General features: G+C 45.8%; 3 protein-coding genes across 3 annotated transcripts; all 3 read right to left on the reverse strand.

Moving 5' to 3' along the window:
- Positions 1-7225: 7225 nt before the first annotated feature.
- LOC116887361 (sodium-dependent glucose transporter 1C-like) lies at positions 7226-15212 on the reverse strand. The gene is made up of 5 exons (XM_032888954.1): positions 14883-15212; positions 10506-10674; positions 9764-9880; positions 7453-8691; positions 7226-7405 (listed from the first exon to the last, which is right to left on the reverse strand). Exons 1-4 carry the CDS (start codon positions 15087-15089, stop codon positions 7478-7480), a joined length of 1707 nt encoding a protein of 568 aa, XP_032744845.1. The 5' UTR covers positions 15090-15212; the 3' UTR covers positions 7226-7405; positions 7453-7477.
- Positions 15213-26030: 10818 nt separating this feature from the next.
- On the reverse strand, positions 26031-33940 carry LOC116887527 (sodium-dependent glucose transporter 1B). The gene is made up of 4 exons (XM_032889157.1): positions 33731-33940; positions 31639-31807; positions 30023-30139; positions 26031-27591 (listed from the first exon to the last, which is right to left on the reverse strand). Exons 1-4 carry the CDS (start codon positions 33878-33880, stop codon positions 26564-26566), a joined length of 1464 nt encoding a protein of 487 aa, XP_032745048.1. The 5' UTR covers positions 33881-33940; the 3' UTR covers positions 26031-26563.
- Positions 33941-49404: 15464 nt separating this feature from the next.
- Positions 49405-54146, reverse strand: LOC116887139 (sodium-dependent glucose transporter 1C-like). The gene is given in 6 exon segments (XM_032888688.1): positions 49405-49895; positions 49898-49939; positions 49942-50007; positions 50010-50378; positions 51581-51697; positions 53985-54146. Coding segments are annotated over 6 exon segments (1194 nt in total). The 5' UTR covers positions 54139-54146; the 3' UTR covers positions 49405-49449.
- Between the last annotated feature and the right edge of the window lie 16981 nt (positions 54147-71127).

A 71127-nucleotide genomic window follows, 5' to 3' on the forward strand; every position in this document is an offset into this window, starting at 1 on the left:
GAGGTCTTAGCTAATTAACATAACTTAGAAGCTTTTAAAAATAATTTAAAATAAACTATCTAGAATTTCTGTGCTAAAGTTTGTTTAGGACATAACCGATGTCTCAAATATTGAGAAGGAATATCGAATCTTTTCTGGAGCAGCAGCTACTCCCCAAAATTTAAAGCACATGTAAGAGTAAAGGCTTGTAGTAAAATTAAAATGTCTACATAGTGAATAATATACAATGAAAGATTCAAATTCTTAACTTCTTGTATTGAAACAGTGACAAAAATTTTTTACATAATGTAGGGCCATAAATGATTTCTTGAGGCGAAACTTTCCAATGGTTATCACTTCATGGTCTCTCCAAAATTATAAGCAAACTCACTAAATGAAAATCTTTCACAATCACCAGGATGCAAAGAAACAGCATAAAAACAATCTTTTAAATCTATAAATGTATGCTACATGTATTTCTTGAAATAGCAGTTTGAGTGAGCAAACAGGCTGTAATGCTCTTATAAGTTCCATAGCCTCATCAACCCTTTGTAAATCCTGTAACAACCTCCATCTGTTTGACTTTTTCTTAATTACGAATATGTGTGAGTTAGAATCTTGACCGAACTGTAAACTGTAGCCAATGTAACACTGGCAATCATTAACCACAATCTTCAAGTTTCCCTCGTAACACCAGAGCACAACCATAACTTTGGAAAGCAAAACTCAACCTCCAGCAAACCATCTATTCTCCAAATTTCAGCCTCTCCAAAACACCAAGTCCATTCCTCATGCTTTAAAGTTTGACTGCCAATTCTTGCATAAGAACCAACGATGGTGCAGGCTCTAATACTTCAACAAAGAGACATTGCCCTAAATTCTTTTATAAGTCTGGTTTCTATGATATGAATTATATTAAAATGTCCCAATTTAGACCTGTTTCCCTGGGTTGGCTCATGCCACATGTTGTCTAGACTGACTCCAGCTTTATGCCAACTTTCTATTACCAATGTTACAAATTTTTAACCATACTCAATAACTTAAAAGCCAGTAACCTATAACCAAGACATGTAGAGCATATTATACATTTAAAACCAATCAAACAGGGGTTGGGGATTTAGCTCAGTGGTAGAGCGCTTGCCTAGGAAGCACAAGGCCCTGGGTTCGGTCCCCAGCTCCAAAAAAAAAAAAAAAAAAAAAAAAAAAAAAAACCAAAAACAAACAAACAAACAAACAAAAACAACAAAAAAACCCCAAATCAAACCAAAAAATGAAGTGGCTACACATATCTTTAATATTTAGATCAACACCTAGTCCCCAGTTGAATCCAATAATCACAGTCAAAGATTTCTCTAAGAGAAACAGCCATCAGCTCCATTACCATAGAAGCTGTGAAGCTCCTGGTGCCTTTAGGATCTGCTAGTGTAAACATTTAGCCAGGCCCCTGCAGAGCTTCCCCGGAGGACCTGGGCTCCCAGCTACAGATGCAGGGCACCAAAAGCCAATTGAAACTGCTTTTTATTTATTTGTTCCTTTCCTTTAAGGAGGTAAAACTAAATCAAGGGGTGAATCAACGAGCATTTAAAGTTTTAACCATTTTTTCTTTTAAACATGAAACACAAAACATTCAAGCAACGAGAAGCAAAACCCAGAAATAAAACGACATACATGGACAGCTTGGTGCACCAAGGACAGACAGTAGACATAGAGGGAAAGAACTAGATGGCATCCCACCAAAGGGACCCATATATCCTAACTAAAGGACCCAGCACCAGAAATAAGCACTTCTCCAATACCAGCAAGGAGGTAGGACGTCTCCTGACCTCCTCCTGTCCCTAGGAAAGCTCTTAAAAAGCTTAAGCTCATTTTCCTTCTTTCGCCAAAGCATCTGTGGAGAGTCCGGGAGGACTGTTTTTCTCAAACCCATTCTCTCTCTTGTCTAGGTTGTAAACTGCCTCTAGTCAGGGTCCAGAGACTAAAAGCATCTATGAGAATTGATTTCGCGTCTCTAAATTTTAGCATAACTCTAAAAGAACACATACATAAAAAACATTTTATCATTATTACTTTGTTCCTTTTTACAAGGTTTACTCACCACTAGCCCAAATCTTTATTTTTCTTTGCACGTGCTTTCAATTCCTGCAGTCCTTCTGTATCCTGCTTTCTGGGGCCTTTCCTGGCCCATTTTTCCCAATGCGTCCCTCTGGGACGATCTTGTCAGGTTGTCCTCTCTTTCCCAGTCTCAGTGAGACCTCCATTTGATGACGCCTGCGTCGTCAGGACACTGAGAACTGGGCGTAAGCCTGCGAGATTTAAGAAAAAACTCATACTCAGGACATCTGTGTTAAGAGAATGCCGTCTGGGCTTTACTGAGATCTCCTTACATACAAGAGGCAAAAGCAGTGGAAAAGTACTAGAGCAGGTGGAAAATCCCCAACCAGGAAAACAGGAAAAATCTGTGTCATGGAAAGTCCCGGCCCCAAAACAGGGGCTGAGAGCAGCTACTAAACTACTTCTTGCCATAGAGGGCTGAAAGGCTCAGCAAGGGGGAAGGGAAACACCCAAGGTAGGGCCCAACAGACGGGAGGGGAGTGGAGGGGAGGAGAGGAGAAACATCCGGGTTATAAGGAGATTGTGAAGGGGGGGTGGGGATGACCATGCACTGGAGAAGTTTAGGGGAAGGATGTGTGGGAAGAACTGAGGATGGACTGAAATGTCAAACAGGCATTTATGAATCTGAGGGATCCTGGAGCCCGGCACGTGCTTTGATATGCTAATGGGCACCACAGATAGCTATTTGTTTCTTCTACCTGTGATAAGGGTAATGGTTCCTTTTGCTAGTAGGGAACCAGCATCACCAGGTCCTGATGAACGCTAGCTTTGGTCCAGCCACCAGAATTTGGAGAAAAGGAGTTTCCTTTGGACCTGACACCTACCACCAGGTCCTGTGATTAAAGTCAGTGGGAAACAACAACCCAATCCAGGCCAGATGACAAAAGGCACAGGAAAAGAGCTAAGACTTCTGAGATGATTGCCAACGGTGGAAGAAAACACAGAAGAGGAAGTGGAGGAAATTAGTTATAATGACAGTTAAGGCCACTGATCAGTTGCAGAAATAACGATTATAATTGACCTGAGAGTTTCTGACATATTTTGTTAACAATGCATTTGTATAGATACTTGTGTTTCCTTTTCTTGATTTATCATATAGCATCAATTAAAAGGATATCAGTGGGGCTGGAGAGATGGCTCAGTAGTTAAGAGCACAGACTGTTCTTCCAGAGGTCCTGAGTTCAAATCCCAGTAACCACATGGTGGCTCACAACCACCTGTAATGAAATCTGATGCCCTCTTCTGGTGTGTCTGAAGGCAGCTACATTCCAAAGATGACCTACTGTGTACTCATACACATAATTTTTTTTTTAAAAAAGGATATCAACCATTAGTGTATTTGAGATACTAAAAGAATGTCTCTCATAGGACACTGCCACCTATTCTAAATCCATAATATGTTTACAGTTGTATGAGGGATAGTTATGTCATGCTACTCATAATTATGACCTGACTAAATATTTCTGTTTGCAATTATACACAGGGTAGTTCTGTCACGTTAGGTGTAATTATGCCCAGTTATTGTTTTCACTTGACATACAGAGATACGATTGTGTCAAGTTGACAAGGTTTGGGCTTGGGGTGGCTATTCTTTGTTATCAGCTAGACCACAGCTGTAATTAAAACACAAAATGACCAGGCACATTTGTGCGGGTTATTTTTCTTAATCAAAAAACAAAACAAAACAAAACAAAAAACAAAAACAAAAACAAAACACCTGCCATTGGAGGAGTTAGAGGAAGGACTGAAGGAGTTGAAGGGACTTGCAACCCCTTAAGAACAACAATGCCAACCAACCAGAGCTCCCAGGGACTAAACCACTACCCAAAGACTATACATGGACAGACCCATGGCTCCAGCTGCATATGTAGCAGAGGATGGCCTTACTGGGCACCAATGGTAGGAGAAGCCCTTGTTCCTGCCAAGGTTGGACTCCCAGTGTAAGGGAATGTTGTGGGGGCTGGGAAGGGGGCGTTGGATGGAGAGCAGAACACCTTTATAGAAGAAGCGGGGAGGGGATAGGGGAAACTGGGGAAAGGGAATAACATTTGAAATGTAAATAAAGAAATATCCAAGTAAAAAAATGAAGTGTGAAGACTCACTTTTAATATAAATCTTTGAGGTAGGAAGATAACATCTTTAATCCAGACCTTTGGAGGTGGGAAGATCCACCTTTACTCTGGACCACACCTTCTGCTGGTGTCCAATGTAAAGGACATGGAAGACGGGAACTTGCTTTCTTTGCCTGCTTCTTCCTTCTCTCGATAGCAAGTTCTTTCCTCAAGTCCACTCCCCCATATTCATTCATTCATTCATTCATTCATTCATTCATACAAGTTCTGTCCCTCTAGAGAACCTCTAATACAAGGCTACACCTCAGATCATTAAGACTTTTTACCTCAGCTATAGTTTGAATCCTTTGAGAAACTTGACTTGCAGGAGACACTCCCTACAGTGAATTCCAGGTTCACAAGCCTGGATTTGAGCAGAACCTGTGATTTACTTCATGCCAAAGTAAATGCATCAGGAAGCCGCTCCTGTAAGCACATCACATGCCACACAGCTCCAGGTTGGAGGAATTTGCTAAGGAAGGGGATTCTCCCGATATTTTTGAACAGGCCGCCTGTTGTAAGGGGAGCTGAGACTTGGATCTGGAAAAATGTCAACAAACAACACAGAACTGACTGGGGGATAGCCGGCAGGAAACAAGAGGTTCCATCAGCCATTCCATTGCCAGCAAGCAGTCATCCCTGGAAGATACATCCAAGCCCCAGCAAAGAGCACAGTCCTCCCTGCCAGTGACCCTCAGCAGGCAGAGTCAAGTCATGCTGAGCTGTGGTAAATAGATCTTGATTTATCTGCAATAGAGTCGGCCACTGGTTAACTGGGTACGAATGCTTTCCGAAGAACAGCGTTTCTAATTGAGCTCAACTGTTTCCTTCCAGTACAGACCTTCATCCCGCACTGCGACAACAGCAACATTGTCATTTGGCCATTTACATTTTGGTTTGGGGAATTTCTCATGTGGATTCTCGAGTTGTATGTCGAGCTCTGCTTTTGTTGTTTTGGCTGGATGGTTTTATAACAGATAGGGTTTCTCCGTGGAACAGACCTGGCTATCCTGGAACTGGATTTGTAGACCAGGCTGGCCTCGAACTCAAGAGTTCTGCCTCTGCCTCCTGAATGCTGGGATAAAAGGGGAATGCCGCCACCACCCAGCTCAATGCCAAGTTCACATTACCATGCCTCTCTTCCGGATGCCACCTTCTGCCCTGTGAAGTAGAAGCCAAAGGTAGAACGTGTATTTAGCAAAATAACCACTGCTTGCCTAATGCTCTAAGCAGGGCAAAGCTCGTTTCCGATCGCTGGTGAGCAACACGGTAGTGGAGTCACAATCTCCACAGCTAGCTCATTCATCCAGCCCTCCAGTCGCCTGAACCAGGTTGGCTATGGGCATACGGGAAACCAATGGGCAGTACTCAAGAAACATGTCATGTGCTTGGCTCAGCAGTGAAGAACACTGGCTGCTCTTCCAGAAGACCTGGGTTCAATTCCCACCAAGTACGCGGGAGCTGACGACATCTGTAACTCCAGTTCCAGGGGAGCTGACCCCTTTCCTGACCTCTCTGGGAACCAGGCAGCCACGTGCTATACTTACTCAGATGCTACAAAACAGTCAACAGTCACACACAGAAAAAAGTTTTTAATAATTTTTATTTTTATTTTTTTTTTTTACAAAAAAAGAACAACAAATCCTTAAAACTTGGTGAGGGATTTCAAACATATTGCAGTCAGGTAGCAATTCACTGTCACTCAGCATAAAACTTGGGAAAAGGTACAAGTCATTACCCAAGGCTGGCCCAGCCTAGCTCTGTCACGCTTGTGAAGCTGCACTCCTCGGCCAGCCCATGGTCTTTCCATCTTAATTTGGTTTCCAGGTACTTCAAACTCATGGAGTGGTCCTGGACAGGACATGGGTTCTCCGATCACCACAGAGGAGGCTCATCTGTAAACTAAACTTTTAGCCTGGCTTACAGACTATATGTGATTAATACCACAACCCAATGAGGGTTAAATCTTACAACGGCAAGGCCCAGCCCCAGCCTCTGTTAATGAGGCAGGCTGTGGGCACCAGAGAACCCGTCCAAAGGGCTACGGCTTACACGGTCACGGTAAAACAGCTTCTATAATTAGAACATCAGGCCTGGGAACTCGGCTCCGAGGTAGAGCACTTAACTAGCAGGCGCAAGGCCCTGTGTTAAGTCAACAGCACTAGACAAAAGTAAAAGATAAGAAAATAATATAAAATCAACGTGTCCCCGGATGCTCTCTGAACAACGCACGTAACGGCATATAAAAATAACCTCTTTTTAAAGAGTCAGCAAAAGTACTATAATCTCTGAACACGAGTGTGACTGGGAAGATGTTTTTGTTTTCTCATGTGTGGGAAACAAGAATAAAATTTGCTAGAATGCTAAATGACGATCCTTGAGTGTAAGGGAAAAGGCGTGTTGTAGATCGATGAACGCAGTAGGGCCACTAATACCACGCCTGCCAGCTTCCGGCATGTTCGCGGCGCTACCTGTCATTTTTGGTTTACACATTTGAAATGAATGGGCTATTTTAGCAAAAAATATTTTACAGCGTTAACTTACGCGTTTTCACCATGCATGGTGGCACATGCCTCGACTATAAAACTCAGGAGGCAGAAGCAGAACGGTGAGGCAGTGGCCAACCTGGTCTACTTAGTAAATTCCAGGCCAGCCTGGACTGTAAAGTAAGACTCAAGAAACAAAACAAACACAAACACTGAAAGCTAAAAGTTATCTCATTTGCATTTCTAGAATCGCAGGAGATAAAAATAAACCCGGTTTGTGCCGGAGCTGAGCATGAAGTCAGGGAGGAAGCTAGACCCCCCAGACAGCATAGCCTGTGTGAGCTCTCGAGGGAAAACATAGTCAGCAGCAGTTTCCAGCTCAACCCTACACAGAAGGTAAAAGAAAGAAAACCATCTTCCCACCTCCAAAGACGCCCTTTGACACGACGACTCGCCCCGGCAGGGTATGGACGCGAGATCATCACTCAGCAAGTCACCTTGTTTTCAGCAGTGTGACATTACCCAGCTCTCCACACATAAACGCCTTCTGTAAGCTGGAGACCACAAGGCAGTCTCCTCACGAGAGTCCTAGTGCGCAAGAACGAACGGTAGTTTACACAAGACTGAGAATTCCGAACTCTCCAAACAATTTCAACGCTCCCTGTAAACAGACACAAATTTCAAGTGCCAAAGCACACCCTGAGAGTCTGCCAGAGCTCCGCTCTGAACGGTGCCCTCAGGAGTGGCAGTCACGCAGTCGCCGCCGCCGGAGGGTTATTCCCTTTTGTCCTAATGATTCGCAAGAGAATTGCTGCTGCTGGCTGAAAGGGGCTCAAAACTCAGTGCATCTGGAAGGAACTGATCGGAGTCCTCAGCTGTGGGCCCCATCACATCCCCAGACGTCCCCCTTACGGGCCCCTGTACCGGATCATTCATCTCAACCACTTCAAAATCCATTTCGTTCCACTTTTCTGCATCCTCCTCCTCCTCGATTTCTTCCTCACAGTCATGTAGCTCGGAGCTGGAGAGCAAAGCCTTCTGGTCCTCGCTCTTCCTTCTTCCTTTGCGCTGGCGTTCCAGGGGTACGGTGGCCAATTTATACATCACAGGAAATAAAACAGCCGTGAATAGGGCCGAGCCCAGACCCGTGTACAGAACTACTGGCAGGTCTGGGTAGTGTCCCTGAAGAATTCCGATCACTGCAGGAACCGCCATTTCTCCCAGGGCAGCACCAATGACAAAGAAGGATGCGGATTTCCCAGTTAAGGTGGTGTACTGCTCAATCCAGGAGATGCCGCTGGGGAACGTGGCTGCCATCGAGGCTCCATACACAGAAGTCGCGATCCAGAGGCAAAGAGGGCTCTTGTCAAAAAGCACCAGAAAGAAAGATGAGGCCAGGCTGCCGATGTTGCTCACCACAATCATGGTCCCAGGCTGTAAGCATGTCGCAAAGAAGATGGCCAGGCCCCTGCAGGCTGCGAAGGTCCCCCAGAAGATGGAGTTCAAGCCAGCTGCCTTGCTCTCTTCCATGCCAACATGGGTGGTGGCGAAGGAGAATACGTAAGAGCCATAGGTCACCTCAGCTCCCACGTAGAAGAAGAAGAAGAGAAAGAGGAGGCATAGCAGGGCCCTGTGGTATTTAGCTCTTCGAGTTCCCTGGGCAGACACTGTGGATTTTTTCTGCTTTGAGTGTTTCTTACAAAACAGACCGAACAGGAAGACAGAAACTACTAGAACATAGGTTCCGATGGAAGCGTATGCCCACAGCAGATTCATGTCATCAGGTACCGCGAACACAGAGTCTGTGGAGCCTTCGGAGGATCGGTTCAGCATTAGAGGGTCAAAGTCAGACTCGGTGTGGTTCTGAGCAGATGCTGTGCTACCCCAGGCCAATTTAGCCAGCAGGGGAGCCAGAAAGGCACCCAAGGCAAAACTGAAGTGCAAGGCCTGCATATGTGGGGCTCCTTTGTCCCCCCAAAGGTCCAAGATGAGGACGTTCCCACCTACCAACAAAGGAAATGACTTGAGTTAACGATCATGTCATAAGAACGAGACGTTGCTGTCAAGAACATGACCTTGCTACCAAGAACAAAAGGGAAGCTGACTCGACAGAGAACCAAGGTAGAATAGTTAGGCTGCGTGGAAGGAGTCCAACCCCCCCCCCCCATCGCAGCATCTCTTCCTAGCATACAGATCTATAAGCTGGTTAACCACCGGAGCCAGGCACGTTAGCCAAGGCTTTTCATAAAATGCTCCAACTCCACACTGACGGAACACACCTATCTACTTACGAGGGAAAGAGAGAGAGAGATGGATTACAGCATCAGATACAGCATGGATACAGCATCAGTCGTCAAAGCTTTGTAATTTTGCACTGAGTAGTGACTGTCACGGAAGTCAACCCCCAAGGTCCTGATGCACACTGCGGCGCCGAGCGCGGCTATCAGACTCTGCACTGTCCTGATGAAGACCCCATGAAGGGACGGCCAGAAGCCTCCGTTCTTTGGCTCTCTCAGCTTGCAGATAAGCACACGCTTCCACTCCGTGCCTTCACAACCAAACAAAGCCTGGTGTGTCAGATATTTCCACACTCCACCCAAAAGCATGGGAGGAAGAAGGAAAGGAATGGGGCGCTGCCGTTGAACAAAGGCCGCCTTACTCATGAAGAGGCTTTGCTGGTGGCAAACAGAGACTTTCCAGGAAAGGCTTCACTGAGCTCAGAACTCAGCACGAAGCAGCTATGTCTGTTCCTCTGCAGCCCACAGCGGCTCTGTACTTGTTTTCTCCTCCCCATCACTACGGCTTCTTACAGTACAATGGCCAGATCCTATCCTGGAAGCAAAGCCTGCTGGCTGTCCTTCGTGTTCAGGTATTCTAAATCACCCCTTGCTCGTGGAGAAACATGCTTTCTGTTTCCTTCACGGGCAAATGTTGGGAAATGGATGATGGCTAGGAGGGTGGCCCTGAATAGATGTCCCCAGTCTGACGTTCCTGGGATAGCGTGATTTCGTCAGCTGTCCTTCTCCTAGCAGTAGCATCCCCAATGGCACAGGTGACAGTAAACGATTCACTAACCTGTATCCAGAATGCCCATTGAGACCCCGAAGACAGACATCATGACGATCAGTAAGGCCGCTGTCTTGCAGAATGGCATGAGATAAAGACCAACTGTGGTAGCAGAAAGGGACATTCCTGAGAAGAAACGGCAAGAACTTGGCTAAAATACAGCTCTGCTTTGGTAAAACGCTATTTACTTAATTATCGGTAACAAAGTATCCGTGCTCCCATGGGAGTTTTAATGCATCAATTAAATCTTTAACCTTGCCAATCCATTGAAAACCGCATGCTAACAGTTCTGTCCTCTTTTCCGGGGTCAGGATCTAAGGGGATCAGTCTGTGCTCAGCTCTGACACGGGCCGCAGGACAGAAGTGCACCCTATATCACTTCCCTCCCACCTCCGTCCCTTCATCTCCAAGCCCAAGTCCACAGAGCCTGGCCAGCTTCCCGGAATTTATTCCGATCCCCGTGGCCCCAGAAGCCTCGCCCCACCCCAGATAAGCAGAGCTTCGTGGTCAGCCAGTGCACGTGTCTGGAGTGGAGCCTAAATCACAGTACAGGTCAGCATTGTACAGGGTTGCCGACACTCACACCCAGGGGCCCGTCGAGTTCCCAGGGGGCTCAGTACAGACCGGTTCCAACTCCCAGGGTGGATGCCAGTATACTCCCCGTCTCAGGTTATCAACAGACTTCTATATTTAGAGCTGAGTCATAAAATGGTTGACAGAAACAAATTGGTAAAGAGCAGTGTTTACTCACCCAAAAGTAAAAAATGGTTTATACAGCCAAAAAGGACTCCTCCAATCATAGAGCCACATAAATAACCCGAGGCCCGGCCCACAAAGATCAGAGACAGGCTGCTGATGTTTCTGTTCACGTTCCTTGCCAAGTCTGGAAAGGTGGGTCCCAGGATAGCAACACTCAATCCCTACAGTTAGAAACAAGAGAACTTTTTACCTGAACGCTGACCAAGAAGTAGCTTTTCCATGACCACAAACCACAGGTGGGAGACGGCAGTCTACCATAAGGGACCTTGGCTACATTGTGTCAAAACTAAGAAAGCATGGATACTATCAGCAGCAAAGCCGCAGGCTCCCGGGTGGCCTTTCAGTCACAACCTTGGATACTTTTTTAAAAGTTCTTGTTTTGTTTGGAGACTCAAACTTGCTCTGTGGGTCACAACAGCTTCTAACTGCCTGGGTCAGCCTCCAAAATGTTGGTACCACCAGTCTATTCCAGCACACACAACTATTTAAATTTTTTAACTGTTTAGTATTAAACAATACCCTAAAAGACCATCCCCTATTAATAATTAATATGTAACAAACTAGGGGCTAGGGAGATGGCTTAGTCAGTGAAGTGCTTACAGCATGAACATGAGGACCTGAGTCCGGATCCCCACCATTCACATAAAAAGGACAGTATCATAGTTAGGGTTTGTAGTGCTACAGTCAAACACCAGGAATAACAGACAGTTAGGGAGGAAAAGGTTTACCTGACTTACACCTCCACACTAGTCCGTCTTTGAAGGAAGTCAGGACAGGACAGGAGGCAGGAGCTGTGCAGGGACCATGGGAGGATGCCACTTACTGGCTTGCTCCTCACAGCTTGCTTAGCCTGCTTTCTTATAGAACCCAGGACCACCAGCCCAGGGATGGTGCCACTCACAATGGGCGGGGCGCTCCCCCACCAATCACTAATTAAGAAAATGCCTTCCAGCCAGATTTTGCTGAGGGATTTTCTCAACTGAGGTTCACTCCTCTCAGATGACTTTAGCATCTCTCGAGCTGACATAAAACTAGCAGAGCCACTGACCCCTGTCAACTGATACACAAATATAATCACTGCTACGCCACAACCTTTCCTGTCTTGTTCATCCCCAGGATCCCACATTAACATCAACAAACAACATTTTACAAACTTTAAAGGCTCCAATCTTTACAAATTCAAACACTTTAAGATCCAGTGTCTCAACTGTGGGCTCCTGTGAAATAAAAACTAGATGCTTATTTACTTCAAGAGGGAAAACCCAGGGCATAGTTACAGTCCTTGAAAAAAGCAAAACCAAACTCTAAAAGCATCAATAATTCAATGTCCAACTGTCTGGGTTTCACTCACGATCTTCTGGGCTCCTCAAAAGGCCACCTTTCCAACACTGCCCTCTGCAGTACACAGGCTGTCTTTTAGGCTGTGACAGCTTCCACTTACACCTGCTGATCCTGGTGGCCATCCCAAGGTACTGGCCTCTCCAAAATGCCGGGGTCCTCTGCTGCAACTGGGCTACACTTTCACTAATAGCTTCTCCTGGGCTCTTCATGGACTTCGGCCTACCACACAGTGCCGGGCCTCGGCTGCTCTCCACGACTCCTTCATGCCTCCGAATACAGCACCACCTGGTGACTTATACTACGGTTGGCTGCAATAGGAGGTACAACCTTGACTAATTCTGGGACACAGCTTCTGTGTGCTGACTCTGGGGAAACAGTTCCCAAAAGATTTCACCTCAGTGATGCTGGTCTCTTAATCAGAGCTGATTCTTCAGGCCCTGTTGACCAGCATCTATTACCCCAGCAAAGTAAAGGTTTCTCTTTAGTGGTTCTGGTGTCCTTCTCATCACAGCCAATCCTTCAGCTCCAGCAAACCAAAGCTACAGATTCTTAACCCAAATGGCCTGGTAGTGTTTGCTTTCCTCCAAAACTTCACAAGCCAGGCTTCCATCGACTGCACTCCTCTCAACATTTTTTTCTTTTTAGGTGTATTTATGCATATGGGTATTTTGTCTGCATGCACACCTGTCCACCACAAGAGGGCATCAAATCCCATTATAGACAGTTGTGAGCTGTGGGTGCTGAACTCAGGACCTCTGGAAAAAACAACCAGGGCTCTAACCCCCTGAGTCCTGTCTCCAGCCCCAGCTCTCAACATTCCCACAAGAACAGCATGGTAAGCTCTCAATACTCAACGACCTTTCTAACCCAAAGTCCCAAAGTCCTTCCACAATCCTCACAAACAACACGCTCAGGCCTGTCACAGCGATACCCCACGATCTTGTCACCCTGTCACAGCAGACCCCACGATCCTGTCACAGCGATACCCCACAATCCTGGTACCAACTTGTCTCGGTTTGAGCTTCAATTGCTACAGTGAAACACCCTGACCAAAAGGCAAGTTGAAGAGGAAAGGGATTATTTGGCTTACACCTCCACACTACCGTAGTCCATCAGTGAAGGAAGTCAGGGCAGGAACTCAAACAAGACAGGAACCTGCGGGCAGGAGCTGATGCAGAGGCCATGGAGGGATGCTGCTTACTGGCTTGCTCAACCTGCTTCCTCATAGAACCCAGGACTACCAGCCCGGGGATAGCACCACCCACCATGGGCTGGGCCCTCCCTCATCAATCACTAATTGAGAAAATGCCCTATAGCTGGATCTGTGGAGGCATTTTCTCAGTTAAGGTTCTCTTTTCAGATGACTCTAGCTTACGCTGACTTGACATAAAACTAGCCAGGGCACACAGGACAGCAGCATACCTAGAGCCCCAGCACTGAAGAACAAGGAAAGAGATCCCTGTGGCTCTAATCTGACTGAATTGGTGAGCTCCAAGTTCATTGAGAGGCCCTGTCAAAGAGTAAGGTCTCCACTGAGCAAGACAGCTCTGGCCTCCGCACACAGCACAAAAGTTAAGTGCACACAAACCATTCTCAAACTGTTCTCAAACTGTATACCTACATTTTCAAATATGCTATATGCGTTAAATAATATAGAAATTTAACTGCTAAAACTTAAATTGCCAGGCACCCAATTATGATTTTTTTTTACATTAAATGCCAATATTTCTGGCACACATGGAGTTGTACCTTTGACCTGTATATCTAATGCTGACCATGAGTAATCTGAAGGTTCCCACATCTACAGCTTTCCTCACATTCCAAAGCTATCAGGAAACGTGAGGGCTGTAAGGCTCTCTTAGCAGAGCAAATATAACGCAGACAGGATGGTTTTAACAATAAGATGTTACACAACGTACTCCCAAGAACTAAGGACCTCCGTTTTAGATGAAATTACTAAAAAAAAAAACCTTTGAGGAAATGTTTCTAAGTCGTTTGAATTTTGAGAACCATTGACTGTGGGCTGAGGATACTGTTCATTGAAAGCCTAGCATGAAGTCCCTGGGTCAATCCCCCATGTGTAATAAAACAAACAAACAAAAGAAAAACAGAACCAGACTGTGCTGCATGATTCTAACCAAGAGTGTTATTTCCTGCCCAAGCACCAACAAGGTCGGAGACCACGTGCACACTGGGCCACGGCATGTACACCATTCCCTTCAAAGCACTTGTAAGACCTGAGCACACAGTGAGTGTCTCCATCACCTTCTCTACTTTCCCATCAAAATAGTTTTTCTTAAAACTGAGGCTCCAATTCTGAGGGTCCAGGAGGGACTCTCGTCAAAGGTTTAGCCCTCATAACACTCGAGTTAAAAATGATCGTTTTAGGCCAGTGGTTCACCGCTTTAATCCCAGCACTCAGGAGGCAGAGGCAGGTGGGTCTCTGTGAAATCTGAGGCCATCCTCAGATGTACACAGTGAGTGCAAGCCATCTGGTCTACAACAGGAAGTTCCGGGCCAGCAGTTGGTGCTGCACAGGGAAACACCGTCTTTAAGGCGTTTTAGTTCTTGCACTTGAGTGAAGAAAATCTAAAGCCTTGATTTAAACAGGATTGTGAACAGGCTAAGAAGCAACATGTCCTTGATGCTATCATTTAACCAGAAAAGCCACTTTCTTTTCCGGGCCTATTTTCCCATCTGTGAAATAAAGCAGTTGGTCGGATTTGGTCAGGCCCCCAGAAAGAGGCAATCTCCCAAAGCAGCTTTTCTGTGATCAATTTGGAGCTTCAGTGGCTTGGGAAGGGGGGCAGGCTCCCCATCCTGTATCCCTCCCTTCTCCCCGAGGAAACTTTGCTCGTGTTGGAAACGTATTAATTGTGTCCATTTTTCTAGATGGCAAAACTGAGACCCAGGAGGATTAACCAATATACACCAAGGGCCATGCACAGCGCAGGGCACTAAGGAGACCACGTTCCCTGCAAGACGCCTGCTCCAGCCTTGGCCTGGAGGGGTTTAGCCCAGCTCTCACCAGCCCCAGGAAGGCGGCACACAGCACCACGGTGGTGAACCAGCGCAGCACGCTCTGGGCACGGCTACTCCGCACAGAGGCCACAGCTTCCGACTCATTCTCTGCGCCCGGGCCGGCTTGGAGGAGCCGCTGCCCTCCGGCCCCACCGAACTCCAGCTCCAACTCCAGCGTGGCGGCTCCACCAGCCGAGCTCCGTGCACCGGGCATCGGGTGTGCAGGGAGGTGTCCCGCCCCGCCCTGGAGCCCCAGAATCTCCCCGGGGGCGAACTCCGCCGGGCCCAGCCCGCGCGAGCAGAACCCGGGAAGGAAGCCTTCCCACCGCGCAGGCGCGGGGCCCGGCCCCGGCCCCGGCCTCCAAGTTGCCGAGCGCCTGCACAGGTCACGTTCCGGAAATAAGGCCGCTCGCCAACCAGAGGCTTCTTCAAACCGGAAGTTGATATGGTTGCCTTGGGTATTGGACTGCACGGCCCAGGTAAGAAGTCTCAATTAAGTGAGCTGCGGAGTTTCGCGGCCCGGGGATGATAGGCCAAAGAAAGAGGAGCTGCAACCCTCGCACAAGACGACCCAAAGGGTAAAAGGAACGTTGGAAGAAAACCGGCCTGGAACTGCAAGATGGCAACTTCCTCAGGCTCCTGGGTCACCTATCTATAAATAAGAATATTTATAAGGTTAGAGTAACAACTTCCCAAAGGCCAGACAAGAAACCGCTGGCCTTTCCCCGAATAGTGAAACAGTAGCAAAAGAAAAAAATCTGGATCAAAACAAGTTGCAAGCACTCTTGTTTTAACGTGCAATTCCATTGTTGAGTGTACCTGGACATCAGTTTGTGTGTCCTTATGTGGCTACAGACTTGACCACAGGGCCATAGCCTCAAACGTTACCGAATTCTATTCTTTATCTGAAGTTCTCGTCCACTTACACTTCTGTCTCTGATACCCGCTCCTACTTAGACTCCCAGGCTACTACAAAGCTTGGTCTTGTTACCTATAAACCAACTTTCTACCTTCATATGATCGTTAACTTCTTCCCTGTTTGCCTCAGAAATGTTTCTTAAATTGGCTTCCAGCTCCTCCATCCCCACTATACTTGTCTTCATTTCTTTTTTTTTGTTTTGTTTTGTTTTGTTTTTTATTGGATTTTTTAAATTTACATTTCAAGTATTTGTCTTCATTTCTTGCTTATTTCAGGTTTTCTGATTGGTCGCAAAGTGTATGTCTTGAGATTTTCATGGGACCTGTAGAACACAAAAAAATGTGAGGGCATTTTAAAGTGAGAATCGCCCTGCTTGCTACAATACCAACCTACTAGGCAAGATATCCCCTGGGGTGTAAGGGTGGCATAAGTGTCGTGGAGGTAACTAACCACTTTCTGCTTGGTTTTGAGACCTAATCCACGGGAGGGAGGGCAGTCTAGCCTGGTACTATAAGTCTGTTCAAAGCCCATGGGGAGATCATAGGACGCAGGAAGGAGCAGACTTGTGGTCGGCCGAATGCATGTGTTTTCAAACTGCATATTTATATCCCTACATAAGTGTTACCGTTGGCCTTTTGCTTTTGCAGTGGGTAGAAGTCAGTGCACAAACCTCATAGCTGGTCGAAGTGCTGTTAATCAGACTGTTGAGTACTCAGTCCTAAACGGGACACAGCAATGCCTCCCAGGCCAAGGCTGAGGGAACATCGAGGAAGCGAGGTTTCAAATGGCAGATTCAGTAAAAGGGTTAACGCCTCTGTGTTCCGTGAAGTTGTATTTGCGTATGGGGTAGACGGGACATCCTTAGTATATCCTGTAAGCTGTTGTTGGGGAGGGCTTCCAAAACTATAGTTCACCCTAGGAGATCATTTTTTCTGATGCCCAGTGTGTCTGTACAAGTTCCAGAAGAGGCGATTAGGCACGGAGGGGTGTTATAGGCTTCCTGTTTGGACCCACCCAAAGATTACAGTGGGGATTGAGATTCCAGTCCTTGGGCTGCTGGTTGTCCTTTCCGTTGTGGCACTTCTATTAGCCTAGGAAAGGAGGCTAGAGACACAAGAGGCTTCACGAACAGGAGTCCGTCAGCACTCGCAGTTCCACCAGTTATTTTTGTTGCCACTTCGTAACTTTTGCTTTGTAAGTTTGTTACTGTCGTGTGTAAATATCTAACAGTGAGGAAGGATGATATGTGACCTAAGGGGTTGTGACCCACAGGTTGAAAGCCACTGCTTTAGAGTGTCTCGGGATCTGTTGTTGTTGTTGTTGTTGTTGTTGTTGTTGTTGTTGTTGTTTTGAGCAGGGTTTCTCTGTGTAGCCCTGGCTGTCCTGGAACTCACTCTGTAATCCAGCCTGACCTCAAACTCAGATTCGCTTGTCTCCGCCTCCTAAATGCTGGGATTAAAGGTGCACCACCACCTCCTCCTCCTCCTCCTCCTCCTCCTCCTCCTCCTCCTCCTCCTCCTCCTCCTCCTCCTCCCTCCCCTCCTCCTCCTCCTCCTCCTCCTCCTCCTCCACCTCCTCCTCCACCTCCACCTCCTCCTCCATCTCCATCTCCTCCTCCTCCTCCTCCTCCCTCCCTCCTCCTCCACCTCCTCCTCCTCCACCTCCTCCTCCTCCTCCTCCTCCTCCTCCTCCTCCTCCTCCTCCTCCTCCTCCTCCTCCTCCTCCTCCTCCTCCTCCTCCTCCACCTCCTCCTCCTCCTCCTCCTCCACCTCCTCCTCCACCTCCTCCACCTCCTCCTCCTCCTCCTCCTCCACCTCCTCCCCCCTCCACCACCTCCTCCTCCACCTCCACCTCCTCCTCCTCCACCTCCACCACCTCCACCACCTCCACCTCCTCCTCCACCACCTCCACCTCCTCCCTCCCCTCCTCCTCCACCTCCTCCTCCACCTCCACCTCCTCCTCCTCCTCCCCTTCCTCCTCCTCCCCCTCCACCTCCTCCACCTCCACCTCCACCACCTCCACCTCCTCCTCCACCTCCTCCACCACCTCCACCTCCTCCACCATTGCCAGTTGAGTGTCTTGAGATTTTAATGGTGGCTAATTGTTTGGGCAAATAGATAACATCTAGTAATTCTGTGGTTTGTTAACTATTCCAAATGGGTTGGCCAGAGGAAGTCATAAATCCTTTTTGTCTCCACAGCATGCCACCATGGGGCACCACTCCAAATGTATACCAGCTGTGTGTGAATGGTAGCTGTTCTGTCTTCTGCCCAGTGCACAGACACTCTGGAGAAAGGTCTGGTTCAGCCCTCTGAGTGGACGTAATGTATAATATTCTTCATTATGTCAAGAGTAGAGAGAGCTGCATATCCTGTCTGAAAATGCCCTGTTCTGCTAATAAATACAAACCATCTGCAACTTAACTGTTCTTGTAAGCTCATAATTTGGATAGTAGTATCTTCTTCCTTTTTCAACAATGGTTTTAGAATTGTTAAAGCACCAAGGCTGTCTGTGGGAAGGGAGACCCATACCTCCAAGATTTCAGTAATGCAGAATTTAATAAGCCATCACTTACTTGACCTCAAAGTTATAGGAATTCCCAAGTGGCTGCAAAGGTGACATAGAAGGCAATTATAGTTCTCTGGCCTGGCCTTACACTGCTGTATTTTGACCCAGTCGGTAATTTCTGGAATAGTTTGTACCACAGCAGAGGTAGTCCTAAGTCATGACAGGACCTTTAGTGTCCGTGATCTGTTTGATCAAAGTCCTGAAAGGAAAGCAAGTAGGACTACCCAAGCTTCTCTTTCTCTCCCCCCTCCCTCCCTCCCTTGGCAACCAATGGGCCAATCCCTTTGCTTCCACGTGAGAAGCCATCTTCTTCTCGAGCATCCTGTCATGCTGATCTACTTGTCCAGGCCCAAAGCAGCCAGGCCAAGCAACTCCAGACTGAATCTTCTGAGTTCATGACTGAAATAAACCTTCCTTTCTAGGAGTCCATTACCTGGGATGTTTTGGAAAAAGAGAGAGAGGTGACTAATACTAGAAAGTGCCTTCGAAAAAATCATGAAAGGGAATGGAAGATGATGTGGAAAAGGCACCATACCACGATGCTCGGGTCTGGCCAGTGCACATCTACCAGAAAAACAAGATTAGCAAAATGGAAACCGTCCCCCAGGTATATCAGCTTAATAAGTTATCTTTTCATTTTGGTTCAGTTTTGAGTCAGAGTCAAAGGTGACCTTGAACTCCTGAGCCGCTGGCTTCTGCCTCCCACAAGGAAGGATTACAGGTGTGCACGGACAGACACACCATCACTTCTATAGATACTTCTAAAATATGGCTTCCTCTCTGCCAAAAGTTTAATTACAACAAATTTACTTTAAGGATACAGTTAACTTAGATTATGGATTCCAGGGTTAGGCAGCATCTCATTCTATAGACCAAATTGCCATTGAACTGAGCTGAGCAGAGGTTCTTGGTTTTGTCTGCAGAAGACACGAGGAAGTCAGGGACAGAAAGACAAGCAGATGGAGCCATCAGGCTGCTCTTCCTGTCTGCTTTGGGGGTTCATGGCTGTGATCACGGCCCTTGGGGAGTAGAGGCAAGACCAGTACGGCCAGGCCAGCTTAGCCACATACTGAGTTTGAGGCCATCCTGGGCAACAAGAAACCCTGTCTGAAAAGAAAGCTGTATATCCCAGGCTTGTAGCCTGTGATGGACTAGAATCCCCCTGCCTTGGCTTCCGCGTTCGGAGATTATAAGCACAGTCACATCACAGATGACAAAAAGCTGCTGCTCCTACAGGGCTAAGAGACTTCTCAGTCTAGGCTCGAGTTCCCTGGTACAGTGCTTCTCTAGGATACACAGGGACCTGGGTTCCAGCCCCAGGTAGAAAACGGATAGAGACTCACGATCGTGTCTATTCAGGTAACCTGCCCCTTGTGACTAGCTGCTGTGTTCTGATTGGTGTTGCCATCACACTCTATACTCCTGGTGACAGTGATCATGTCTGATTTCTCCCCAACATATCCCAGCATCCATACAATGACTGGTAAGTCTGTCACTCACGTTATTGATACACAAGTGACCATATAAAGGTGTTCCCAAGGACTAGAACTGTCACTGGAGCTGGAGCAGATCTGTAGGTGTTTGGCCTCATGACAGTGGATGAGCTAGCAGTGAGGGGGTTAAGCACACAATAGGTCAGATTATATATGGTAACTGTGAGAAACCACAGATAGCTTAGCATGGGCTTTGTCAGGGCCGGCAAGGTGGCTCAGTGGGTAAAAGGGTTTGCTACCCAATCCTGATGCTTCAATTTGGTCCCCAGACCCCACAGGGAGAACCCAAGCAGAGCACTGGCTCTCACAAGTTGACCTGGGACTTCCACACACACACTGCGGTGCACTCTCATAGGCACACCATACAAACACACAATATGGCAAGATGACTCAGCAGCTAAGGGTGCTGGCTCCCAAGCCTGAAGACCTGGGTTCGATTCCTGGAACCTACATAGAGGAAGGAGAGGGCAGACTCTTGTTATTCTTCCTGTGATTGCCACGCTTGCACTGTGGCAGACAGGAGGTCGGCAAGCGGCCAAGCCTGGGACTGCTTGTGTCTGGCAGAACTTCAGGCAGCACAATCCACCTTTCTGTCCACTTGAACAAGCGGCAGCGATGCTGACAGCAAGCAGGGCATCTCCTCATCCCAGCTTGTCCTTCAGGGAGAGCACACAGTAAAATCACCCACACCAGCACCAGCCTGTAAATTACACTCTGCCCAGCAGAGGTTCCAGCTGTCTGCGTTCCCAATGGCTCTGGTCCTCAGCTTTGCCTGAGAGTACACGAGTGAGTGGGCATTTCAGTGTACAGAGCTGGGCACGGGTGGGGTGGGGACACTGCAGGGTAACTCTTCAGTAGCCGGGGTTAAAATCCATGGAACCAAACATTAACCCTAGGACAAAAGGACAGTGCACTCACCTTCTTCCAGGGACCTTCCTCCCGGAGCTTATGGGCTATGGAGGGTCAGAGCAGATGTCACTTTGTCCTCCTTCAGGATCACTAAACGATTCTCATATCACAGTCCAGAGAAAAGCACTTTGTACTCCAAGATAAGAATGGCAATATCAACTTACTGGTTGTGTTTAAAACAATAAAACCTTGATCATTACTCATGAACCTGGACTCTGGCAAGGGCAGTTCTGTGGGATTTTCTGTACCCGCATTCACCGTTATGAGGACTTGTGACTTCCGTCGTGAACGTGGGCGCCTGCTGGTCCTCCGCTTCCAACAGTGCTGCAAACTTAGAAACCTTCGCAGGTTTTTGTTTTCCATCAAACTTATTTTCAGATAAGCCTTCTCAGGCTCTCATCAGGTAAGCTGACCTTTCAGGAATGATCTGCCTCAGAGTCAAGGCTGGAGAGGTGGCTCGTGGGTGACATATTGTCCATGCAAGTCTACCTAGCTGAGTTCCATCCAGCAGATAAAATGTTGTCCTTTGACCTCCACACGCATGCAATGCCGTGTGTGTGTGTGCGTGCGTGCACGCACGCACAATTTTAAAATAAAACAAGGTTAAAAGGCCCAGGGCTTGTCTTGTCTGAGAACACACACCTCCCGGGAGTTGTGTTTTCTGGGATAAGGGGCAGAGCTGAAAGCCGAACCCCTTGATTACCCCTGGGTATTAAGAGCTGTAACCTAAGATCCAGCCCAACCACAGGAGAGCTTGCTCCCTCAGCAACACTGGACAAGCCCTGATGCTGGCTTTCTGGAGCACCTTGCCATTGCTGGCCTTGTTGGGTTTGTGTATATTAACCCACACGAATTGTGCTAAAAAGAAAGAGAAAGAAAAAACTGCAAATGAAGTATTTGAGAATTCTCAAATCAAACAGCTAGTAATAACCTGCACATTGTTTTTCCAGAACTCCATCAAGCCATACTTGCTGCCTGGAAGTATAAATGCAGACTTGTAACCACTTTTAACAGTGAGACTAGCTCCGCTCAGGCAGGGGGTTGCCTGTCATTTTACCCAAGAGCAGTGCTCACTGAGCACAGCAAGCGTTTGGTCAGTGCCTGTCAAGTGACTGAGTTGCAGGAGCACAGGGACTTTTTGGTGTAATTCTATCTCCTACAAAAGAGAGAGATCCATTTATAGCTCTTTCAAGTGTAAATGCTACCCTATTATATTAGCACTTTTCATTCTAGATAAAAAGTACACTTCAGGGACAGGAGAGATCGCTCAGCAGTAAAAAGTGCTTGCTGCTCTCCCAGAAGACCAGAGTTCAGTTCCCAGCATCCACATAGAGTAACTCACAACTGCCCAGAACTCCAGCTTAAGTGGAACCATGTCCTCTGTGGCCTCCAAGGGATACCTGCACACACATGGAATACATATACACTAAGTAAGTTTTAAATATACAATCTACTAACTTTGACTAATAGGCATTTACAAAAAGAAAATTGTAATTAGCTGGGGTTTTCCCCCATTATATTTGAAAAGAATGTTGTTCTTGGAGTCGGCCGTGTCATTTAAGTACCCATTAACAGCAATCGCTGAGCCCAGCCTACCCTGGAATAGACTAAAAGTGAAACTTCTTCTGAGCGGTAAGTACCCCTGCTTTCAGAGTAGTGGGTGCAGGAGTGTGAGGTAACCAGCTCTCTAGAAGGGAGCAGTGGGGTAGACCTAAAGTCAGACACTCACCCCTTCACCAGTTGACCAGAAACCCCAGCAGCTAGTCCCACTAGAACAATGGTGGGCGTTTACTCAGTGCGTGTCAGTCACACAATCTCCTTCAACATCCAGACAGAAATACAGAGGATGGGAGCCTAGGAGGAAGAGGAAGGAACAGTTGTAAAGAAGGGCAGAGCTGCTGTGAGAGTGCATGATTCTCTGACACGCACCTCTCGTTCCAAGGCAGCCCAAGTAGAAAATGGTTCATACGATACAGTATGGTTCACTTAGCAGAAAAATAAGGCCAAGCCCTGAGTACTCAGCACCTTCACCACAGTGCCAAAGGATCATGAGAGAAACTGCTGGGCACATAAGAGGAGCAGCCAGGCTCACCTTACACAGGCTTCACCTGACACTCAACTCTCTGTGTTGTTTCCGGGCCTGTGGTGAGGAGGGCTGTCATGAAGGGCCTGGTGAGGCAGAGCCATTTGCCTCCTGGAAGCCAGGAAACAGATGCAGGGATAGGCATGGACAAGAAGCGTCCTTCAGAGTTTCACCTCCTGGGCCTGCCTTACACCAGTGGACCACAGTACCCAAGTTCCCATCATGTCTCAGCTAGTGATGTCACACATAGTGGTGAACAGTACCCCAAGGACGAGAGGGGACGGTCATGAAGTCTGAAGTGCCTATACAACAAACTAGAAACACAGTTTTCCACACTTTCCGAGTTATTCTCTCTCACCTCACACTACATGGATGCGACCTATCATCACAGGCCAGACACCTATCTACAGTTTGAAACAATACCTTTTTAAATTGAAAATATTTTTTCATAATTATGTTCTAATTAGGGCATTTCCTCTGAGAGCCTCCTCACCCATCCAACTCCATACTTTGTCCCTTTAAAAAACAGCTATGCCCACAAAACAAAACAACAAAACAAAAAGAATTTAAAGAAAAAAAAAAAAACAGTAAGAGGGCTGGAGAGATGGCTCAGCAGTTAAGAGCACTGACTGCTCTTCCAGAGGTCCTGAGTTCAAATCCCAGCTACCACATGGTGGCTCACAACCATCTGTAATGGGATCCGATGCCCTATTCTGGTGTGTCTGAATACAGCTAAAGTGTATATAATAAATAAATTTTTAAAATGTACAAGAAACACATATACCACACAAATGCTGAGACACGTGCAACACACACAAAACCCATTAAAAATAATGAAAGCTTATCTTGTTTGATAGTGTGTATAATGTGACTATTGCCCTCATTGAGAATAAGGCAGACCTAGCCGTCAGCTCTGTGCTGATCTGTAACAGCTTCCGGTTTGGGCCAGGATACCGAGAAAGAATCGCTGGAGCCCAGGTCTTTGGAAGGAGCCTGGATGTTGCAGTGAGACTACCATAACTTTTAAAATTAACTGTAAAATAGTATAATCAAAATCCTCCTCACCATGATCAAAAGAATTATTACATTTCAGTAATTAAGACACTAATTAGGAAGTATACATATTTGTATGGAAAAATATATATTTCATATAAGACCTGTTTCAACAGATGTTAAAGTACAGAACAGGCATATTTTAAGATGTATCAAATATAGCACTAAACTGACATGTTAATGCAGGTGTTCCATTCAGAAGGCTGAGGCAGGAAGATCACGGGTTCCAGGCCAGTCTATGATACACAGAAGGACATTGTCTCAAGCCAAAACAAAAAGGAAGAACGATAGCAACAAAGATGCAACAATGAAAGTGTTTTTTTTTTTTTACAATTAAATGAAGTATTAACCCGTAAGCAATGTCCTTAGTAGCACATTCTTAAAACATGTATCAGACTTAGTTAGGGTTTCCATGCCTGTGAACAGGCACCATGACCAAGGCAAGTCTTATGAAGGACATTTAAATGGGGCTAGCTTACAGTTTCAGAAGTTCAGTCCACTATCATCAAGACAGGAAACATGGCAGCATCCAGGCAGGCATGGCTCTGGAGGAGCTGAGAAGTCTACATCTTCATCCAAAGGAAGCCAGGAGCAAACTGTCCTCAGGCAGATAGGATGAGGGTCTCAAAGCCCACCCCCACAGTGACGCACTTCCTCCAACAAGGCCACACCTCCTAATAATGCCCCTCCCTGGGCCAAGCATCAAACCACCATACTATGTGTTCTCATGAAATACAAAACCAAACAAGTCTTTAGCATTCTTTAACCCAGCACCATGGGTAAGATGAGGAGTTCAAAACTCTTCCTCATCTCCAAAGTCTTCCGTGAAACCATTATAGAAATAATATGCCAACCCAATGAGAAATCACTGTGCATACTTAAGAGATTAGTGAGGAAAAGCTCTTTACAAACATTCAAAAGCCCACGAGGCTGGCTGTGGCTAATTCTCAAAGAACAGAGGCCTCCAGCTGAAGATCTTACTCGATGACACACACACCATGTGGGCTCATTCTTCCCACAAGTGCTGTCATCCTTGAGTCTTTCTCAGGTCCTGGCCCCAGGCTATACCTCAGACCATTTAAAGGGACACAGGAGACTGCAAGTCTGGGGACTCGGGCGCATGGGAGACTTACACAACAATGATATTGTCAATTATTTCTCGAGTACACAGTGTTGTTCTTTGCACATCGTTGTTACCCATGCACATCTTGCCCACCTGGAAAACAGATGTTTTTCCTGTTAAAAGCACAGGCTGGGACACAATGATGGTTGTAACTGTTCTGCCCGCTTGAGTTGCCTCTTAGAGGCATGCACTTTGACATGGACATGGGCCCACTGACTGGTTATAAGTCCTTTATGGGGATAGAACCTAACTGGAGGTTAGTCCTGTTGAATAAACATTTAGCAGAAGCTTCCTCAGCCGTCCTAAACTTCCATTGCGGTACAGAATTTCCTTCTTCACAGTTTCTCACACACCTGCTGAGAGTACACCTGACCTCATAGTTCCTAAGCACGTTTTTAAATGAATCTTTCATAGCATCAGTTTTACTACAAGTTTCTCCTGCATCAAAATTACTCTCTCCATAGCCTGTTGTTGTCTTCAATTCCAGAACGCAGGAGGCAGAGGCAGGAGTATCTCTGAGTTCCAGGACAGCCAGGGTTATAAGTGAAACCCTGCCTTAACAGACAGACAGACAGACAGAATACGGATGTCTGGTCATTTGCTCAGCAAAGGACTATCCCTTCTATATATCAATGATGCCTCCATACAGGTGCACCTCCCAACTTCTCAAATACAAATATCTTTTTACACACGCTACAAAATAATATATCTTCCAAACGGGAGCCTCATTACAAAATCCTACTGTATGAGAATACTTGTGTCATAAGCAAGAAGGCATAGTTAGTATCACAAAAGTTATATTTTATTATGCTGAGGGGTCATCACAAAACATTCACACACTAAAGTCCTAACTATGGCCCTAATCCTATCTCGCCTAGGCTGTTCACCTATGCAATATATCTTAGCTGAGGGTCAGGTCCAGTCTCTGATTTGAGGGTCAGCATCCTGGGGGAGACTCTCCAGCCCTAGGGGAGATCAAGGTGACCTCTCTCTCTGGATGTACAGAAGCAGCTTTGCTCTTGGTCTCTGCTTTTATATCATCCAGTGGGTGTCACGGGATTCTAGGACTGTGTCCGATTATCTTGAGTGAGTGGTCACTGGATTCTGACTATCAGATGCAGCCTTAGGGGTGGTCGGGATCCAGACTAAGCTAGTTTTACATGTCTAAAAGCATTTTTCACTATGCTCACTACAAGCCAGTACATTACAGAAGACTCTGGAAATTCCAGAACATGTCAAAACATTTTAGCAGCTCTATGTGAAAACTTTGATCTCTAGAAATTGCCCATACCCTGCTATGGCTCCACTTGGCCTGGCTTCCTCATGAGTAGCAACTATGTATTTATTAAACAATGTGTCTTCTCCAAATGTTTGGCCATTTTCTCCTGGCGTTTCACAAGGGAGTTGCCGCTGTTAACTGGAGAAGGCTCAGACATGGAGAGGCATGTGGGAATTGCCTTAGAGGTGTTGGCTGTGGTGTATCAAGTCAGAATATTTCTAGGGTTCTCTATTACAGAATTCCTTGTATTCTTCATTTCAACTACTTCAGAATACACTCCATTCCATTTCTCTGCATGTTTCCATTTATGCTGCTCAAAGCTTTCTCCTCCTCACTCTTCCTTCTTCCTTTGCGCTGGTGTTTCAGGGGTAAGGTGGCTAATTTATACATCACAGGAAATAAAACAGCTGTGAATATGGCTGAGCACAGACATGTGTACAGAACTACTGGCAGATCTGGGTAGTGTCCCTGAAGAATTCCGATCACTGCAGGAATCGCCATTTCTCCCAGGGCAGCACCAATGACAAAGAAGGCTGTTGATTTCCCAGTTAAGGTGGTATACTGCTCAATCCAGGAGATGCCGCTGGGAAACGTGGTTGCCATTGAGGCTCCATACACAGAAGACGCGATCCAGAGGCAAAGAGGGCTCTTGTCAAAAAGCACCAGAAAGAAAGATGAGGCCAGGCTACCGATGTTGCTCACCACAATCATGGTCCCAGGCTGTAAGCATGTCGCAAAGAAGATGGCCAGGCCCCTGCAGGCTGCGAAGGTCCCCCAGAAGATGGAGTTCAAGCCAGCTGCCTCGCTCTCTTCCATGCCAACGTGGGTGGTGGCGAAGGAGAATACGTAAGAGCCGTACGTGATCTCGGCTCCCACGTAGAAGAAGAAGAAGAGGAAGAGGAGGCATAGCAGGGCCCTGTGGTATTTAGCCCTTCGAACTTCCTGAGCAGATGCTGCGGTTTTTTTCTGCCTTGAGCGTTTCTTACAAAACAGACCGAACAGGAAGACAGAAACTACTAAAATATAGGTTCCGATGGACGCATATGCCCACAGCAGATTCATATCATCGGGTACCGCGAACACAGAGTCTGTGGCGGCTTCAGAGGATCGGTTCAGCATTAGAGGGTCAAAGTCGGACTCAGTGTGGTTCTGAGCAGATGCTGTGGTACCCCAGGCCAATTTAGCCAGCAGGGGAGCCAGAAAGGCACCCAAGGCGAAACTGAAGTGCAAGGCCTGCATATGTGGGGCTCCTTTGTCCCCCCAAAGGTCCAAAATGAGGACATTCGCACCTACAAGTTAAAGAAATAATCTGACAGTCACTTAGTAGAAACATTTTATTAGTGTCTCTATTAGGCAGTAGTTTTATGACATTCTAAGTTTATACCAGAACCTCTCTGTAATCAAGGAGCTGTAACCCACCACCACCAGAGGACTATGTTACATCTTACCTTCATATATGGAATTTATATGTTAGTAAACCATCACGCAAGCCAGATACATTGGAAACTTTATCATAGTGGTAATCTCACTGGGGAGTAATAGTGTGGTTTGAATAAGAATGGCCTCAATAGGTAATGTATTTACAAACACTTAGTCCTCAGTTGGTGGAACTGTTTGGAAAGGATGAGGAGGTGTTTCCCTGTTGGAGGAGTTGTGTCAAGGTGGGGGCGGGGAGGCCTTGAGGTTTCAAAAGCCAACATTAGGCCCAGGCCCAGTCCCTCTTGGGCCTGTTCTCTCTTTCTCCCTCCCTCTCTCTCTCTCACTCCCCCCTCCTCTTTCCCCTCTCTTTCCTCTCTCTCTAGGGATTGGAATGTAAAGCTCTCAGCTACTGTCCCAGTGCCTGTGAGCCACCACCTGTGAGCCACCCTGTTCCCTCCCATGGTGCTTATGAACTAATACTCTGGAGCTGTAAGCAAACTCCCTACTAAGTGCTTTCCTCTCTAAGTTGCCTTAGTCCTAGTATCTCTTCACAGCAGTGAAACAGCAGAATACTGATACATTTATTTGTAATTTTTGAGAGAGCCCTCATATATGCTATCCTGGCCATGAACTTGCCATGAGGCAGAAGATGATCTTGGATTTTTGATATTCCCATCAGTGTCACTTGAATACTGGGATTACAAGAATGTACCAGTCAGTTTATGCAATATTTGATAGACAAATGCTCTACCCAACTGACCCATATCCCCTGGTCCACGTGGAAATATACATGCAATAGTAAAACACTATCCAACAGCTGGAAAACTCCCAAAGCTTCAGTACTTCCAATTGGGTTCTAATTCCAATTGAAGAAAATATTTACTGAGGTCTAAACTAGACACTAAACACCTAGATGCCAGCCAGACTGCCCTAGAAGTTGGTTGTACTTGTTACAGGAAACAAAAACAATTTCCAGAACCATGCACTGCATAGTTTGAACACGCCAAAACCTCAGATACGTTGAGACAAGCATGCAGTTCTACACTGCAGCTTTTCATTCAAATGAACCCAGAAGTATAAACTATTTCCATGATCTAGCAAATACCTTTTCTTCTCATAGAAAAAGAAAGGCGGGCATAGAAAGCTGGGATTGGGAATAAAGGTCTACGTGTAATTTAGAAGGTCCTCAATGATAGGATGAAGCGTGAAGATTTTCTGCTGTAGAGAAAATAAAAACAACCAAGAAGAAAGGCAAGAATGTGGTGCCCACAGAGGCTCTCAAAGCCCAGAATCTGGGGTGCATTTTAAGCTGAATGGCTGCTTCTGTGCCATATAATAACCCTACCCTTGTATGGTGTTTAACTGAGAATGTCCTCCACAGTCTCCATGGTGCCTCAGATAGTGGCACTCTTTGCATAGGTGAAGACGTGGCCTCGTGGAGGAAGTCTACCACTGGAGGCAGGCTTTGAGAATATAAAAGCCTCCAGCCATTTCCAGTTCTCTCTGCTTTGTGCTTGTAGTTCAAGATGGGAGCCCTCATCTTCCTGCTCCTGCCATCATGCCTTTGCTCCCTTATCATGGCCTCCACCCCTCTGGAGCCATAAGTCCAACTCAACTCTTTCTCCTCTAAGTTGCTTTCTTCATAGTGATTTATCACACCAATTACAAAGTAACTAATACACCTCGTTTAGCCTACCAAGTCACTATTTTCTCTTATATGAAAGTGGTTAAACTCTATCCTTAAAGGAAAGCCTGCCCATTTGCATTATAATTTCCCACAGAAAGGGAAGTCCTTCCATGTTTGGCTAACCCAACAGTCTCTCATAAAGCAAAACTCATCAAATGCACTTCATAGTTAGGTGTTGGACAATTGGTGCCCTAATTGGCAAGGAGAAATAGTACTAAGGTATGATTTTTGAGGTGTTGAAGTGCTGAGTTGTGATTCTGAGGTGCTGAGGTGTGATTCTGAAAGGCTGAGATGTGATGCTGAGGTGCTAAGATGTGAGGCTAAGGTACTGAGGTGTGATTTTGAGGCGCTGAGGTGCCAAGGTGTGATGGTGAGGTACTGAGGTACTGAGGTGTGATTTTTGAGGCACTGAGGTGTGATTCTGAGGCCCTGGGGTGTGATTCTGAGGTGCTGGGGTGTGATTCTGAGGTGTGATTCTGAAGGGCTGAGATGTGCCGAGGTGTGAGGCAATGCTGTTTTCACAGCAAGACAAGTGGCACTCTGATTTCATACACTTTACCTTTCCTCATGGTGCTGTCCCTGATACTGGAGATGACGCTGAAAGGTTCACTAACCTGTATCCACAACACCAATTGAAGCACCAAACACAGACATCATGATAATCAGTAAAAACGCCTTCTTGCACAAAGGAATGAGATAAAACCCAACTGCAGTGGCCGACATTGACACACCTGAGGAAAGAGAATAAAGCCGTCTGGAGAACAAGTGTTTATGAAGGTCCGAAGTCAAAGGGACATCGGAGGAAATTCTAAAAATGAAAATTAACACTGAATTAAAGTTGATTGGTCTTGGGCTGGGCATATTGGTGCAATCACGGCACTTGGGAGACAGAAGTGGGTAGAACTCTAGGAGTTGAAGCCAACATGATCTACATAGATAGTTTTAGGCCAGCTGGGGCTACATGGTGAGATCTTGTCTCAAAAAACAAAGAACAAAAATAAATAAATAAATAAATAAATAAATAAAAAATAAATAAATAAATAAAATAAAAAAGGTAAAACCAAATCACAAGAACAAAAATTTTGAGCATCTGGGGCTGGAGAGATGGCTCAGTGGTTAAGAGCATGAACTGCTCTTCCAGAGGTCCTGAGTTCAAATCCCAGCAACCACATGGTGGCTCACAACCAGCCATAATGGGATCTGATGTCCTCCTCCTCTGGTGTGTCTGAAGACAGCTACAGTGTACTTATATATAATAAATAAAATCTTTAAAAAAAATTTTGAGCATCAGTAGGTGAGAGACATAGTGACTAGATGTGGTGGTTTAATCTAAAGTTTTTATAATATTTGTGGCCCGTAAAAATGTAAATTACTATGACTTGAATCCAATTCTATCATTGCAAATGATCAAATTAGAAATCGTAACAAAAGAAAAATTTTATAGTGTTTGAGCCGGTCCAAAAAGTATTAATTCAAAGAAGATTTTTATAAGGTAACAATGTAAAAATGCAAAAGCAAAACTCAATTATTATAACCGATTACAGGAAAACGTTACCAAATAAATTTATCTGTGGGATAAAAAGAAATGAAGTACCGAAAAAAAATCACCTTTCAACTCACTTTGGAAGGAATAATTATTACTTAAGTATCAGCAATAAATTATTAACCTTGCCTCCAAAGATGTTTTAGTATAGTAATCTAAATTGCTTTTAACCTTGCCAATCCATTGAAAATGGCATGCTAACAGTTCTGTCCTCTTTTCCAGGGTCAGGATCCAAGGGGAACAGTCTGTGCTCAGCTCTGACAAGGGCAACAGGACAGAAGTGCACCCTATATCACTTCCCTCCCATCCCCTGTCCCTTCATCTCCAAGCCCAAGTCCACAGAGCCTGGCCAGCTTCCCGGAATTTATTCCAATCCCCGTGGCCCCAGAAGCCCCGCCCCCCACCAGATAAGGAGAGCTTCGTGGTCAGACAGTGCACGTGCCTGGAGTGGAGCCTAAATCACAGTACAGGTCAGCATTGTGCAGGGTTGCCGACACTCACACCCACGACAGAGCTAATCAAGTTTCTAGAAGGTTCAGAATTGAGTCCCTCAAGCAAAGGCTACAGAAGCCCATCTGCCCAGGGGGGTTGCACACCGCTGTATCCATTGCCAACCATTCTGCAGTCTATGCTTTAAATATTTAGAGTAAATTGAAAATTCGTCAAAGAAAAGCAGTGTTTGCTTACCCAAAAGTAAAAACTGGTTCATATAGTCAAGGAGAACTCCACCAACCATAGTACCACATAAAAAACCAGAGGCGCGGCCCACAAAAATGATAGAGAGATCGCTGATGTTTCGGTTCACATTTCGTGCCAAATCTTGAAATGTAGGCCCAAGGAGAGCAGTGCTTATTCCCTGAAATTTAAAAAGAGAAGAGCTGTGAACTTACAGCCATTAAAGTTATGTTTATTTAAATGGTTGTCTTTTCCTTTATAGGAAACAGGAGGAGGATTACAGTGTAAGATAGGGGTCTCCTTTATTCAAACAGGAAAAATGTACAACCCTTTACCATCAGAATCGGATGCTCCTGTGAGTTTCTTCTACTCAACTTTTAAATGTTATTTGTTTGCCTTTGGTTGCAATTCTTTTTTAGATCTGGAAGAATACCTTAAAGGATTTTTCTGCCTTAATAGTTAAGATGTATCAAATTTATTTTTGAAATATTTTCTTTATTTTAAACCTCCATTTACGACTGTTATAGGAATTTAGATGTCAAAATTAAATTCTAAGACATTAACTTATTACTTATGTTGGTTAAGTCTTTAAAAGTAATACTTCTGACATACATGGATTTCTCTGAACTACACACATATAATACGCTGGAAATCAACTCTCTGAATATTTCTAATTCCATAGGCTTCTTTAATGAAAATCCAAAGCCACCAGGCAGGAGTGTAAACTCTCAGGCTTTTTAGGAAATATTTACATGTGCATATACAAAAAGGCTTTAGCAATAAAATGTTGCCTGTAGCATGAATGTGTTAGCAAGAACCAAGGGTTGAAGAGAAAATTCACTGGTGCCCTTAAGAAAATTGGACTGAGCGGGGGACCCCAAGGGAAGAGTTGGGGTAAGGACTGGAAGACTTGAAGGGGAGTGCAGCCCAATAGGAAGAACAACAAAATCAACCAACCAGAGCTTCCAGGGACTAAACCACCAAAGAGTACACATGGAGGGACCCATGACTCCAGCCGCAGATGTAGCAGAGGATTGATTGCCTTTCTGGTATCAATGGGAAGGAGGCCCTTGGTCCTGTGGGTGGTTGGGGGATGCTGGGGTGGTGAGGTGGGAGTGGATAGATGGGTGAGGGGCACCCTCATAGAGGCCAGGGCAAGGGGGGATGGGGATAGGATAGGGGGTTTGCAGAGGGGAAACCAGGAAGGGGACAACATTTGAAATGTAAACAAATAAAATAACCAATAAAAAACAAAAAAAAAAAAAAGAAAAGAAAAGCGTTTCTAAGTCATCTATATTTTGAGAGTAATTGACTATAACGCACTAACCTGCCCCAAACCAAATGTCCTCCCTACCTTAGCAGCATGAACCCAGGACTAAGGACTACAGGTGGTGGGCAGGCCTGCATCAAGCACCAGGTTCAATAAAAGAAGACAGGTTCTAGTCAAATTCCTTCACACATCTTAGGCTTTGGCAAACAGTGAAGGCCCTCCTACATCCAAGTGGCTGGAGGAGCAAGCCAGTTGTGGGTGATCCGCAATCCCAGAGACTGAGGCCAAAGCGCCACAAATTCAGCCGCAGTCTGGGCGACTTAGGGAGACAATGTCTGAAACTACTAAAACCTCAAAGACCAACATGGCTGCACCGGGCTACAAGCCGCCGGCCAGGAGACCCGCTCTTGACCACCTAACCTCTTACTAGAAAGTCATTTTCCTCTCAGGGCCCATTTTTCCGTTTGGAAAATTACCAGTTGGCAAAACTTGGTCAGGCCACCAGGAAGAGGCAAGGTGGAGTTTGACAGTTTAATAATTTGGAGCTTGCAGGAGTGGTTTGGATGAGAGCAGGTGAAGGCTCCGGTTCCCCCTCCTGTATCTCCTCCCACCGCACCCAGGCGACAATGAAAGTTTAAAGACGTCGGAAAACGCATTAAGGTAATCCGTCGGAGTTGAAAATAACCCTCCAAGATTAGAACCGTGTCCATTTTCTAAGTGGGGGAAACGGAGACCCAGGAAGATGAATGCGCCCGGACTCCCTCTGTGCAAACTTGGGGAGCAGGTCTGCATCTGGGGAGCCCCAGCCTGGAAGGGGGCAGCCTCGGCTCTCACCAGCCCCACGAAGGAGGCGTACAGGACCAGGGTGGTGAGCCAAAGTAGCACGCCCCGGGTTCTGCCGCCGCGCCCAGCTGCCTCCGGCTCCCTGTTGGTCGCTGGGACCTCCGGGTCCTGCAGGAGCCGCTGTCCAGTCGTCGGGGCCATGGCCCCGCGGAGCTCCAGTTCCAGCTCCAGCTTGGCGGCTCGGAAAGGCTCTGGACTCCCTCAACCTCTCCCAGTTGACTAAGACCTGGGCGCAGCCCGGCCCCGCCCCGCCGAGCCTCTCCCCACGCCGCCTCCCCGGCCGGTCCACGCGGTGCTCGCCCAGCCTGCACCTCTGCTGGGCTCCACAGGCGCGGGCGAGCGCAAAGGCAGCCTCACCACGGGGCCACAGAAGACGCCGCCGCGACCCAATGAAAAGCCCTGCTAGTCCCACAAGATGAGGTCGGTCCCCAGGGTTTCCTGCGGAGGGGAAGGAGCTTGGCCTTCATGAACCTCCCAAAGCCCTCCCTTGTCCTTCTTGCACTCCACAAACAATCCATGAAGCCCACGTGGAGCTTTCCTATGTGCTGATTAATCCTCACTGCTCAGGCTGCCACCCAGTCAGTCGCTAGCCACCGTACAACAACTCCAGAAACAAATCCAGGTTCAAAGCTGTGGTTTCTTACAATTCAGCACATGGTTCTGACAAAGCACAGTGTGTATCAGATGGTAAAGTTTTGCTAGCTGAGATCTTAGTGGCAAGGTCACTTAGTTCGGTCTTTATTCAACACCCCCACCGCGCCCCACCGCACCCCACCCCACCCCACCCACAGTGCCACTCCCTCTCCCTCCTTTTTCCACACCCTCTGAGCCTCCTAGACCACAAACTTTAGTCTCATCGTCCTGCCAAAACACCTCTCTCCATGTGTGGTCGCTAAGCCTTTCCAAATCACCCCAATGCTTACCTAAATGAGCTTTCGACTTTCACTTTATGACTTTCCTTCTTGTCCCTACTTCTTTGCAAAGACTCTCACAAATGCCACGGTTGATCTCCAAAGCCACGGAGTTGTTAATTTCGGGGAGAGGATGGCCTCTGGAACAGCTAAGTCATGACAACTAATATGATTTTAAAAATCAGAGTCATGAGCTCTGTTTGATGGCCCTATTACTTGAGTCAGACTGAGGGAGTCACTTGAAATCAGTTCATAACCTGTACAAATAACACGGTGAGAATTTGCCTCAAATGTATACATTCATACACACACACACATACACACATGTATAGTATATATGTACACATACATACACACTTATATACATATATATACATATGTATACACATATATAATATATATGTACACATATATACACATACATACACATATGTATACACACACATATATATGTATGTGTATATATGTGTGTGTGTATATATATATATCTTACCTGTAAGATAGAGTTTGAGATATAATTTCTATTTGGTTGAAAGAAGACATGTAAATAATTACTGTCTGCACGATTCAGCCTTCTAGGAAAAGCACTGTGAAGAAAGGACTATGGGGGTATGTAGAAAAGAGGAACTACTTCTATCTGGGAGGCTTGAAGACTCCACTGGAGAGATATGCCACTGGGATCTTGGAAGAATGATGGAATTGTCCGTAGGAAAGCCAGCGTTTCAAATGGAAAGTGTTAGGGCAGTGTTTAGAAGAAATCAGAGGACATGAGGTATCTTAAGTGGAACAGGGCTAAATGTCCGGGGAGCATGCGCACTGTCTACAGTTCCCACCGTTATAGGTCCTGCAGGCTAGTGGGAGAGACTGAGTCAGCTACATCAAAAACAGAGTGTAAAGCCATTCTTAGTACACACACAAAGAAAGGAGCCCAGGGAGCTGGGATGTCGGAAACCCACTTTGGTTTGGGGTGTTTAGGAAGGTCTCTTTAGGAAAGTGTGGATGCTGTGTATAAAACACAGTTAGGACCACGTTGTAAAGATCTTTGAATTGACGCACCTGTGAGTTTGCCCTTCAGCAGTTCACTCCTGATGACACACTGAGATTTAGTATGACAATAGAAATTTTTCCAGGAATGGGTCGGCCCTCATGATAATTCCTCTCTCTCTCTCACCTCAAATTGAGCTCATCCCACCCTCAAGAAACCTTTCCCCACTCCTGCGACGCCCATGCTATCACCACCATCTACCTGGTCTTCTCTGGACAGACTCCAAGATCACACTTTGATACTCCCCTGTTTCTGTCTCCTCAGAATATCTGAAGTTCTGCTAATATCCCCTCGTTAGAAATACTCTATAGGTATCTTTAAAGACAGGCCTTCCCCTGAGAAAAGGCTGGATTGAAACAAATGTGGTTTAAAGATATAGTTGACAACCCTCCCATCCCCCACCCCACCCCCCACCCCCCCCCCCCACTCCCCCACCCCCCCCCCCACCCCCGCAGTAAGATCCTATTATGCAGTTCTGGCTAACCTCAGCTTCTCAACCTTCTGCTTCACTTCGCCAAGACTGAGATTGCAGGTACGTGCCGGCAGACCTGACTATAATAGTCTGCTCAGGGACTCTAGGACCAACAACATCCGATACTGTAAGGAAGTCATTGACGTGTAAACCATGCATGGTGGAAAGCACTTGTAATCACGGTACCGAGGAAGCCACAGAGTCACTTGGTCAAGGTCAGCTGAGGCAACAAGACAAGCAAACAAGAAACCCCCAAGACTGGATGGTCAGATGAGCTGAGCAGAAGCAGTCGGTCCTATATGCAGTGTGGGAATCCAAATAGGTATGGCCTTTACAGACTCATGTTTGAATGCTTGACCCATGGGGAGAGGTACTATTAGGATGTGTGACCTTGATGGAGTAGCCGTGGCCTTGTTGGAGGAAGTGTGTCACTGTAGAGGTGGGCATCGAGGTCTCATATACATATGCTTTTGCACCCACACCCCAGCTCCCAAATAACAACTCAAAGGCTTAAATTTATTTAAAAAAATGCCTATGTCATAAGTTCTGCTGGTTCTCTGACTAACTCTTAACTTACTACCTATTTATTCTAACCTGGGCATAGTTCCGTGCCTGGTTTCTTCTCAGTTTCATTCATCTGATTTCCTTAGAGTCTGAGTGGTGAAATTCCCGCCTCTGACTATCTCCCAGAGTTCTCGTTCTCTCCCTCTCCCCTCCCTCCCTCTCCCTCTCCTCTCCCCTCCCCTCTCCCTCTCCCTCCCTCCCCTCCCCCCCTCCCTCTCTCTCTCTCTCTCTCTCTCTCTCTCTCTCTCTCTGACAGATGTCCCACCTTCTAATCCTGCCTCATCTCATTGACCATCAGATTTTTATCGCTTGGTGATGCTTCCACACAGTACACAAGAAATTATCCCTACCTCTCCCCCTTTTAGTCTAATAAGAGGTTCTTCCTCTAACATTAATTAACTATACACAATAAGAACAATTATGAAAACTGTCAGGTAGGGACTCCATTCACAGTGTCTAGTGTATTTGTATTTGGCAATGTTGCAGAAAGTACTCTGCCATTCTATCTGGGTGAGTCCAGAGTTCTGTACCCAAAGCACTTTCTATCATAACTTGCATTACCAACTTAAAAAATACCCTTTTAGACTTTAAAACATTTCCTTAAATCCTAAACAACTTAAGCTTAACAGTGAGACTATAAGCACCTAGCCTTCAGCCCTATCAGAGCCCCGAGGATAAATATTACCCGAGTAAATAGGAAGTGCAGATCAAGCAGCTTCCAAAACTACAGAAGTGACAGAGGTTGGATACCTGCATAGTCTCTGAGTCACTGAAGATTCATCTTTGGCCTTCTGGCCCAGGATACATGACAGACTTTTTGTGAGGCAGGAATATTGAAGGACTTGCCTGCCTTGTCCTTGTAAGCTCAACAGTTGACTTCCCTGTGTCCTGTTTGTCCAGTTTGAGCATCATACTGTTAGCAGTTGAAGCACGGCAGTGGCTTGCCCAGTGGCTACCTTGCCACATAGAAACAAACTCAATATGGAGACTCACATGGAGGGGCTTCAATGCTCATCGCCCATGAAGCAGAGGAAGGGTGCTACCAGGAGCAGATGTGTCTTGCTGCCAAAAGAGGGGTTTTATTAATAAAACACCTTTAAATGTCATAATCTGCAGATCTCCAGCATTTTTTGAAGAACACCCATCTATCTATACTATATCTGAATCAGCAACATTCCTCGTTTCTAACGATTCACTGTTTAACCTAGGAATCATATTCCTGTAATTAACTAAACCAGTCTGTAACCTGACCGTGAGTTGGATTGACTGACCACTAACTTGCATTTCTTAATTATCCTTAACAGTAGCTTTCAAGGGCTAAGACTTTACGCTGCAGTTTTAAATGGGTTTCATAGGCACAGTACCTTATACAAGAGTTGGAGCAGGTATACTGTATGCTGCAGCAAAAATAAAAAATCTTAAGTTTGTATCAATATACAAAGCCCATGGCAATATAAAAATATTTGGCTTGGTTGATGTTCTTTGGTCTAAGAGGAGATTCAATAATCTATAACCTTTTATCCTGTTTTCCCTATATCCCCCCTTTTTCTTTTTCATCCCTTCCCTCCTTTCTCCCTAACACTGGATAGGAGAGAAAAAGGAAAGAAGAAGGAGGGAGGAGGAGGAGGAGGAGGAGGAGGAGGAGGAGGAGGAGGAGGAGGAGGAGGAGGAGAAGGAGAAGGAGAAGAAGAAGAGGAGGAGGAGGAAGAGGAGGAGGAGGAGGAAGAGGAGGAGGAGGAGGAGGAGGAGGAGATCCTTGAGTCTAACCTCTTACACTTTGTTTCTTCTTTCACCAAGGCCATTAACAACTTGTGACCAATCCCCCTTCAATGATGACATCCATCACCCATTGAATGGCCGAAAACCATGCACCCTATTTTTTGGGAACGGGGTATCATTATTCTCTTAAAATTGCTTCCTGCTTACTGGGGGTGACATTCCCTTTTAGGATCCCTAAGAAAACTGGGATATCAGCCAGTCTTAAGAAAGCCAGTTGTAACATTTGTTGTGCAGTCTCTGTGTGGTATGAAAGTGCAGGGCTTAACTGACGTCCTGGCTGGAACAGTGTGATGTTGCACGATCTAGTTGGCCATCTAGAAATTTTTCTGGATGCAGATTTTTGGGGAAACAGCGACTGGGGCAGTCTGTGAGTCGGAATCACCTGGGCTACCTGTCTTGTCTTCTTTGATGCCTGGTCCTTTATTTTGCAATCATATAAACTTCCAAAGGTAATGTACATTTTTGCATTCACACATGTATGTCGTGTGCAGCGGGCACAGATTTGTTAAAGACGATGCTCTGCTCTATGCTCAAGCAGGAAAAGGGCATCGAACTTCGTATTCTTTTGGACCGTATAGGCAAACTGTAATATAATTTTTTTTTATCCATGCCATTTGAAAAGGTGGCATGATAGGTCCTGCGGACTCTGAACCCAACAAGATTTCTTTCTTGGCTATGCTTAGCTGAAGTCCATCAGTCTCAGAGCTGTTCCCATGCAGAGGGACCCTGATTCGTGTTACCTGTCTTGTCTTTCTTGGCTTCTTCCTTCATGGAAGCGTCTTTCTCCAGGAGCTCTCCCCCCACTTAAATCTAATTTTTTTTTTTAATTTTGACGGAATCCATTATTGCGTGTAATTTTTAAAAACACGCTACCACCGTCCCGGGAGCTCTACTCTCGCTCTGACCTCTCCCGGCTCGCTTTCCTCCATGTGACTTAGCCCAGGATCATCGAGTGCAACGTCCCCCAACCCAAAAAATGGGAGGTGCGGCCCCAACTTCACAGTTCCCTTTCCGCTTTTCTTTTGTTCCTCTGGGCTTCACCAAGCTGCCAGCTACCGACCCGCTTTGCCCGCAGATGAGGAACACTTCAGACATCTTTATTATTTTAGAACTGGCCAAATAACTCAGTTGGTGGGCACAGAAATCTCTGCCCTTACCTTATCAGCCAACCTATATCAGCCGTCCACTGGTGGCAGAGGTGGAGGCCACCCGTTCTGGCTGCCCCAAGACATTACATAGTTGTGCATCCTTCTCGTTCCAAAACCTGGTGGGAAAAGATCCCCCCTGTCTCCCTGCGTCCGTCCTTCCCTGCCTGGGACCCAGAAGTCCCACCTTTACCCTTACCCCAACAATTGGCTTCCGCCTTCTTTATTGATCAAATAACCAATTAGGGAAACAGCACACCCCCCTACAATCCACAGCTTTTCTACTCCTGTTGAAACACAGGCAAAAACCTCTTCCCCAGTCCAACACATTTCCTACCTTCCGTTTTGAAATTTAGGCATTCATATATATATATATATATATATATATATATATGTGTGTGTGTGTGTGTGTGTGTGTGTGTGTGTGTGTATATACATGTATATATGTATATATAATATGTGTATGTATATATTATATATACATATATATGTGATCTATCTCTGTTACCTCTTTCTGTTTGTTAAGCATCTCTTTTAAAATATGATCAGATCTCTTGACAACTACTTGACCAGTAGGACTGTAAGATACGTCAGTAAGATGTTTTAGGCCGTAATGTCTAAAACATTGTTGTATTCTAATGGAGACACATGTCAAAGTATCATCAGCTTCAGTCCGCAAAGACACTTCCAGGACCGCCATCATCTATGCTCTCTCAGACTCATCCCTTTCAGAGCTCAAGGCAGAAGCCCCTTGGAGTTCTGAACTTGCTTCTACTGTATGCTGATTGACACATGTGCATACCTGAATTCTCCAAGCTCTCTAAGATGAAACACAGACTCTATCGTGTGACATTACTCTGTGGCAGAATCATTAAGCAGAATCTGGATTTTTAGCTCAGTATGTTGTATCTCTGTGGGTTGCCATTCTAATTCCTCAAGCCTTTGTGGACTTTTTTTCTGGAAATAAACTTTCTGCTTTTGCTGTGGTTAGGTTCGTTCATCTCATTAAAGACCTATGGCCTATAACCCGGTTCCTTCTATCAGTCCTCTCCTTCTCTAAGTATTTTTTTAATCCTGATTTTTCTTAACAAGGATATATAAAATTGTAATCATTACGGGAAAAAAAAACCAATTATTTGTATGCTGATTGTAAGTGAAAGTGTCCTTTCCCTAACTGGTTCTTGATTGTATCAATAAAGACAGTGGAAGCCAATCACTGGGCAAAGAGAAAAAGGTGGGATTTTCTGGGTCCCAGGAGGAAGAAGTGGGGAGGGGGTTGGGGGGTTGGGGGTGGACCGGACTTTGGGAGAGGAGCACAAATGACGTAAGGCCTAGGAGTGACTAGAACCTGCGGTAGCCCCCGCCGCCGTCAGAATTCTGATATAGGAGTACTGGTGAGTTGAGAACCATAGATTCTTCGCCCAGCCATTGAGTCACATAGCTAGTTTTAAAACACTAAGACTGTCTGATGTTTTCCGTCTGTGGCTAAGGTGGGCAGGAGGAGAAAGCAGGCAGCCGAGGAACAGGCATGGTGGAACGGGTGGTATTCTCAGGGGTGGGGGTTGTGTCGGGTAGGGGGGCACAAGCTGGCCGCTCGACAGAGGCTGATCTCAGAGCACAGGGCGAGCCGGAGCACCAGGCAGGGAGCAGGCGTGGTTTTATAAATTACAAGCTACAGATGCCGCCCAACGTGGTAGGCAAGAATCCTATTGATTTAGGATTCTCAGGCGGATCATGCACAGTGATACAAGTCTAGGAGTGGGGAGAATCGGTTTCTCAGGGAGCAGAGCAGAGTCACATGGCTCCAGCACCTGAAATCTTAAAGGGGCAGAGGGGCAGGGTCAGCTCCCAAGCTCTAAGGTCCCCTGCTGTGGAAAGAGACAAGATGGCTGCTCCGAGGCAGAGAGCCAGACAGTAAAAGCTGCCTTGTTTCCTACAAGCTGGAGATCATAAGACAGAATTCTAAGCATGGTCTAATTGTTTTTAAACATAAAAGAGAATACAGAGTTTGGCCTGAGCCACATGGGGAATTCTTCCCGCGGTTTAGAGCTAAAGAAGGGACTTTGGGCCCAGAGGCACTGGGAACCCCTGCTGTGCAAGGACAGGCTGAGCTCTGGGGGAGGCAGGGAAGAAGGGCTCTGCCTCCAACAAGACAACAGGGAGATTGTACGAAATAAATAATAAATAAATAAATAATAAATAAATAAATAAATAAATGCTTTAGGAAAGTCTTGAAGAAGTCTTGCAGGATAAGTCTTGCACGGGAATTCTGGGTTAAATATCGTGACATGTCAGATTAGAGAAAGCCTAAAAAAAAAAAGTCTAAGAATTGGCTCGTAAGTATTTGTTTAGCTTACATCATTTGTTTTGAATTGTTTTAATTATCAAAACGGGTGTGGTTTTGAGCGTTGTTACGTTATTCCTCTGGGAGGGAAGTCAAGCTATCGGTTTTTCTTGTCACTGTCTCAAGGACAGTCTGCTTTGGGAAAAAGGCTCTATCCACTTTCGCGTTCACAGTAAAGGAGGTCTGGACCCCTTCCAGAGCTCTATGGATCAGACAGGACAGAGGAAGACCCCCTGAAGAACTAGAAAAATTCAAGGGAATCTAACAGGACAGGTAAAGATTGAAACGAAATCATATGGGGCCCAGATGCATTGTGTGTCATTACTTTTTTTTCTAATCTCTCCTTCCTCTTTAGAATTTTTATTTTCTTATTTCAAACTAAATATTTCTTTCTATGATTTTTGTCTATACTCAGTTTTCAAACTTAATACCTTACCAGTTCATAAGTAGGGGACTCCTCAGTCTTACCACAGCTCTGGGAAAATGTTCCTTCTGCCCTCCTGGCATCTGAAGGCTACTCAGGCCAGCACGAGTCAATGGCAGCTGTCTCGGCCACTTCGGCTTAGTCTAGCTGGCTTTTCCTGCAAGAACCTGAATTGGGCTGTGGTTTTCCCACTGACTGCCTAGCTCTCTCTAGTGTGCTTTTGGACCTTTCTCTGCAACCACAGTGTTTGCCAGAAGCCAAGGTGTCCAGCGCATAGAGGCTCTGGAAGAACCGGATTTTCTACTCAATAGGAGCTTTTTAAAAAGGAGCCACCTGCCTTCCACACTGTCTCTCTGAGGAGACAAAAAGGTCAACCTTTGCCAGAGTCCCAAGTATGAAGCAAAGGTATAAAAGATCCTGTCCAGGGAAGAGTAGAACACAGCTGCAAACCCAGGTCACTCCAAGTAGTAGGGATGGTTAGCAGCCAAGGGCTTGGGGACGGTCATCTATATAATTGTGTAGATAAGACGTCTAATCTCCTTCAACTTTCCCACTTTAAAAATACCTTTCCCAAAGTCTTATAAATGTGCAGAGTTGAGTTGGAACTGTCTCGTCATTCTTGTCTAAGTGCAAAACAAGGCAAGGGTACCGACCGCAGGCTTTCAGGGGCTGGGCCCTGGAGATTCAGAACAAGGAGCAAACTCCAGTTTCCGCCTGCCGTTCAGAATGTCTCCTTTCTCCTCTGAAACAGGAGTATCTATAACCATCTCCACTAGAAAACTTATCAACGGGGTTGGGGATTTAGCTCAGCGGTAGAGCGCTTGCCTAGCAAGCACAAGGCCCTGGGTTCGGTCCCCAGCTCCAAAAAAAAGAAAAGAAAAAAAAAAAAAAACCTTATCAACAATATACATTCTAAGTAACGTAGCAAGTAACAGTTTCATTGGCGAACCCATAAGTTTAGAAGTTGTAAAGTTCTTGAGAGAAGCTGGGGGAAAAGAGGGATTGTGCATGTCGTTTTTTATAGCAACGGCGGGAAGTGAAATATACTACTCACATTATAGGAACCCAGCATAGGTGCGACACACTCAAAATGTAAAATTTGAAGGTGTTCTTGACCAATTTCTAAAGGAGAGATTTCAAGACTTTTTTAATATAAGAAACAACTAATGACCCAAGAGTCTAAGCTTAATACAGTATTTGTTATGAATTTATAATTATCAATGATTTATATCATATGTCACAATAGTCTACTCAAGCTGTTATACGAAGTCATATAAACAGTGAACGCAATCATGTGTAGCTGTAATAAATTCACAAGACCACTCTTCCTCTTCTAAAGAGTTAGGACTCAAATCCAAGACTAGTTTCATGAAGTAGCTGTGGCCCCTCCCAGTTCTCCCAGCATCCCTCAGTACCTGTGCCCCCTCCCAGCTCTCCCAGCATCCCTCAGTACCTGTAGCCCCTCCCAGCGTTTTTCACCCTGACCCTTACCCTAAACCTCCAGGGGTTGGGCTTCTTCTTCCTTCCCCAATCCAATCCCTTAGTAACAGTATTTTCAGCTTGGGCCACCTTTCTAAGTCCCCAGCTCTTCTCTTACTCTCCCTCCCGCTCTCTCCTCTGGAGGTCTGGTTTAGTTTGCCAGCCATGTTCACCTTGGGCTCTTCCCTCAGCCTGCTTTCTCCCTTAAATCTACAGGACCAGTCATGTCCTCCTTTTATTTCATTTATTTTCTTTCAAAGAGGAAATAAAGCACAGTTGGTCAGGTGGAAATAAAATCACAATGCATTAGAGTTCCTGAGCAGGAGGTGAGAAAGCCGCTGAGCCTGGAACTGCTTGTGTTATGCAGAACTTCCGGCAGCACAATCCACCTTTCTTGCTGCTTGAGCAAGGGGCAGCGATGCTGACAGCAAGCAGGGCATCTCCTCATCCCAGCTTGTCCTTCAGGGAGAGCACACAGTAAAATCACCCACACCAGCACCAGCCTGTAAATTACACTCTGCCCAGCAGAGGTTCCGGCTGTCTGCGTTCCCAATGGCCCTGGTCCTCAGCTTTGCCTGAGAGTACACGAGTGAGTGGGCATTTCAGTGTACAGTGCTGGGCACGGGTGGGGTGGGGACACTGCAGGGTAACTCTTCAGCAGTTAAAATCCACGGAACCAAACATTAACCCTAGGGACAAAAGGACCGTGCACTCACCTTCTTCCAGGGTCCTTTCTCCTCCCAGAGCTTATAGGCTATGGAGAGTCAAAATCAGATGTCACTTTGTCCTCCTTCAGAATCACTAAACGATTCTCATATCACAGTTATACCTCAGGATAAAACAAACAAGCACATGGGGTTGGTTGGGGATTTAGCTCAGCGGTAGAGCGCTTGCCTAGCAAGCGGGAGGCCCTGGGTTCGGTCCCCAGCTCCGGAGGGGGAAAAAAAAAAGAAAAAAAGAAAAAGAAAACAAACAAGCATGGCGGTATCTAATTTTGGCCTAAGAACCCCTGCTCCACGCCCCCCCACTCCACCCCACCCCAGCCCACTCCCACCCCCCTACCCCTCACCCACCCCTCCCCACCCCCCTCCACCCTATCCCCACCCCACCCTCCATGGGGGAGGACTCTTTCCCCCACCCCACCGTCCTCCAGAAAAAATTCTCTGAAAAGCCTTCATAAACCTCAACTTACCAAGAGAGCAATTGGGAACTTTTGCTGTATTGAAGATTAATTATGGCCCCCGGGGATCATCATTTAAGGGCCTCTGTTTCCACCACACAACAATCGCACAAACTCAGAAACCTTGGTAATTTTATATTTTCTTCTAAGCACAAGTACCTTCTTATGACATTTTTTTAAATCTCCTCACTGTTTCTTTTGTTCTCTTGTTATCTGTGTATGGTGGCTCATGCCTGGACTGAAACAAGAGGCCTACCAAGGGTAGCAGCCAATCTGAGTTACCTAGGGAGTACCAGGCCAGCTAGACAGGAAGAGCCTGTAGTTAGCTAGATGATAGATAGATAGACAGGTAGATGGATAGATAGATAGATGATAGATAGATGATAGATGATAGATAGATAGATAGATAGATAGATGATTGATAAATAGATGATAGATAGATAGATAGATGATAGATAGATAATAGATGATAGGTGATAAATAGATGATAGATAGATAGACAGATAGGTAGATAGATGATAGATAGATAGATGATAGATAGATAGGTAGATAGATGATAGATAGACAGGTTGATAGATAGATGATAGATAGATAGATGATTGATAGATAGATGATAGATAGATAATAGATAGATGATTGATAGATGATAGATGATTGATAAATAGATGATAGATAGATAGACAGGTTGATAGATGATAGATAGATAGACAGGTTGATAGATAGATGATAGATAGATAGATGATTGATAAATAGATGATAGATAGATGATTGATAGATGATAGATAGAAGATTGACAGATGATAGATAATAGATAGGTAGGTAGATAGACAGACAGGTAGGTAGATAAATGGATAGATTTATAAATAAGTTTATAAATAAATAAACAACAGTGTTAAAGGGGTAGATGTTAAAGGCAGAATGTCTAGTTAAGGAATTAGTACTACAGTCTAAGACCTTAGGACTTTAGGAAATTGAGCAGAGGGTTTTGGTTGGTTGGTTGGGTTTTTTTGTTTTGGTTTTTGTGTTTTTTGTTTTTTGTTTTCTTAGTTCTTCTTTGCACAACACAGCTGACCCAGTCTTTAGCAGAGATGCTTCCTTTTTCTTCTTTTCTTTTCTTTTCGTTTATTTGTTTGTTTTTCGAGACAGGATTTTCCTGTGAAGCCCTGGCTATTCTGGAACTCACTTTATAGACCACACTGGCTTCAAATGCATAGAAAATCACCTGCCTCTATCTTCTGAGTCCCAGAACTAAAGGCATGCGCCACCATGACCCTGGCATGACCCTTCCAATCTCTTAGAGATAAATACACACAGAAAGAGCAAGACGCTCTTATACATCCATTCTCTCCGATGCTGTTAGCTCAGCTCCATGAACCACCTGGTGCTGGGCAGAGTGGAAGTGGGCTCTACTGAAGAAAGGGTGACATTTCACTTACAGCAAAAATTTATTCAGAAGCAAGTTACAGAGACCAGAGAAAATAAGCTCACTGCCATCAGGTTGGAATTACACGCCACTCGCAATAAAACTTGGGAAGAGGTAAATAAAACCATTCCTTGATCTGCTCATTTGTAAAGGATAACACATGTCCATCATATTTAATATGCAGTGGTCTTTCTCCTCCCCTTCTTGAGGCCAGCGTTCTATCTTCTAACTGTTACTCCGGTTTCCTAGGCACGTGAAACGTGGGGTGGCAGAGCTTTGTCTGTCCGGTCACACAACTGTTCCAACCCCTAGACAGATTGCCTAACTACAAAAGAAGGTTGTCCAGTGTTCACAGTGTTTATAATGTGACGATTACTCAAATCGTTACTAGGAAATGTCAAATCAAGAAACGGCAAAGCCCAGACCGACTAGGTCTTGCTGAGGTAGTTGAGGGCTCAAAAAGATCCACCCGCAGTTCTCATATTTAAGGCAGGGGGTACAAGGTATCTGCAGATCTCCAGATATGACGGTATAAAAATTCACCCTTCCACTGACGTAGGAGAACAAAGTGCCCCCAGTCCCTTCTAAACACAACTAGAGCCAAATTCATTCTACTGTCAAGATACTGGAACAAACTATCTGCAAATCCTCTCTGAAAACAGACAAAAATGCATATATTAAAAAATATTCAGGGTTGGGGATTTAGTTCAGTGGTAGAGCACTTGCCTAGAAAGCACAAGGTCCTGGGTTCGGTCCTCAGCTCCGAAAAAAAGAAAGGAGAAAAAAAAATATTCAGTCTGATGTTGGTGCATTCCTGTAGCTCCCGGGGACTCGGACGGCTGAGTAGACTGCTTGAGTCCCAGAGTCTGAGGCAAGGCTAAAATGGCAATGTAAGACCCCCTACCTCGAAATAAGCAAATAAATAAAATTTCCCTCTGAAAACTGTCTTTAAAAGTAATGTGTATTGAGCTGTTACTAATTACCATTTTTTTTTTACTAATATGCAACATTGAATGGGAACCAGGTTTATCCTTACTCTGTGTACAGAGAGCAGCTGACAATCGTAGTTGGTCATGACATTAAATGATCGTTGACTGCTGAACACTCTGGATGAGGTATGCTTGACTGGGGAGGGAGCACACGCCTTCCGGTCAAGCACACTGTTCGGAAAGCCAGCGGGTGTGTGAGGAGTAGCAGGTTAAACCGGCATTCAGTAGCACCTCTCTGAGCCTCTCTAGCTTTCTGTCTGGATCTTCATCTGAAATGAGCCACTGGCTGTTCCAGCAGACATATTGGACAAGCTTGTCTTGGAAAGCTTCTCGTTCCTGGAATCACAACTCAGGGGCTGAGACTCACAAGAGCCTGAGCATAGACAGACCTGAAGGCAGTGTCAAGCCTCCAGGCGACTCTCTTAAAACCCGCTGCATAATCTCTTTGTAGATATAGGAAGAAAAGCCATTAGCATTCTTTAATCCACTGACCAGGACAAAATGAAAACATCTGTCCGCATCCAGTCTTTCATGAAACTATTCGGTCCAGCTTTCCTGGTGAATGTGGATGCCCTGACCTTGGCTCAGCCAATCCATTGCCTTCCTTGGTGACTGATCTATTTGAATAGGACCCAACTTTTCAAACACGAGTGAATTCTTTGCACACTCTGAAAGTTGGAGACAATAAAAGACTGATTAATGACCCCTGCCAAAACAGGAGCCTCAGACAAGTATTAAGATTACAAAGCCATGAAACACATATGTAACATGTGGAGGTGAGAGACCATTTCAAAACAGCTCAGCATTTCCTACACGCTGACCTCGGAACCGAAATCCCAAGAGACCACTGAAACTTCGCTGATGATCTCCTCTGATTGGCCTATTTAGAAGCGTGGATTCAAGGAAACCAGGGGCTGAAGATCTGAAGACTGGTGGAGTGCTTGGCTCACCCATGCAGAGGCCTGAGTTTGATCCTTCAATTTCCCACTTCCCCAAGAGACAGAGAATCTGAGTATTAGCCCCTTTGTCCTGGTTTCTGACAAGGTACTTGCTGTAGCTTGAGTGTGAAATCACCCCTCCCCCTCCCACACACAAACACACCGGTGGGCTTGTCTGTTTCAACACTTGGTTCCTGGATGGGGGCAATATTGTAGAGGATCCTGGAACCTTTAGGAGGTAGGGTTCCTCTGGAAGACATGGAGCTCCCCCTGGAGGAAGCGGGGCTCCTCTGGAGGAAGCGGGGCTCCTCTGGAGGAAGTGGGGCTCCCCTGGAGGAAGCGGGGCTCTTCTGGAGGAAGTGGGCTCCCCTGGAGGAAGTGGGGCTCCCCTGGAGGAAGCGGGGCTCTTCTGGAGGAAGTGGGCTCCCCTGGAGGAAGTGGGCTCCCCTGGAGGAAGCGGGGCTCCTCTGGAGGAAGCGGGGCTCTCCCAGAGGAAGTGGGGCTCCTCTGGAGGAAGTGGGGTTCCTCTGGAGGAAGTGGGCTCCCCTGGAGGAAGTGCGTCACTAGAGGCAAGGCTTGAGGATTTTGCACCTGGCCACACTTTTGTTCTTCTCTCCGCACCCTGCTTTACCAAGATGCAAAGAAATGAGGATCCCAGCCCCGACTCCTGACACAGGGAGCCTCTTGTAACCATAGTCCCCCTTCCATGACATTTCGCACTCTCAAACGTTGGCTTCTTGTCAAGTATTGGTCACAATCACAAGCAAATAAATGAAGACAGCATTTCACAGAAGGCTGAACAGTACTGTTAATCCAAAGAATGCGCCCGAGAGTAGTCGGTGAGGACACCAATGGTGCGTTCTAGACAATGAATACAGACTGCTTCACTGCCCTGTTCACCTACTTCAAAATCCATTCCATGGCGCTCTTCTACGTCTTCCCATTTATTCTTTTCCTGATGGGCCAAACTTAAACGGCAGAGTGTTCTGACCCTGATGTGTTTTCCTTTCATTCACATTACAGACCTAAGCTGGCTAATTTATACATCACAGGAAATAAAACAGCTGTGAATATGGCTGAGCCCAGACATGTGTATAGAACTACTGGCAGGTCTGGGTAGTGTCCCTGAAGAATTCCGATCACTGCAGGAATCGCCATTTCTCCCAGAGTACCACCAATGACAAAGAAGGCTGCGGATTTCCCAGTTAAGGTGGTGTACTGTTCAATCCAAGAAACTCCACTGGGGAACGTGGTTGCCAGCGAGGCTCCATACACAGAAGTCGAGATCCAGAGGCAAAGAGGGCTCTTGTCAAAAAGCACCAGAAAGAAAGATGAGGCCAGGCTGCCGATGTTGCTCACCACAATCATGGTCCCAGGCTGTAAGCATGTCGCAAAGAAGATGGCCAGGCCCCTGCAGGCTGCGAAGGTCCCCCAGAAGATGGAGTTCAAGCCAGCTGCCTCGCCTCTTCCATGCCAACGTGGGTGGTGGCGAAGGAGAATACGTAAAACCGTGGGTCACCTCGGCTCCCACGTGAAGAAGAAGAAGAGAAAAGAGGAGGCATAGCAGGGCCCTGGGTATTTAGCCCTTGAGCTCCCTGAGCAGACGCTTTTTGAGGACTTTTTCTGCCTTGAGCGTTTCTTACAAAACAGACCGAACAGGAAGACAGAAACTACTAGAACATAGGTTCCGATGGACGCATATGCCCACAGCAGATTCATGTCATCGGGTACCGCGAACATAGAGTCTGTGGCGGCTTCAGAGGTTCGGTTCAGCATTAGAGGGTCAAAGTCGGACTCAGTGTGGTTCTGAGCAGATGCTGTGGTACCCCAGGCCAATTTAGCCAGCAGGGGAGCCAGAAAGGCACCCAAGGCGAAACTGAAGTGCAAGGCCTGCATATGTGGGGCTCCTTTGTCCCCCCAAAGAATCAAGATGAGGACATTTGCACCTGCCAATGAAACATGGAGAGAATAATTTGCTAGACTCAATAACTTAGAAAAAATACAAAAACGTTACAAAAGGCGTGGGAAGTCAGCTCAGCAGTTAAGAGCATTTACCGTCCCAGCACCCAAGTCCCTTGGCTCACAAGCCCGACTAACTCCAGTTCCTAATGGGATGGGAAACCTGTCCTCTGCCTGAACACCCACACTCATGTGCACACACCCACAGACAGGCGCAAATACATGCACATAGCTAAATTAATAAAAAGCCGAAGAACCCTATAAAAACAAACAAAGGACTTCACAGCCTTCAGAAGTCGGATGGATGTGCACTGCACGGTGGGAACGTGAGAAATGCTCTAAGTTAGAAGATTGTAAAGGCTTTCACAGGATAGTGTCATCGCCACACTGGGGCATAATATCTCTCCATGTACTTGTCACTAGGTATGTGATAAATATGTCGACATTTTTGTAATATATTTAATAAGTGTATTTTCAAACTTTAATAAATCTATTGCAAATCTCTAGCTTTATGTACTCAGAGCCGGCAGCATCAAGTCTGTGGCTTTTTAAAAATTCAGACAAATACATAATTCCACCCTATCATTTTCAACGGAATGAAGCGTACAGCATAAGGTATTTCCACTTACAGCTTCATCTTGACAGAGAGAGGAGGGAGGGATAGAAAGATGGAGTGGGGGGCAAGCAGACATCATGTTTCTTGTTCAACAGGACTCCAGACCAGTGAGGACATAAATGGAGATTAGCTAGGCTAGGCAGATGCTTCCCTGAACTCAACAATGGTGGTGTCCTAAGTAAGGCGGTCGTCTCATTCCTTCCACAGCCCAATGTAGTTCCAACTTCAGTTCATTCTAATAAGCCGTTGAGTCTTCTTATCTTAATGTGGTGAAATTCTGTCTCACGACGAAAGCCCTTTAACCCACACTGTAATCGCCCACAGGGAAGGGGTCCTTTCCCATTGAACACTACAAATCAATACTGTCAAACAGGGAAATATATTCTAGCTCATTTAACCATTACTTGTTCAAAACTGGTGCCCTAGTTGGCACCAAACACAGCCGCTAAAAGGGTGGGTCTAAATGAGTGAACCTATGACCGTCTCAGTAGGACCCTGTCATTTCACAAGGCTTTTGTGGTGACAGGGTAATTCTATCCACTTTCCCCAGTGACAACAGCCAGAGTCACTAACCTGTATCCAGGGCACCAAACGAGACGCCAAATACAGACATCATGGCAATCAGTAGTGTTGCTGTCTTGCAGAAAGGAATAAGATAAAGACCAATTGTGGTAGCCAGCATTGACATTCCTAAGGAGGGGTGAAGACAGCAGTTATACAGACAGTATTCCCACAGGGTCAGCGCAAGGTCTCATAGCAAAAATGAAAGTAAAGTCACATTAAAACTGGATAGTTAGGGGGCTGGAGAGATGGCTCAGCGGTTAAGAGCAGTGGTTGCTCTTCCAAAGGTCCTGAGTTCAATTCTCAGCAACCACATGGAGGCTCACCACCATCTGCAATGGGATCTGGTGCCCTCTTCTGGCCTGAGGATGTATATGCAGCAGAGCACTTAGACATTAAATAAGTTTTTAAAAACCTGGATAACTAGAGAACATATACAAATGGATTACATCATGTGAATCTTAATATTATCATTATGGATTATAAGATAAAAATAATTACTGGGTGCAGTGGTGCATGTCTTTAATGACAGGATTTAGAGGACAGAGAGCAGGTGGATCTCTTGAATTTGAGGCCAACTTGGTCTATGTAGTAAGTTCTGGGACAGCCAGGGCTACATAGAGAGACTCTGTCTCAAAAAATTATATATATACATATATTTGTGTGTGTGTGTGTGTTACAAGTACCATTCTAATACTATTACCACATTTAAAACAAAGCACGACAATCTTTTTTTTTCTCCCCGGAGCTGAGGACCCAACCCAGGGCCTGAGCTAAATCCCCAACCCATGACAATCTTTCTAACAACTAAAATAAGCTGAAAAAATTTGACATTCATAAACTGAAAGGGATTTTAGGATTTGTAGTAACAAAAAGGCAAAAAATAAATGCAGTCGTAGACATCTGTAGGAAAATGTTGAAGATGGTCTGAGGAGCTGGCTCAGTAAAGCACTTACAGCAAAAGGCCTGGCTGTGGTCTTGCAGAATCTATGTTTAAAACAAACAGAAAATGCTGCACACTTGTGATCAATCCCAGGGCTGGGGAGGAGGCATCAGGAGGATCCCTGGGGCTGGCAAGCCAGCCAGTCTGCCTGGTTGGTAAATTGCAGGTTCAGGGGAGGACCGAGATGTCTCAGAGGGTAAAGGTAGCTTGTTGCCAAGCCTGATGACCTAAGTTTGTTTCCTAGGACCTCCATGGTAGGAGAGAGCCAGCTCCCACAGACCATCGTCTGACTGCCACACGTACACAGACAGACACACAAAAATGAAAATTTTAAAAATAGGGTGGATAGTGATTAAGGAAGAGGACTGACCTGACTAACACACACCCATACCTCCCCCCCCCATTAAAATTAAAGAATAAAAATATTTTAAATAAATTAGTGTAGCAGATAGGAAGGGAGTACAAGATACCTGTTTGAGGCTGGGTGTATAGCTCAGGGGTAGAAGACACGATTAGAAGACACAGGCCTTGAGCTTGATTCTCAAAGAGACCCTCTCTCCCAAAATTGTGCACACATTCTTTGTGATTATTTTGGACATAAGAGGTATTGTTTACTTATTCATCAACAGTTCTAGAGTGTTTGAAACCTGGGACAAACAGCTGAGGTGCCTAGGTAACATATGAAAGCAGGCCTGACCTCCAGCTTCTCCCCCATCCCTCAGTCCTTACCTGTCACAGGGTATGGCTGGCATATCCTGCCCTCCACCCAGAACTCTCTAGCCTAAGGATGGGCTGCCCCCCACCCCAGAGGCTCTTCCCCTACATAAACGAGTCATTTTGCATTTTGGCTACCTGCCCCTTTTTCTACCTTTGCCCTCTTGACTGTTGTATGTGGTTCCCCTCTCTTCCTTTTCCCCTTCAACCCCTCAACCACCATGGTCCAGCTCAGTCAGGTCGAGTCCGCTCTGGACCCTCCCTGCCCCTGGCTATGTCTCCCTTTTATCTGCGCTTAAACTTCCTCCTCCACCACCCCTAGGAGCAGTTCTGTCCTTTCCTTCTCTTTTCTTTTGTTTCTCCAGTCAGAGGACAAAAGGTCTTGGGCTCCCAGATCAACAGTAGGAAAACAGTTGAACGTGCTGGGTTGCCTCTTCAGTAGGAGGGGTGTATACCTGCTTTCCTCCCAGAAGGCTGGGATCCCTGCCCTACCTCCCAAGAGCTGCGTGCTTGGTCAGTGTGGAGGGTGGACAGTGGAGCCCCGGGATTTCTGACACACAAACCCGAGGACTAACAAGCTTCCAGAGGACTCAATACGGGGTCCCTCCAGCTGCCAAGGTAGGGACAGGAACCATGGACGTGCAGTTGCCAGGGAGGAGACCCACACACCACGTGCTTCTGTTGTGGCGTCTGAATTAAGCCTTCTGCCACCTTTCATACTTGGTGTCAAGTTGTAGACAAACGTTGATGCCTACTTACCTAAAAGTAGAAAATGATTCATGCAGTCGAAAAGCACCCCACCAACCACAGAGCCGCACAAGTAGCCCAGGGCTCGGCCCACGAAGATTTCGGAAAGGCTGCTGATGTTCCGGTTCACGTTTCTGGCCAGGTCTGGAAATGTGGGTCCCAACATGGCAACCGTCATTCCCTGAGATTGAAAAGGATGAAAGATTTACCTGCAAACAAGATGATATCCATTTCTTTTTTTATCTACTACAAAAAAAAGTTCTGAGGAGTGAGTTACAAAGCAGAAAATTATTTCGAGGCCCACTCACAGTAAGCAGAAATGTTATAGCGTGATATTAATATTACCAGAGCCATAGATCTTAGTTGATTTTCCTCATTTCAAAGTTTCCCAAAACAACTATTTAACTCTTTTAAAAGAATTAAATATAATTTTACTTTTTTTTTTTAAATGCATGTGCCCCGTGGGATGCAGTGTGCTAGGAGACAAGAAAAGAGCATCAGATCCCTTGGAACTGGAGTTACGACTGGTTTTGAGCCGCCATGTGAATACCGGAAACCGAAGAAGAATAGCTCGCATTCTTAAGTGCTAAGCAATCTCTTCAGCCCCAAGCTGATTTAACTCTTGTAGCTTTTCCCGTTTAAATAAACAATATGAAAGTGGGGGTATAACTCAGTGGTAGAGTGTTTGCCAACCACGTCCCAGTCTACATCGGATGTCTAGCATGACAATATAGCAACGATAATAAATCTGAGCGGGGATGTGGCTCAGTGGTCGAGCCTACCTAGCATGGACAAAGCCAGGGTTCACTTCCCAGCACCGAACGAAAACTGAGTGTGGTGGTGCACACCTGTAATCCCAGCATTCCCGAGGTGAAGGTAGAAGGGCCAAGGAGTTCAAGGTCATCTTTGGGTTTATACCAAGTTCAAATCTAGCCTGGGCAACGTGAGACCTTGTTTCAAAATAATGAAACAATAAATCAAACAAATTTATAAAATATGGATTTATCATAAACTTGGAATAATTTTGAAATATATGTTCAAATATATATAGTAGTTTTCAGTATTGTGAGACATGCTATAATCACTAACATGAGAATTTATATGTCAAAAATTTAAATTACCAAATTGTCTTTATTTTACATTTTTACTTTTAATGTGTGTGTGTGCGCGCACGCACACACATTTGAAGGTTCCTAAAGGCTTCAGACTTCCTGGAATGAGAGTTATAGAGAATTTCAAATCTCCTGACATAGTTGCTGGGAATGAAACATGTATCCTCTGGAAGAACAGCAAGGGATCTGAGCTTCGGAGCCATATTCCTGGCCTGGTCTCATTTCTTACATCATTAGAACGGTAGTTTCCTGGTGCAGATGAGGTTCTACACGTACAGAACACATAGGAGAGACAAGGCAACCAAGCTTACTCAAATCTACCCTTCTTTTCAAAGAAAACTTCAGCCCTCACAAGCACAGAATGTCCATCTTCTTTGCATCTTCTTTGTGTTACGAGCACAGATACAGCATGACTTTAACTCTGCTCTCTAGCTACCCTGTGTGCAACAAAGTCTAACCTAACCGGTCAACACATTGTTACTGTGTCAGCCTATCTCTTATAACACATGGCCAATCTCCTGGGCTGCATAATATGAGGTTATGTCCAAGTAAGACGTCCTTCTTCTGTCTATAATAAATCTTCCTTTCCCCACACTGCTAAGTAGGGCTGCCTCCTTCTGTTAGCTCCAGGAGCTGCCAAAGTCACAATTAGTGTCTTTGCTCAAATGAACTCTTGTTAAATTAGACCTCTTGGCATAAGATAGATAACTGAGGCTAGACCTCCATTGATCATGACAGCACCAAGTACTCAGACAAATGTACTGGCCAGAGTTCCCTGATTCCCCAAGATCTCACAGGACAGCCAAGGTCATGAGCATGTTTCCCCTTTGATCAGGATGATATAGATGTGTGTACGGGGCTCTTGATTGTGCTTGAGCATTTTCTACTGGCTTGAGTCCAGGATGCCTTTAGATCTGATAATTAGCCGGACTGTATCCAACCGGAGATCTCAGGCAAAATCTGAGGAAGAGTTGGGAGACCACTAACTTCATTAAGATCTGTTAACTGCATTAACAAATGTTATGGGCCCAGAACCTGTGTACTTTGTGGAAAATGAGTCAACCCTACTAAGGGTACCATAGACTTGACCCTACTAAGGGTACCATAGACTTGTAGTTGACAAAAAGGGGATGTTTGCTTAGATTGCTCACTTGGGAGGAACTTTTGAAAAGTAGGGCTTTCAAAGATGCCACGAGATCAATAGAATTTTTTGTTTGTTGTTTGGTTTTGGTTTTGGTTTTGGAGACACTGTTTCTTTGTAGATGTATCCAGCCCTGGATTTCCTAGAGCTCAGTCTGTAGACCAGAACTTGAACTCAGAAATCTGCCTGCCTCTGACTCCTGAGTGCTGGGATCAAAGGTGTGTGTCATTCTGCCTGGCTCTGCCCAGACTTTTTAAATGAAAAAAGTTAATATCCGTTGCTTATATGTTGACATATATCTGTCTATATTTATGTGTACCGTTATACTGACTATATTGCTAAATTTAATTCTTTTTTCTTTTCTTTGAATTTATCTATTTTTTATTTTATGTGACTGGTGTTTTTCCTGTATGTATGTTTGTGTGAGTGTGTCAAATCTTAGAGTTACAGACAGTTGTGAGCTGCTGTGTGGGTGCTGGAATTTGAACCTGGGTCCTCAGGAAGAGCAGCCAGTGCTCTTAATCACTGAGCTGTCTCTCCATCTCCTAAATTCAATATAAAAATAACTTTATTTAAGAAGATAGAACCTGGGCCCAACAGTTAATAGCCCTTGTCGCTCTTGCAAAGGATTTGGGTTTGTTTCCTAACACAAAGTGGTTCACAACCATCTATACCTCTAGTTACAGGATATCTAATGCGTGTGGTATATGTACATATGTGCACACTAAGCACTAATACACAAAGGATAAAACAAATCTAAAAAGAAAATAGTGTTACAAATATTTTTTCAAAAAAGAAATTAACCACATTCTTTTTGGCTTTATGTGACTTGGGTAGTCTAGTTAATACAACAGAATCTTTTAAATAGACTTTTAAAAAATAATTTAAAAATATTTTACATTTTTATAGAAATTTCACCATTAAATATAACACATATCTACCACTTTTTCTCCCTAGGGCTACTACAAATTAAACTTGTCTATTGTGTGTGTGTGTTTTTTTTTCAGCAAGAAAAACAGCATATGGCATGTAGGCACTTGACACCTCACATTGATCAGCACCTCAAGCCCAAGTCTTAAGAGAAAAGTCTCTATAAAAGATTCTTATCATCAAGGATGTGCATCGGGAACAGGAGAAATCCCTTAGTGATTAACACTACTGGATGCTCTCCCAGAGGACCTGAGTTCAGCTCCTAACACCCACATGGCCGCTCACAGCTGTCTGAACTCCAATCTTGGAGGATCTGACACCTTTTCTGCCTCCGGGTGAACCAGGAATGCATGGGGTGTGCAAATGCACACGCAGGCAAAACACTGATACGCATTTTAAAAACAATTTTTTTTAAAGAAATGTACAGTTGGGGATGAGGGAAATCTGTACAAATAATTTAAGCCTAGAGCTGGCAGAAACTAGAGGGGTGCAAAGGACCAGTGGTAACATTTTACTTCCTCCATAGTCTCTTCTCACAGAGACTAGAGATTGGAACTGTTAGTGAGCATAACTTGTACCACGTTGGCAGGCTATCCTAACAGCACATGCTTCTTTTAGGAATTCTGATCAATAACTTTAGGAGTCATACACGGGACTGGATAAAATTGACAACAACACATTTACTGTCATTGACAGAAACAAGTCAACACATTTTAAAATTCTAATACATGAAAATGAGATTACTAAAAACAAGAATCCCTATGCAATTGTACTAAGAGAGGTGTCTTTTGTAAATATGGTGGTTTTAATGAGAATGGCCCCCTAAGTCCCCTATGCTTGACTACTTGGTCCCCGGTTGGTTGAACTCTTTGGGAAGGATTAGGAGGCGTGGCTTGATGGAGGAGGTGTGCCACTGGGGGCTTTGAGGTTTCAAAACTCCCAGTTAGCTTTCTCTCACTCTGTCTTTGGTTGTGGTCTCAACATTTAAGTTTTCAGGGACGTCCCCAGCACCATGCCTGCTGCCCTGCTCCCCGCCATGATGGTCATGGACTTGAACGCTCTGGGATGGTGAGCCCCAAATTAATTTTTTTCTTTTGTAAGTTGCTTTGGTTATAGTGATGGTGTTTTATCTATCACAGCAATAGAAAAGAAACTACAGCAAGGTTGCTACAAGGAAGTGAACTATTGCTGCGACAGGCTGACCATGCCAGGTGTTTGAGGAATGTGGAAGACTGTGGGAACCTGGACACGGAAAGCAGTTGGATGTTGTGAGCGAAGCTTGGAAGACAGCAGTACTTGAGAGCAGTGTGGACTACGGAGGCCGAGCTCAAGAGGCTTCAGAGAGGAACAAACATTAGCAACTGGGCCACTTACCCTTCTCGTGCTATTTTGGCAAAGAATGTGGCTATTTTTTGTCTTGCACTAAGAACCACTTGAGGCTAAATTAAAAATGTATGGGCTAATTTTGTTGGCACAGGATATTTCAAGACAGCTTTAGTATTGACTTGGTCACTTGGTTGTTAGCAATGACCTCTTGCAGATCCGCCATCAAAAAGAGCAGGAAACAGAGGCTGCAGGGTTGGCTCCGTGGTTGGGAGCACTGGCTGCTCTTCAGTTCAACTCCCAGCACCCACATGGCACCTCAGAATGGTCTGCAACTGCAGTTCCTGGAGATTGGGTGCCCTCACACAGACACACAGGCAGGCACAACGCCAGGCACATAAAATGAAAAATAAAGATAAATAAATCTTTTTAAAAAAAAAAAAAGGGCAAAGTGGGGGGGGGGGAGAGATACAAAACATAGTTTAGGGAGAAAAAGAGCAGAAAGAAATTTAGTGTTGGAGCCAAGGCTTGTGCTGAAAGAGGCCTGATAGGAAATAGAATAAAGGAAGCCATGTTCTCAGGGAAAGACGTCACCCAGCTAAGCTCCCAACTTATAAAAACGAGAGATCCTGCAACAGAGAAAAGTTTGAAGCAAACGCAACTCTAAGAGGGATCAGATCCCACCAAACAGGCAGCAGAACTTGGCAGCTTCGGCCACATGATTCTGGAAGGATGCAGACGTAGAGGGGCTGTGGAATCTTCCTCCACCGTTAAGTAAAGCTTTAAGCGAAGCTGTCAAAGCCACGTTGTGTGGTGAGGAGCTTGCTTTCCTGGAGGCTCAGAGAGGACACCGAGTGAAGCTGGAACGTGAAGCCTGGATTGTGCTAGAAACCCCACCCAAGATGCCAGCACCATGGGATATCTTCCAAGGAGAGCTGCAGACAGGGGGTGGAAACAGGAGAGAGGAAGAAAGGGGTGGAGGAGGAGGGAGGGGGAGGGGGGGGGGGAGGTGAGGGAAGGAGGGAGGGAGGAGGGAGGGAGAGAGAGAGGGAGAGAGAGAGAGAGAGAGAGAGAGAGAGAGAGAGAGAGAGAGAGAGATGCTGTAGTCAGTAGTCAGTAATGTGGAAAGAACAGAGCCCTCTAAGCCCTTTGGCGACATGGGACTAAGAGTCACAGGATTTGGAGTTCACCCTGCCGGTTTTCAGTCTTGCTTTGGTCCAGTATTTCCTCTCAATCCTGCTGTTCTTCTCTTTGGGGACTAGAATGCATATCTGTGCTATTGTATGTTGGAAATATGTGGTATGACTTTTGAGTTTACCTAATTTGAGATTGCCTTGTCTCAGAAGAAACTTTGGACTTTCAAACTGTGCTGAGACGGTGAAAGACCACGGGGACCTCTGAAGTTGGAATAGAGGCATTTTGTATTATGATATGGCCACGAGTCTATGGGGATTAGGGGGTGGACTGTAGAGTTTGAATGAGAATGGCTCCCATAGACTCATTTGTTTGGAATACTTGGTCCCCAGTTAGTGGAACTGTTTGGAAAGGATTAGGAGGTGTGGCCTTCTTGGAGTTGATGTGTCACTGGGAATGGACTTAGAAATTTTAGAAGCCCTAGCCATTCCCAGGGTTTATTCTGTCTCTCTGTCTCTGCCTCTCTGTCTCTGCCTCTCTGTCTCTGCCTCTCTCTCTCTGCCCCCTCTCTGGTATGGGGTTGTTTTCTTAACACATAACATCTCAGCTACTGCTTCAGTGCATACTGGCCTCTCTCTGCTGCCTGATCCCTGCCATGATTGCCATAGACTCTCACACTGTGAGCCCCAAATACAGTCTTACTGTCACCAAGATAGTAAGGAAAATTGTAAAGTATGAAGATGCATGATTGAGGAAAAATTAATCCCCTTTTCTCTTAAAAACAGGACTGTTGCTCTAAACTGAGGACATGCGGCCAAAGTAGAATGGGTTAGAATCTTGCAGGACATCTGTGCGAGAAGAATTTGTGAAAAGAACTCTCTGTGGGGCCCGGCTGGCTGAGAAGAGAATTGTTTGGAAGTTTTCCTATGATGCTAAGGCTCACTGTCGACCTGGAACTTGGTCTTCTCGTGTTCCTGATGTACTGGATGGTGCTCGGTAGGAAGTGTGAGGGATCCATTGCTATGGTTTTATTTGAGGTAGTTGGCCCAAGAAACAAAGATTCACAGAAATGACTAAGATCATTTCCTGTACTTCATGCTGCATTTGTGACGTTTTTTTAAAGCACTGAAGGAAGCTGAGTCCTCTTAACTAACAGAGCTAAGCTAACTTCCCCCTCCCAGTTATGTGATTTTTAAAATTTAAAGTGTTGATATTGCTTTGGTATTCTACTTTGATCAAATGTGTTAAACTTTTGATATTTTTATGACCTTCTTCAAATTAAATCATGTTTTTCTTTACCTTGGATTAATTCGAGGTCTTTCAGAAAGTCCCTTGGACTTTCTCAAAAACATGATCTATATCTATATTCTTAGAAACAGAGTAGTAGCAGATTAATTGGGTGATTTGATAAATGAGATCAGAAGCACAGTCAAATAAGCAATGTTAAAATCTTTTTGAGCTTTGAGTTGCATTTGTATCAATGTGTTACTATTTCAGAAATTGTATGAGATTTGTAGAAAAGCAATGTTCCTATATGTCACCAGCGGTCCTAATTCTGATACTTTTCTTTAACTGTATACAAGCACCTGCAACAGTGGCCCACACATAGAATCCTAAATAATCAGGAAGCTGAGGCAGGAGCATCAGCCTGGGAGTTCTGGCCAACACAAAAGGCATAGCTACAAGTTGTATCGTGTGTTGAGAAATTGTATGTGGCAGAAATATCCAACTTTCCTTGTCAAGTGCTTTAAGTAGTGAATTCTCATCAGATCTAAGTCATAGCCATTTTAAGTCTTGTTATGGACAGCTTTCTCTGTTCAGTGTTAGTGTTAGGATTCTAAGTACAGAGTTCTGGTATTTTTAAGGATGCTCGGTGGAATAGCTAAAACTTGTAGTTCTACTGAAGAAACAAAATGGCTCCATTGTATGAATTAGTTCAGTTCAAAGGAAAACAACAATTTGGCAGACTTTCACTCCAAGTAAGCTAGCAGTGAAATTGGTGAGCTGTGCAGCAACAACGAATGCCACAAGGTGGGACCCCAATCAAATACTTCTATCAACCTAGTTAGTGAGCAGCTTGAGACACCTGAAGCAGAAAGCAACCTGCTGTGGAGCATGGAAATGCATCGCCAAGCGTGGTCTTGGGATGGCTTGGATGGCTGCCTGGTATGACTGGGTCCTCATAGCTTCCAACAGCAAAAGCCCAACACTCCAAATGTCACGGAAGAGCGGAAATAAGCCCAGTGTTGACAAACATCAGTAGATGGCTGCCCTACAGAAACTGTACGAAGGGCTCATCGCTGACATCTGGTTAGTCACACTCATCATTCTGGCAAGATAATAAAGACCTCGCAACTCCTGGACGATTTGAACAGTTTGAGGTTTATTCATTTGCTGGTTTCAGTGCTCTTCTTCTAGGTGGATGGAAGCTTTTCTATACAGAACAGCTAATGCTATAAATGGCTACTGTGACAAAAAATGTTTTCCTCTCCGGTCACCTCCAGTCCCCAATTCTTCAGCAACAGCAACACTTGTTTCATGGCACCAGTGTCACAAAGCCATGGATGGGCCAGCTTGCCCGTCAATGGTGTTACCAAACGGTGGCAATCGGACCCACTCCCACAGGAGAGCACAGACTTACTAAGCCTGTGACAAAGCCACTGCAAGGCCACAGCCCCTGTGACAGACTCCAAGTATCCCTCACTCCATTCAAATGAAGTGTGACGTAGTTAAGGCCAAAGCACAATCACTAGGTAAAAGAAATCCTTCACAGCCAACTAGTGATAGCCTGAACTTTCATGACCTGGATCCTGAAATACCACCCTTAAATGACTCCCTCTGTTGGAAGAGACCATATCAGTATTGGCTCTGGTATCACAAAACATCAGAGCCTTCTCCTGGATTGACAGCCCTCAAGACGCTTAAAACTGTACCCCTGTTGGGAGCCTTATGGCAAACCTAACCAGGAGTGTTTCTCCCAAGAAACAGAAGAGCATCCTTGGTAGGGGCAGCTTAATGCATGGATCAAGACCAATCTGTTATTGAAAAACCTTTTCCCCCCATCACCAACTGTCTGGATCCCTTCGATTTCCTCATGAAGAGATACACAATAGTACCATGGAGGCTACTCTAGGGCTAATGTCACACAAACAACAACAACAACAGCAACAACAGCAACAACAATGCAAAGACAAAACAGCAGCTATTGGGTTTATGAGCTAATCAGTACCTCCCAATCAAGAACCACTGCGACGTTGGCCAATGTTGCTCCGTGTTTCTAATCCATCACCATGACCCCAGAGGAAGAGGGGAAGCTCTCTTGGATTCGCTGGACAGCACTACTCTACCTCATACACTCACTAGGAATACAGCCCAGACTCTCCAGTTAATAACTCAGTCATCAGCAAGTATAGGAAATGCGTCTCAGTGATGTCTGCAAGGGGTTGATTTTGATCACACAGGTCACATGACCTATGTGACCACTGAATTCAGGAAAGGCTCTTTCTGCTACATGATCCTATGCACCTTTACTTCATGCTAAGAGACCACAGAAATGTTTTTCCACTGGGCCACGTTCAAGAGCTATACAAACTTCGGAATGAGCAAATGTGACTGAGTTCTGCTCAGATGACCCTCGGTAGCCATGTAATTCGGTCCCCAAGGCCCAAGGTTGTTCTATGGAGAATTTCTCCACTGTACTCAGCTTCTATGCTCATTTAGGACTTGCTGTTTGACACAGCCCTCTCTCGCCTTCTGAATGGTTTTCCTTAAAGTCTCCCTACTTCCCACAATCATGCCAAAGCAGCCAATATCCAAAATTAGTTCTAAACACACAGTAGGCAATAAGCGAACTTCCAAAATTAGTTCCAACCATGCCATAAATATAAGTGAGAGTCCACTGAAGGAAAGTCCTGGTAATCCTGAATTCTCTCTGGGCAATGGTTGGTGCCATTGTACGGTACTTGAAGCTAAGTCTTCAGTGTGGGGAAAATTTGAGTGTTGTAGTAAATCAAATCTCCCTGTGCAGAAGTATGGAAAGCTCTCTCAGAAAGATCGATGAGAACATTTATGTTCCTCAGCCAGTGGAACACAGTTTAGCTTTGGATCTTCTTGTCCACGTTGTGAGCGTGTGTGTAGCGCTTAGTGAATGTTATACCTAACTTTCTCCTTGGTTCTCACTACTATCCAAAGAGTCATGATGCTGACTGAGTGTGGCAGCACGAACTTATAATCCCAGTACTCAGAAGGCTGAGGTGGGTGGATCGCTATGAGTTTGAGGCAAGCCTGGTCTACGAAGCAAGTTCCGGGTCAGCCAAGGCCACAGAGTGAGAACTTGTATCAAAACAAGGGCAGCTGAAGAGCTGGGTAGGTCAGCTGAGACAGCATGTGCGTTAAGAGGGCAAGACCTGGGTTCAGTTACAGCAACAACAATGGTAGTAGTAATAATATCAAAACAGCTGGTGGTGTTGTTGGTGAGGAAACTTCTCAGAGGAAAGGTGTAATGTCTGTGGGAATAGGAGCGGCTTGCTGGTTTGCAGACATCCAGATGGGTGGTGGTAAGTCTCACCATCCTAAGACTTTCTTAGAATGAATAGCTAAGTGTATCTGGGTTCCCGTGACCTGTTACCAGGCTAGCCACAAAGAGACTTTAAGTCAGTGGCATTCACTCTGGCTGTGGTCCTTGGTTTCATACTATCACTTTCTTGATATCATCATGTCGGATCCCCTCAAGACATATAAACAGGGCTGGCCGTGGTGATGTAGATCTATAATTCTAGTACCCAAGAGGCGGAGGCAGGAGAATCCAGAGTTTGAAACCAGCCTAGGCTAGATAGCAGGACTCTTCCCACCACACCCCAAAAGGGGCATCAGAAACTCCTATTCTGCCACCCTTTGTAGTTTAAACAGGAAATGAGAACACGAAGAAAGCCTGACAGTGCAATGAATCGAGGGTCTGTTTGGATCAAACAATCAAATCACTTGACAGAAAAGCTTTTCAGTGTTTAAGGTTTCTGTTAGTCTTTCAAGTTTTGAGAAGCTGTTAGCGGAGCCGGGGGTAGAAGCTTTCTCCTGGGGACCCAACCTCCCACCTTTCCCAGATCATATTTACCAAGTAACAGGGGAATGTGTCACAGTTTACACAGGAATTGTCCGATGTGACATTTTGCTCTAAGGAAATAGCTGAAGTGCAGCAGGATTGATTTCAATAAGGATTCGTGGGTAGAGTAAGACACATTCGGGCTCTACCACTAAAACACCCGTGTGACCAAGAAAAAGCTGCTTTCCTCTTGGGCCTGTTTGCAAACCCAAGTGGATGGCCACCCAGACATGGAAGTGCTAGAAAAGAGTTTATTGTATAGTAAGTGATAGTTCAGAGTGCGGTGGCTACAGCCCCAGGCAATGCTAGGAAAGTTTGCCGCGGTTAGAAAACAGTGCACTCGATTTCGAACTGGACAGCAACCCTCAGTGATTAAAATAGCGCCCATGAGATAGCCGATGAGCCTGAAGTGCCCAGAGTCACAGAACGAACATGCAGGCAGCGAAGGCGAGAGTCCAGCTGGGAAGAGCAGGTCCCCGGCAGGAGGCTCGAGCCCCAGCCTGGGAGGGGCGCAGCCTCAGCTCTCACCAGCCCCAGGAAGGCAGCGTACAGGACCGCGGTGGAGAACCAGCGCAGCATGCTCCTGGCCCGGCCACTCCGCCGGGAGGCCACCGCCCTCTGGTCATTCTGCGCTGGGGTCTCGGTCTGGAGAAGGCGCTGCCCAGCAGCCGCTGCCCCGAACCCACGGAACTCCACTTCCAGCTCCAGCTTGGCGACTCCAGGCTACTGGTTTTGCCGCTGCCGAGCTTTTGGGCAGACCCTTCTGGAGCTCTGAGCTCGCGTCCTTCCAGTCCCTGGAGGTTCCGCCTAGTGCCACCTTGCCCCAGGGACCTTTCTGAATTAGGTCAAGGAAAGTTGGACTTCGAACATGCCTGTGTTGCAAGAGGAAGACATTCAAGCCCCATCTTGCACAAGCCAGTGCGATCACGTGATACGAAAGAAGGATCCACCCAATGAGGGTGGGGTCTCTTGCTGGAAGCAAAACTGTGGTTACCCGGGAGACCCGCTTGTCGCTGGGGCTGGGGCGTCTCACCTAGCAGAACCGCAGGCACCAGCTGACTGATGGGTGCCGCCTGGCGGAGAAATTTGGAAGTGCAGCTTCAAAACAATTCTAAAGTGTGACAGGCAGGCCTTTAATTCCAGCATTTTGGAAGGCTAACGCAGGAGGATGACTAGTTAGAGGCCAACGTAGAAAGACTCTGTCTGAAAAATCAAAAAGCAAAAAAAGTGCGAAGCTTGTAGGTGCCTTCATTTCTCCAACCTCGTGTTCTGCTAAGGAACTGTAAAAGGCGCTATCAGAGCCTCTTGGGAGCCTCTTGGGAGCCATCGAGCATAGCATGCTCAGGCCCCTGCCCTGTCCTGTCCTGTCCTGCCCAGCAGGTCCCGGGAAAGAAAAGAGACGCAAAGCTCAGCATATGCACAGTGAACTAAGTTAGCGCAGATAGCAACCGGTCGAGTTATTACAGGAGAGCAAAGTAGCACTTCCTTCTCTCACGGTGGCTAGGGTGGTGGAGACCAGAACGCAGTGCTACACGGAGTGCACTTGGATTCAAATGAGGACCGCAGAAAAAGTAAAAGTACTCTGGTCAGGAACAAGGATTCAATGCTCCAAATGCTAGAGGCAGTGCAAGACCTGGAGGGGACCGTGTAGCCAGAAACAGCGAAAACATTTCGAGGTGCTCTACCTCCAAGCTCCCCAACCCAAGACATTTTGCTTTCAAGGTCAACAAATCCTGAGCTTGGTCCAATCCTTTTAAAACCTCAAATTCTAAAACCAGCTCCTTGCGTAATGGGCCGAAGTCCCCTGGAATTTCTGGATTTAGAAAGACCTCAAAAATAAGTAACCCTTGTAGGTGGCAGTCGTGAAGATGCGGTTCTCTGGAATGGACAGATGTTCAGAAATAAATTCACCATGAGAAGACAAAACAGAGTAGCGCATTGTCAAGACCTGTGTTGTCCGGATCAGCTGTTGCTGCTCCTAATCCACACGACATCAGCTCTGGCATTTCAAATATGGATCCAACCACCGAAGGAACGTCAGAGGACAGGACTCATAGGTGCAACTTCATTAACGGGTTTCAAGGAGCACCACTCTAAAACCGGGGGTCAATGGGTGTGGGTAAAGTGGGAGGGTGGCGTGCTCAGTTTCTTAGCATTCTCGCTGCTTAGTATAGCGCCTAAGTGTGCTGCTAACAGCTGAGTAACCCTGGGCACTAGAGGAGCCTCAGCTCTCGTCATGTCAACAGCGGCAAGTATTTCAAACTTCAGAGAGCAGTGAGGTAACAGAGGGATTCTTATAATGAAATAGGGGCTAAGAACTCTGTTCCAGAGGCTTTTCTGTGGTCAGGGCAGACACCACGACCAAAAGCAACGTGAGGGGAGGGCATATTTCACTCACACTTTACAGCTCACCCCTGAGGGAAGCTAGGGCAGGAACCTGGAGCAGAGCCCATGGACTGTCTTGCTCTCTATTGGTTACTTAACCTGTCTCCGTATACACCGACCTCACCTGCCACAGTTGGTTGGGCTTTCCTACCACAGTCATTGCCAAGAAGATGCTCCCACAGGCCAACATGGTAGAGGTGCTTCCTCAATTGAGGTCCCCCTCCCCAAGTGACCAGTTTGTGTCATGTTGAGAAAAGCTAACCAGCTCTAACTTGGGGGTAGAAACTCTTGTCCACTGCCCTGTCCTGAAAAACCAAAATGATGATGATGATGATGATGATGATGATGTTGATGATGATGATGATGATGATGGTGATGGTGGTGGTGGTGGTGGTGGTGGTGGTGGTGATGATGGTGATGATGATTTTTTAAAATAAATGTTTGGGGGTTGGGGATTTAACTCAGTGGTAGAGCGCTTGCCTAGGAAGCGCAAGGCCCTGGGTTCGGTCCCCAGCTCCGAAAAAAAAAAAAACCAATAAATAAATAAATAAATAAATAAATAAATAAATAAATAAATGTTTGCCTGAATGTGTGATCTTGCGAGCCGCTCACAGGCAGTGCCCTCAGAGTCCGGATGAGAGTATCGGATGCCTTGGAATTGGAGCTACACGTAATTGTGAGGCCCAGTGCCATTCTGGGACTTGAACTCAGGTTCTTCGGAAGAGCGGCCAACTCTTAACTGCTGAGCCATCTCTCCAGTTCTCTTAAACTTAAAGAAAGCTACTGAGGCCCTTAGCCTGTCTTCGTGCTTTTGTGGCAGGGACTCACCCAGTGAGCCAACTCCCCAGACTTCTACACTTACCCTTTTAAGGCTCACTAAAGATGAGTTTTACTAATCTAGATTGTTCCCAACTTGGGAGTGGAATAGTATTATCCCCCTAGGTCTAGGGTCTGGGAAGTTGTTTCCTTGGTTGGCAGAGTATATATTTAGTTTCATCAGCCTCTTAATTCGCTATTTGGAAGTAGCTAGAAAGCAAGTTGAATTTGATGACAGGCTGACAGGAGAGTGGTATTTTAGGGTTCCCTAGAGGGACAGAACGGATAGACTGTATGTGTAAAAGAGGAGTCACAAAACTGTTTTATGTGAGAGGCCGGGTAGTCCAGTTCTCAGCCTTCTCTGTGCTGGAGACCCTGGGAACTCAGTAGTTGTTCAACTCACAAAGCAGGAAGCCTCAAAAGCCCCGGTCTGGTACTGAAAGGACTGGAAGAACCTGGATTTCGGTCGATGTTGGAAGGCTAAAACATCTTTTTATCTGGAGAACTGATGGACGGGGCCTCCCACCCTGAGGGAGGGTCTCGGTCAATCCTTTCTGGAACGACTTCGCACACCAACCTGGAGGTCTGCAGTCGCCTTAGTTCACTGCAGAGCCCGCCCAGCTGCAGGCAGTATGCAGGGAATCTGCAGTTACAGATTTTTTTTTCCAGTTTGACGTCAGGTCATTTAAGGGCACTACAAAGAAAATAAATAAATAAAACAGATCTAGGTAAAGATTCTTTTCAGGGGACTTCGAGGCCCAAATTGTGCTTATCTAAGACACTGTGGATTGGTTTTGTTTGGTTTTTGTTTTGTTTTGTCTTTATGGCTTTTATTAGGTTGCTATTACTATAGATCAAAATGTGGAAATCCAACTTTTTTTTTCTACTGAGCCAGACATTAAAGAGACTTGGAGCAGTGTACAAGAATGCCGTTCTTTTTATTCATTTTTGCCTTGAAATTTTAAAAATGGCTTTATTACTTTATTCATTGCATACACGGGCCGGTGTGCACACACCGGACGTGCTGCAGCTGTCAGAGGTCTTGTGGGCCCCAGAGATGTACCTCAGATCATCAGGCTGGAGGGCAAGCCCCTTGAGGAAAGGCGTGTACGCCTCAGGTTCAAAAGAAATTGGGGACAAGTGGTGGACACCGGAGCACACGCTGGCCTCCTGGCTCACTCAGCTATGGCCATACCTGTGGCTCTTCTCACCCCAGCTCTACCCTAAACTTCTCCAACTCCTAGGCTTCCCTTCCCTGGCTTTCATTTCTATATAATCCTGCCACTTCCGCCATGAGTTCTCTAAGTCTCTTCTCTTCTCTCTTCTCGTCTCGTCTCTCTCTCTCTCTGTCTCTCTCTGTCTCTCTCTCTCTGTCTCTCTCTCTGTCTCTCTCTCTGTCTCTCTCTCTCCCACCCACCTCTCTCTCTTCTCATGGCCCCATCCATTCTGCTGGCCTTGTTCAGTTACTCCCTCCTCTTTCTGCTCTTCCAGATGCTGCTGCTGTGCTCTCCCTCATATCTACAATAAAAACCTTCCCCTCAACCATACCTTAGATGGGTGGTGTCCTTACGTTATACAGTGTGTGACACATGTGTGTACAGAGGCCTGAAGCTGACGTCAGATTTCTGTCCCAATCAATCTGTGATTTACTGATATCAGTGGCAGGCCTCTGCCCACACGTGTCCACACGTGTACTTGTATACATGACTGTTTTCCCTTTGATTGGAAAAAAAATAAAAAGGAATGAAAAGGAAATGATGGAGGAGAAAGTAGATAAAAGGGAGGCATAGCCAGAGGTAGAGGTAGAGTAGGGAGTCCAGAGTGAACCTGACCTGACTGAGCTGGGTCATGCGGGGAGAGGAGAGGGAAGAGAGGGGAACCGGGTGCAGCAGCCAAGAGGACAAAGGAACAAAAGAGAGGGATGGTGGCCAAAATGTCTGGATTATATAAGGAAGAGTCTCTGAGGGAAGGGCAGCTCAGCCCCTGCGCTGGAGAGTTCAGGGTAGAGGGCTGGGTATGCCAGCCCTACCTGGTAATGGATAGGGACTAGGGGATGCTAGGAAAGCCCAGGAGGCCAAGTCCGCTTTGATATGTTAAACAGGCACACTTCCAGCGTTTCTCCCTGGGTTGGAAACTCCATACCTTAAGTCCTTTCTCCTGGCGCTGATAGATTCTGGATGTAGCAGAAGCAGAATGTCACTTCGTCCTGTTTCTTGTCACCGAGCACTTCTCATATCACAGCTTGGGAAAAAGTCTGCACGCCAAGGTGAAAAGTAGTGACATGTAACTGATTCTCACCTAAAAATAAAACGGGGCTTCACAGAGCGATCTTGTTCTCCTCCACATCGGAAGATTTGCAGGGACCTTTGTGAACGTGGCAACCAAAAAGCCTTTGATGGCTTTCCGCCGAGTATGTGAAAGGCAGCTTGAAAACTGCCTGTATTTTTTTCTCCTTCAATAACGTTTAAGTGGCAAGGGTTAGATCTCAAACCCGGGACAAACAGCTGAGGTGCACATTAAACATCAAAATGGACCTGGGCTTCAGGTTATCCCAGCATGCCTCAGTCTCACCTGTCACAGGATTTGGCTAACACACCCCTGACCCCTGTCCTGAACGTCTCCAGCCCAGAGGATGAGTGTTCTTCCTATAGCCCTTCCCTCTATATTCTGGTCAGTTTGGCTATGTCAGTCTTTTGACCCAGCCTCCCTTTTGGTTAGCAGCTCCTCTCCTCTCTCTCTTCCCTGCCTTTCTACCCCCATGGTCTAGTTCAGTCAGGTCATGACCACTCTGGACTCTGCAATAAACTTTCTCCTCCATCATCCCGAAGAGTAGTCATGTCCTCTTTCTCTCTCTCTGTGTGTCACTCACTTTCTCTCTCTCTCTCTCTCTCTCTCTCTCTCTCTCTCTCTCTCTGTGTGTGTGTGTGTCACTCACTTTCACTTTCTCACCGTCTCTCTCAATCTCTTGCTCTCTCTCTCCCTCCCCCCTCTGTGTGTGTGAGTGTTTCTGTGTCGCTCACTTTCTCACTGTCTCTCAATCTCTCTCTCTCTCTCTCTCTCTCTCTCTCTCTCTCTCTCTCTCTCTCTCGCTTATTTAACAAGCAGGGCCATTTCTTTCTTTAAGTAATATTTCAACAAGTTAAAGGCTCGAAGGGTGTTTATATTCAGGAGAGCTCCTCTTCCTAGGTCAGAGTTTTCTGCAAGTAATGAGACAGG

This window comes from Rattus rattus, chromosome 18 (assembly GCF_011064425.1).
Source record: "Rattus rattus isolate New Zealand chromosome 18, Rrattus_CSIRO_v1, whole genome shotgun sequence".
Taxonomy (NCBI): Eukaryota; Metazoa; Chordata; class Mammalia; order Rodentia; family Muridae; genus Rattus; species Rattus rattus.

What these genes read in the sequence shown, in the direction of transcription:
- LOC116887527 (XM_032889157.1), bottom strand. Translation starts at nt 33,880, where the DNA reads ATGGCCCCGACGACTGGACAGCGGCTCCTGCAGGACCCGGAGGTCCCA. An exon ending in ACGCCTCCTTCGTGGGGCTG is followed by an intron (nt 31,808 to 33,730) that starts GTGAGAGCCGAG and finishes TTTAAATTTCAG; the next exon opens with GGAATAAGCACTGCTCTCCT. An exon ending in AATTGGTGTTGTGGATACAG is followed by an intron (nt 27,592 to 30,022) that starts GTTAGTGAACCT and finishes TTTAACTTGTAG; the next exon opens with GTGCGAATGTCCTCATTTTG.
- LOC116887361 (XM_032888954.1), bottom strand. Translation starts at nt 15,089, where the DNA reads ATGCCCGGTGCACGGAGCTCGGCTGGTGGAGCCGCCACGCTGGAGTTG. An exon ending in GTGCCGCCTTCCTGGGGCTG is followed by an intron (nt 10,675 to 14,882) that starts GTGAGAGCTGGG and finishes TTCTAACTGTAG; the next exon opens with GGATTGAGTGTTGCTATCCT. An exon ending in AATGGGCATTCTGGATACAG is followed by an intron (nt 8,692 to 9,763) that starts GTTAGTGAATCG and finishes CTTTGTTGGTAG; the next exon opens with GTGGGAACGTCCTCATCTTG.